Genomic DNA, 72,089 nt, shown 5'->3' with positions numbered 1-72,089 from the left:
CAAAACGGAGCTAACTCTGTAATGGCATCGATTAATTTAAAAAATTTTTTGTATAATTTCAATTCGAAGGCAGTTGTTAGCCAGAATAATACGGTTTACTGGTTTTATTTGCTGTAGGCTATCACATTTAATTTACTGTTGTTAAGAATTTCCATATTATCTCACTGAATCAGCAATGTAGGCATATATATTAATTTCAATTAATTGTTTCAGTAATTTTTTCCAGAATTCTGATGAGTAATGGAATTTCTTATTTACTGTATTTGAATGGTAATTGTGCTGACGGAGTTCGATTAATTTTTTCTGTACATATGCTGGAAGTGCTTTTAATTACTTGTTAGTTTAAATACTACAGGTACTCTTTCCATAATTGGCTTTAACATAATTTTCTATTCTTTATTTATTTTTATTTACCTGGTGCAATCTTAATAATTTTACCCGTTTAATTACGGTATTAGCGTTATTTACTAGATGTTTTTAACAACATTCCAAGGAACAGAGGCTTTCCATATTGAAGTTTCCGGATTGCCTTATTGCGTGTTATTAATTGGGCAATGTGGATTTTTGCAATAATTAATAGTGAATACGCCATTTAAAAAATCTTTGGCTTGTTTGTTTTGACTCGTGCATCATTCACCTGCTTCACGCGCTATCAAGCGAAACCCAGCCGGGAATGCTTTCGGGCGGTATGTGCTACTCAACTCCAACAGTTTTTCAGTTTATTGGCTTTCAAGTGTACACAACGACGACAATGGATAAGTTGTACAAAGTCACAACGCAACTGAGGAAAACATACATCTGTATCAGCACAGTTTTGTATACTTATCAAATTAAATGCAGCACAACGAGCTAATTACGGTTTAAGAAAAACGGCCCGGTGCATGGTTTCAAAAATGGAATACATAACTAAATCTTTCGCTTTCGCGCACTCAGAATCACTTTTTAGTAATACTGTATGTCATTCTAAAGCAAAATGATTTGTATACATTGTTCTGAAAACCGTTTGCGCGCGCAACATCCGGTTGCCGAGATGTGACAAACTATAATGGGCGAAAAGTTTAAATGCATTGCTGTGTGCCAAAAGTCTGGTTTGTACCCGATCTTCTTGAAACTTTGCTATAAAAGACACATGGCCATCTAGTCGAAAGACAATGAAATAGAGATATATGAAGGTTTTTGGAAAATTAGAAAGGTATTTGGCATTGGAAGGTTTCTCGTGTGGCAGCCAATGCTACGTTTCTCGGACTCCCTGGTAGCCGTCTCGTGTCCAATTGGCCGGCAGAACAAACGGCTGACCTGGCAGGCCTTTAGCGTCGCCCAGATAATCCGTGGCGCACACTTGACAACGCTTATACTGTCACGGCGTCGCTGCCCAAGCGTAGCGCACGAAACTGGCGGCTTTGCCGGCACACGGAGCGTACACCATCATTGCGTTTCCCGCGGGCAGACAGGGCACGCTGGTGGTGTTGCGCCACACCGGGCAATCCTTCCAACTGTCCGTGCGCAGAGGCAACGGATCGCAACACACCTGTGACAATCAAATTAACTTGTGACCTTTGTATATGCTGTATATCCACAACAAATGCCGGTGACGGTAAACACGTGCCTCGAAATCGCTTGAAACTTGCGGTGTGGAGTTACTGTTAATCTGCTGGTCGTATTCGATGTACAGATAGACATGGTCTGGGCTGACGCGGATTCGTTGAGGGAAGGGGCCTTGAAAGGGGATGTGCCGGTAGAAGAGCACAGATACGATGCCGGCCAGCAAGCGCTGCGCGATCTCTTCTTTGTAGCGCGGCAGCTCCCTGTACAAATGCAAGACCTTAAAAGCATGTTTGATACGAGAGCGTTAAAGGTGACGTATGCTTACAGAGTAGAAAATTACGCCTAAGCTAAGGATTCAAAAGGCCACATTAACGTCGGACATGCAATAAAGGTCACGCTATTATATATATATATATATATATATTCAGTTAAATTCCGTAATCAAATAAGCATTAAGGTCACGTTACGTGTAAGTAGTAAAATGTGTTTAACAATTCAAATATAACATGCGTAAAACGTAAAAAAGTACAGTCAGCTTACGAGCCGAACGGCGATTCGGGATCCGCCAGGTCCATCGCCGAGGCCATGAAGACGAGCACCAGATCCTCGTTGGGCACTTGCCCGTGCCCGGCCGTCTGTTGACAACGCAGCATCGCGGTTGCTCCCGGTTTCTCCTCCGAGTTCCTTGTTCCCAGCTGCACGATTCCGAAGGGCAGCGCGATACCAAGGAAAAAACTGTCCCGCCAACCATCCACCATGGCCTTGAAGAGACAGCCATACGCTTCCGGATTCTCGGCGACATCCGACTCGCCCTGGTACCAGATGACGCTGGTCAAACGCAGTTGCCTTATTGGGGCGATCATGGCGTTCCACACCACAGAATCGGTTTCCGGCTGCGGTGCGATTCCTGGTCACTGTCTGATGTTGTTTGGAGGAATCCAGCCGCGGATGGGAGCACTGGCGTTTTGGTGGGCAGCAATTAAGCCAGTAGGGTTCTTGTAGTTGTCACCCAACCAATTAATCAATCTACACGACTCATACAGGGCCTGGTTAGGTAGAAAGGTTTTTCAAAGACTATACCGAATCTCGTGCGAATATCTTCGTACACGCGCCGACCCGTCGCCCAACACACTGCCGAAAAATCCTTGAGCGATTCCGGACTGGCCACTGTCCAGTTCTGCAGGATGCGTGGCTCATGCAGCTCGGTGGAGGACGACGATGGGGCGATGGTCAGCAAGCGAATACGCGGAAACTGCGTGGAGGACGCCAGTTCTTCCGAAGCATTGAACATCTACACCATTAACATGTATTCATACAACTTCCACAAGGCTTGGGTGGTGTACTATATTACTAACATTCTCACCTTGGAAACCGGGAATGCCATGTTGGCCTCACCGGCGCAGAGGAAGACGTCCCCGGTGTAAATGTCACGTAGAGGAATGTGACCGGTATAATTCCAATCGACTGAGTAATACACGTCGATCTCCCAAGGACCACCGAAAACGTGCATCCACGGGGTAATACTCCATGTTCCATCGTCTAGTTGAATCACCAAAGTACAATACTCGTATAACCATGCAAGTAAATATATTAATTTATTGTGATACAGCATTGAGGAAGTGTTTTTGCTATGAATATTCTTTTTGATTTTAGTACTAAGTGTGTACTAGCGTGTGATACTTATTAAAGGTACCCAGCAGTTGTGATACATGTTCCAGTTATTAGATTTTACGTTTGAAGTGTAATAACTGTAAGTGACATTTCCTTGACAGGTTGGCGCTAGAAACACCATTTATTCAGATGAATATTTGCCATGCTTCAGCCATTTACTGCTTTCATTATTGAATAATTGAACTGACTGGCAAATTATCACCCTTTTACTCCTACACCACTGAGGACCTGAGCAGTGGATTGCATCCTTCGATCTTCCTTAACAATTGATCACGCAACATTTACAGTTCAAACAATTAATCATCCACGTGTTCAACTTTTTTGGCGGTGCACAATTTATGAAAGAATTGTTTACACAGTCTTCACTTTACATGTGACTGTTACAGTGACACTCCTCTTAACAAACACCCTTATATATACGTAACATAGCGCATGCATGAGCCTGGGAACCGGACCGTCCGGTAGGCTGTGACACAGGCCCGGCCCGTCCGGTAGGCCCTTCTGTACAGCACTCACCCCCTTTGCAGCTATAACGTGCGCGTTATGCTTCGGAGATGTTAGCACTTGTAACCGGCATTTATGCGGAAGGCCCAATTCATTCATTCATTTCATATATCAAGAGCAGACAACCCGGTTAACGGAACTTCAACGTCTGGTCGGTAATGCAAAGTGAGAATATATAAAACAGTTAGTTTTGCAGATTTTAAGGCAAAGGGTGGATGATCAGTTGTTGAACATGTGTGTATAGCGTGAAAGTGATCGGTTGCTAAACTTGTCGTGAAGTTGGGCAGTGCTCACCTTGAACGTCCGTCACGCCTGCATTACCAAACATGTCCACCTCTACTCTGGCTCGTGGTCCCGGCTTGGCGTAGCCCCACAGTTTGGAGCTAAAATCCTCAAACTCCAGAACCATACCGTCTTGGAAATAATTTGCCACGCGAAACGTGCCATCGGTCGTGGCGTAGGGTACGGCACGGCGACCGCTGTGAGGCAACTTCGTATCTGCAGTTAATAAATTGCTGTCCATGTTTAACTGTCTGAATTAATCGTTTCTCACCGCTATTCCTCAGCATAACGGCCACCATCGATTCCACGCACAGCAGAACGACACCACAACGCAACAACATTTTGACATCACGAACGCCGACAGCGGTCATCGTGCCACGGGGGAGCGCACTGGCGCCGCTATAAAGAAGCCAGGAATTACAGGTAGTAATTAATTTTTCCACCTCACACTAATATTATACGGTGTAATTTAACTGCAAGTGGCGCACTCACTACTCGGTGTATTAACCTGCTAGCTGGCAGAAATTCCACGTGGTGTCTGGCCCATGTATATCACCATGTCCCAGTTCGGGTCAAATTTTCCATCCTGTTTCTATTTCTATTGAATTATGCCCGTCCTGCCTTGCTACTTAATGGTGAATGCAAGCCAAGAGGCAGTACAATACTGTAATGGTGCTAAATAGTGAGTGCATAAAAAAAGACAGAACAACGGGGCATTCGGTAAGCGTCCAGGATCCCCAACCGGACTGATGACAGCCTACGCTCATTAACCGTGTTGCGATGACTCTCAAACCGTCACATATCACCGATGCTTATCATCGCAAGTGCTATAAAATGGCAAGCGGTCTGAATAAGACCCATTCTTGTGTGATAACCGTTCGCTGTTTTTTAAACTTCGTGCACTTTAATTTCAATACATCGATAACAATATTAAGATTCATTAACACTTAAACAAAACAACACTTTCCACAGTACCCATAACAGAAGCGGCATTTCCTCTTTGAATAGCTAATGAAATGTTCTGCTTTAAAACTCATGGCTGCGAATCTCGTCTGTTTGTAATTCAACCCTCTTTCCGACTTCTTTAACCAGTTTCTTGGCTGATGAACCAAAACTACCAAAGTTTCGAACCCAACAGCAGCGAACTCATATCGTCCTGACAGGAAGCTGTATTTTTGCACTTTTCGGCTTCTGCCTGGTCGGCTGCCGCTCCGGCCCTCAAGCTGGTGTGATCCAGATAAGAGCGCGCGACGGTGTCCACACAGGTTACATCCCAGGCTAAACACAGCCCTCTCGTCCAAGGGAAAGTGGTGATTCCGTCTGGGCGTGTATCGTTTTCGTAGTGCATGCCTCTAGGTTCCGTTCGCGCCGGGATGCCTGCCGAAACCAGAGCTCGTCGCAGGATAGCTCGCTGTTTAGCTCTGTATCCCTGCCCAATTCGCCTTTTGAACCGATAGGTCCTGATCACCTGGTGACCTCTCAACTTCCTATCAAAAGACACAGGAGAGGGCAGAGTTGGTCAGACTGGTCAAAATGCATATGGTCTAAGTTGCCACATGAATGGGACAGTCTACTTTCCTTTCTTTACTACCTTTGCTGTATGTGATGGTGCTGATTATATGTGATTTCGTTTCGCAAGGATCTGGTAAAAGAAGTCCAGAGATGCTTTTCATATCACGCGGCAGTGGTTGCGATGTAACGGTCGTTCTGTGATATGTAACTTTTAAAGATCGCCGCAACACGGTTATTGACAGTATCCGTAACAAATAGAGCTTCATTGGGTTCCCAAGATGTACTCCACGTGGAACGCAGAGCCGCCGCCGCGCTGCTCGGCACTAAAACAATTTCTATTGGAAAGCTGTTTTGAATGGATTCATGTTGCGTGCACGGCATTTTGATTGGATTTGGTCTAAATTTTTATAGGTTGTTCGAACTTTAATATCGTAGCATCATTATGTAGTTTTTTACGTTTCTTTCCACCACAGCATTTTTGTCTGCCGGTTTTTAAAAATACTTTAATGTGCCATAATCTTGGTATAGTTATAGATACTGTGTTCAGCCACGCGACTTCCATTAATTGTGAATAGAAGTATTGCTGAATAAATACTGCAGATATGTCTCTTTTTGTATTTTGATTCCAGCTCAAATTCTTCTCTTCGATTTTTTAATAACAATGCCGAATCGTTTTCGTAAGACGTCATTCTTCAACTTTTGTTTCATACAAACTTCTGGTGAATTACTTCTAATAATTTCTGCCTTTTGAAATTTTTCTGTATCTGTATTCTGTTATTGTGGGGCAAAGATCAAAATGCACAACCATCGAATAACAATTTTATTATCTACTGACAGTACAGAAAGTTTTTCCGAAAAGTTATGACACTATTATGCTAGATCCAACTGTGATCCAGATACGGCGACCTAAACTGAATAGATCCCGTGGAGTGAGCAATGCGATCTGGATTGCGAACTATGCGGAAACGCAAGACGTCGCACCGCTAATTGCTGACTTTAATAATATTGAAAGTTTCGACAAGCGAAAATCAACACTGCGCCACACAGCGCGAACATCAAACGGAGAGCCATTTCAACGCTGCTCCGCACGTGGGCTAAGTCCTGCCCACAAGGCACAACACAATGGACGGCTATAGCCGTCTCAGCCAATCAGAGCGAAACACAGCACAACACGGACACGTCATCGGCGCGCAGCGTTGCGAGCGTGAACGCCAGTGAACCCCCGCTCACATGCCTCTGGGGGGATGCCGAGCTCCGTTGAGGCCCAACATCCTCCAAATCCACGAAAAAGACGAAGGTCGCGACTGTGCTGTGTGTGTGTGCTCGACTGCTAATAAAAACATCGAATCTCTTATTCCATTTTATCACATCAATTCCGTTAAGTACAATTCCATATAAACACGATGTGAATAAAGAGATCCATTCTATAAAAATACTATCAAATCAACAAAACAGATCAACAGAAGTTTAATCAAAATGTAGACTAGGATCCTCCATTTCTGACTCGTAAAGGTCACAGGTCCTGTCCACCGTTTACCAGCACTTTGGCCCATTCCGCTCTGTTGAGCAATTCCGCGCATCCATAATGCGACTTGTCATCACAAATCCGCTTGAGAATCAGGTGCGTATCAAGTACGACTTAGGAATACTGCTTCGTCTTTGGAATTTGGTGCGTGTCAACGTACGACTTAATACTGAGATCCATAAAGGTCATGGAGGGACGTCAATGAAGACAAGCGTGATTCGCTTCCTCCCTGGTAAAGGTCATCCTTTGTTGAGATTATCCTGGATGTGCGACTCTTTTGGGCAATGGTTCCAAAAGGTCATGCGACTTTAATTCCACCTTGATGACTCTGTTGGGCAGTAATGATCCCAAAGGTCATCCAACTTTTCTTCAAATTTCCATCAAAGGTCATGGAGGGACTTAGCCGATTTTCGACGACCTTCAAGCGCTTCTTCGCTTGCCTCCCTGGTTAGACTTTCAAGTTGACCTTTCCGTCGCACATCCAACTTCAGTATGCCTCGAGCGGCCAGAGTGCCGGCATGGTTTAACCGTTGCATACCCGATGGGGCCGGCTAGTTACCGCATTGAATTTACCCCATGACGCTTCCACATTCAATCTTTTACTCTTTTTCGCCGCTTGTGGCCCATCTTCGTCGCGAGAGATCCGGCTTAATGTCCGTAGTTTCTCTCGTTAAGTTCTGACACTGAATCGCTTGGAGAGATGGCCGGCATGTTTACCGTAGCAACTCTAATGAGGCCGGCTGACTGCCGCATTAAGTTTACCCCATTAACATTCCACCTGTTGTCTTTCTCTTTTTCGCCGCTTGTTGCCCCGTTTCGTATTCAAGAGATCCGGCTTGATTACCGTAGTTTCCCTTGTGAATTTATAACACTGAATCGCTTAGAGAGATGGCCGGCATGTTTACCGTAGCAACTCTAATGAGGCCGGCTGACTGCCGCATTAAGTTTACCCCATTAACATTCCACCTGTTGTCTTTCTCTTTTTCGCCGCTTGTTGCCCCGTTTCGTATTCAAGAGATCCGGCTTGATTACCGTAGTTTCCCTTGTGAATTTATAACACTGAATCGCTTAAAGAGGAGAGCCGGCTAACTGCCGTAGCTTCTCCCTTGGGGCTGGCTTTAGAGACCGAATCAATTTCAACCCCAATCGATGCTCCACATGATTTCTTTCTCTTTTTCAGTCATTTGTGACCTTTCAACATTTATAATGAGAGTGAACCGACAGTTCGCCGTAGAGCTACTCCCGCAATTTGACTTTTCCTGCAATTTAAACGCTGAAAACAACAATACACAAATACAGTTTAAGTTGATATGTTACGTGACCTTTATACTTCTCCATTGCGCCCAGTTAGGCTATACCGTACTGAACTGAGGCTTTCGCATTCACTTCTGATGACCTTTCGTTACTTTAACGTGATCACCTTTTATGCTTCATCATTAAGGTCATTAGGTTCATTCTAACGTGGTGACCTTTCACGTTTTGTCGTTTACGCCAATTCAAGCGCTGGGTCGTTAATAAAGCTTTCAACAACGTTTCTGAAGCATTCCCATCCTTTCCAGTATTCAATTCTTCGAGTCTGTAGTCGACAGCCATGCAGTTCAAAAGTTCATCCTATGTCACTCCGTCTGTTCCACCGATATTATCCATTGCCGTAACAGCTATGGCCGTCCTCCACAAGCATTTGTTATTGTGCTCCGTTGTTATGTACGCTGGTAAATCTTTCACTGGTGTATCGCAAGTATCCGGTTTCTGGGGGATGCCGAGTCCGTCGGTTTTGCTTCTTGGCCTCGTTTCTCATCAACTGAAAACTTTCCCAATGATCTGGACTATGACTGGACAGACTTCGGTTCCTCACGTTGCTCCTTCTGCAGCAAAGTCTCGTGACCTTTCGGTTTTCCCAATGCTGACGCCTCTCTAAGCGGTGCAAACAACGATCTCTGAAACAATTGCCGCGCAGCTGCTTCTGCGTCTGCTGCTGCTTTTTCCATTGGGCTCATGACCTTTCTTCTCTCCCCTTTTTCCGAAGTCTCATGACCTTTCGGTTCATCCGTTGAGTTGACCTCATGGTTCATCTGTCACTTGGCCTTCAATTGTTCAGTCACGTGACCGCATTTCTTCCGTCACTTGACCTTTCACTTGACGATTCACTTCGTTTTATGCTTCAGTCGACGTTTTCAATTCTTTTTGTGCTTCAGTCAGAGTCCGATAACCTTTCGACTGGACGACAATTTCCGTTAACCTTTCGTCCTTGATGGCCTTTATTTTGACCGCTCTGACGGCTTTGAGGAGCCTTCGACCTTCCTGATGATTCCGGACTCTCGTGACCTTTTCAGTATTCCATTAGAATTTTGGTCAGAGAATCTTGACCTTTCGATTGACCTTTCACTTCTCCCGTATGATTCAGTCGGAGTCTAACGACCTTTCACTTTTCCCGCGTTTTCCAAATTCTCTTGACCTTTCTGACGTTTCCGTTTGAACTGCAGTCAGATTCTAGTGACCTTTCAACTTGAGGTCTTTTTGTCCGAGTCTGGTGACCTTTCCATTACCAACGAAACCGATACCGATTGGCTGGTTTGCGGCGGATGACCTTTACACCTTCCCAACTCCCGTTCTTAATATCATAAACGCCTGTTAGTCTTATTTTCGGATTAATGTCTTTGCGTCCTTTAGTTATCCGATCAAATAAGTCTTTGTCAGCGGCGTCTTCAAATTCCCCCTTCTGGGTTAATAATTCCGTGGGAGTTGGTTTCTTTTTCCTCTGTTTGACCTTTTGTTCTTCAATTGCCTTTGCTATATCACGTCCCAACTGGTCAGCTTTCGTTTTGACCTCTTCCAGTTCCTCCTCTCGTTTTTATGAGGACTTCTTCGGTAGCAGTACGTGGTTCGAAAAAGGTTTTACTGGCGTTTTTCGGATCACGCTCAGATACTGAGCTTTTAGCTCCGTTCTCTGGAGGCTTCTCTGCCAAGTTTCCCGCTTCTGCATTTAACTTTTTTGTAACTGCTGTTTCAAAATCTTTGTCTTCTTTCCTCGGTCTTCCCCTTCTCTTTTTCGGTTTATCCGCATTCTCTTTTCCATCGTTTGGTTCCATTTCAGGTAGCAGAGGTGGTTCGAAAAATTCTTTCGGTTCGCGCTCTGCTACGTTAGAGCACGATTCCAGAGGAGGGTCATGTTCTGCTATTCCATCAACGATCGGTTGACTCCTCAAAAGGTGATCTTCTTCTCCGGTGGCAGTGCGTGGTTCGAAAAATGATTTGTGTTGGGAATTCAAATCATTTTGCGGACTTCGACCTGGTTCTAAGTCTCTTGTGGAAGTGCGCTTTGCTACTTCAACCGGTAATGGCGGATGCCACGGTTTCTGTCGGTCAATTGATACGACCTTTAAGTCCGCTTCCTTTTTCGGATTCTGTTCAATGACCTCCGCTTCGTTTGCTCGCGGGAAACTAAGGATTTTCCACACCTTGTCGTACTTCGCCTTAAAGTCCGACTGGTTTTCCTTCTTCCCTTGTTTCGTGTCTTTTGGAAGTCGGATCAGTACGAGGTCACCCACTTTGAAATTTGGTTCCGATTTCTTCTTGTTGTAAATTTCCGCGTTCCTCTCATAAGCGTCTTTGATATTACATTTTGCCACTTCTTCAGCAAAGGTCAAATTCTTTTTCATGGTCTCTACCCACTCGTCTGGAGTTCCATAATCATCTGGTACGTTCGTTTTTGTTACCACATCTTCCGGCATGGTCATTTCTCTGCCGTGTAACATGTAGAATGCTGAGTAGCCCGTTGTGGCATGTACCGCTCTATTCATTGCTGAAATAACATATGGGAGGTACTTGTTAAATTTTCTTTCGTTCCCCGCTTTCAAGTATTGTGCCAGGCCGTCTGCGATCATTTGCATCTGTCGTTCCACTTGGCCTTGACCTTCCGGATGATATGCAGTTCCGAACGTGTGTTTAATCTTAAACACATTGGTGACCTTTGTCAACACTTCAGCTGTAAAGTGCCGTCCCCGATCCGTATGTAGGATGTGCGGTGCTCCGTGTGCTAATATCACGTGCTTGACGAACACTTTTGCGAACTCTTTAGCCGTTGCCGTTTTCATCGGTACCGCTATCACATATTTCGTCAGTTGGTCGATGAACACGGCTATGTATTTATATCCTCGTTTCTTCGTCGGTAACAACGGTCCTTTCAGGTCCGCGTAGACTCGGAAGAACGGGTGTCCAACCTTTATCTCTTGTAACTTCCCGGGTGGGCATTTTCTTGGCGTCTTGCGAAATTGGCATCCTTGGCAGGCGAGTATGTAATTCTTTACATCCGTGCTCATTCGATCCCAATAGTAACGGAGCCAAATTGCTGACAGTGTATTTTCAAATCCCAGATGTCCTGCCGCCTTCTCATCGTGCAATGCATGAATTATCGCCCTTCGCTTTGACAACGGCACTACATATGACCTTTCAAGTTTCCCATTTTTATCCTTTACTCGGTATAATATACCGTTCCACAACTGGTAGTGCACTTCGAATTTCGATCTTGTCTCCGCGTCCGGTAAATGTTCCAACTCGTCAATTATCATTGCCAGATGGGGATCCTTCAACTGTTTATTCCTCAGCTGCAGATTCGAGTCATCTACCTCTTCTTCATCACCTTGGAGGTTGACAATGCGGACTGTCGCTGTACTAAGTTCATTCCAATCTCGGATGACCTTACACCGCGGCAAAGGTTTATACCTCTTTTTCATTTGTTTCGGGAATCTCAACAGCTTAATCGGACATTCGTTCAATGCTTGTGCCACTTTGTCTGTTTCCCAAAGGTCATCTTGCTTCTCCGCTGATGTTCCAAGTCCAGTGACCTTTTAAATCACTAACGGTGGGCAACCAACTTTTAACACGGTTCACGTTTACACCAATTTCAGCCGACTCTTTCGCCGTAACTGAATTGACCTTTAGTCGTTTTTGTCTTTGTTCAACCATCTGTAAAAACAACTGTCCGATTTCAATCGCTTGTTCTTTCGTATCGAATTCTTTTATAATCTTCGAATTCGGAATCTCACCAAATTCTTCTTCTTGGCATGTTGGACCTTTGATTGGCGCTCTTGACAATGCATCCGCGTTGTCACAGTACTTTTCGGCTTGTATTCAATTTTAAACTGGTGACCTTGTAACGCCATTGCCCATCTCGTCAGGCGCGGGTTCATTCCAACTTTATTCGTTTCTGACCTTAACAAATTGGTCAGTGCCTGGTGATCTGTTCTCACGGTGAATTCCGCGTAATCAATAAAAGGCTTGAATTTTCTGACAGGGAACACGACTGCCAGACATTCCCATTTTGTTACGCCGTAGTTTCGTTCAGCTCCGTGTAAGACTCGGCTCGCGTACGCGATCGGGTGTCCATCTTGTGACAGAACGGCTCCGATTCCTTCTTTACTCGCGTCGCATTCAATGACGGTCGGTTTTGCCGGGTCAAATTTTGCCAATACTGGACCTTCGCATAACAGCTGTTTTAGACTGTTGAATTCTTCTTCATGTACTTTCGTCCAGTCCTTTTTCACCTGCTTATCTTGTCTCAGTAATTCGTACAAATGGCACGTCTTCTGCGCATATCCCATTATGAACTTGCGGTAATAGTTCGCAAGACCGAGGAATGACCTTAACTGCCTTTCTGTTTGAGGTCGTTTGAATTCCGATACTGCGGTGACCTTTTCAGGATCCATTCGAATTCCATCTTCACTGAGTATGTGACCCAGGAATCCCATTTCTTTCATGCCAAATTCAGATTTCGTTGGCTTGATCGTGAATCCCGCTTCGACCAAACTCTGTAGGACGTTTCTCATATTCTGCATGAAAATTTCCCAAGTCTTTCCAGCGAAGATAACGTCGTCAATATAACCGAAAACGCAACCCTTTCTTTCGCTTTCGAGAGTACTTTATCCATACACAATTGAAACGTTGCTGGCCCGTTGCAAACTCCGAATGGCATTCTTTTAAACCAAAACATTCCGTCTTGAGGTACAAAGGTCGGAGGATCAGTTGTTGAACATGTGTGTATAGCGTGAAAGTGATCGGTTGCTAAACTTGTCGTGAAGTTGGGCAGTGCTCACCTTGAACGTCCGTCACGCCTGCATTACCAAACATGTCCACCTCTACTCTGGCTCGTGGTCCCGGCTTGGCGTAGCCCCACAGTTTGGAGCTAAAATCCTCAAACTCCAGAACCATACCGTCTTGGAAATAATTTGCCACGCGAAACGTGCCATCGGTCGTGGCGTAGGGTACGGCACGGCGACCGCTGTGAGGCAACTTCGTATCTGCAGTTAATAAATTGCTGTCCATGTTTAACTGTCTGAATTAATCGTTTCTCACCGCTATTCCTCAGCATAACGGCCACCATCGATTCCACGCACAGCAGAACGACACCACAACGCAACAACATTTTGACATCACGAACGCCGACAGCGGTCATCGTGCCACGGGGGAGCGCACTGGCGCCGCTATAAAGAAGCCAGGAATTACAGGTAGTAATTAATTTTTCCACCTCACACTAATATTATACGGTGTAATTTAACTGCAAGTGGCGCACTCACTACTCGGTGTATTAACCTGCTAGCTGGCAGAAATTCCACGTGGTGTCTGGCCCATGTATATCACCATGTCCCAGTTCGGGTCAAATTTTCCATCCTGTTTCTATTTCTATTGAATTATGCCCGTCCTGCCTTGCTACTTAATGGTGAATGCAAGCCAAGAGGCAGTACAATACTGTAATGGTGCTAAATAGTGAGTGCATAAAAAAAGACAGAACAACGGGGCATTCGGTAAGCGTCCAGGATCCCCAACCGGACTGATGACAGCCTACGCTCATTAACCGTGTTGCGATGACTCTCAAACCGTCACATATCACCGATGCTTATCATCGCAAGTGCTATAAAAATGGCAAGCGGTCTGAATAAGACCCATTCTTGTGTGATAACCGTTCGCTGTTTTTTAAACTTCGTGCACTTTAATTTCCAATACATCGATAACAATATTAAGATTCATTAACACTTAAACAAAACAACACTTTCCACAGTACCCATAACAGAAGCGGCATTTCCTCTTTGAATAGCTAATGAAATGTTCTGCTTTAAAAACTCATGGCTGCGAATCTCGCCTGTTTGTAATTCAACCCTCTTTCCGACTTCTTTAACCAGTTTCTTGGCTGATGAACCAAAACTACCAAAAGTTTCGAACCCAACAGCAGCGAACTCATATCGTCCTGACAGGAAGCTGTATTTTTGCACTTTTTCGGCTTCTGCCTGGTCGGCTGCCGCTCCGGCCCTCAAGCTGGTGTGATCCAGATAAGAGCGCGCGACGGTGTCCACACAGGTTACATCCCAGGCTAAACACAGCCCTCTCGTCCAAGGGAAAGTGGTGATTCCGTCTGGGCGTGTATCGTTTTCGTAGTGCATGCCTCTAGGTTCCGTTCGCGCCGGGATGCCTGCCGAAACCAGAGCTCGTCGCAGGATAGCTCGCTGTTTAGCTCTGTATCCCTGCCCAATTCGCCTTTTTGAACCGATAGGTCCTGATCACCTGGTGACCTCTCAACTTCCTATCAAAAGACACAGGAGAGGGCAGAGTTGGTCAGACTGGTCAAAATGCATATGGTCTAAGTTGCCACATGAATGGGACAGTCTACTTTCCTTTCTTTTACTACCTTTGCTGTATGTGATGGTGCTGATTATATGTGATTTCGTTTCGCAAGGATCTGGTAAAAAGAAGTCCAGAGATGCTTTTTCATATCACGCGGCAGTGGTTGCGATGTAACGGTCGTTCTGTGATATGTAACTTTTAAAGATCGCCGCAACACGGTTATTGACAGTATCCGTAACAAATAGAGCTTCATTGGGTTCCCAAGATGTACTCCACGTGGGAACGCAGAGCCGCCGCCGCGCTGCTCGGCACTAAAACAATTTCTATTGGAAAGCTGTTTTTGAATGGATTCATGTTGCGTGCACGGCATTTTTGATTGGATTTGGTCTAAATTTTTATAGGTTGTTCGAACTTTAATATCGTAGCATCATTATGTAGTTTTTTACGTTTCTTTCCACCACAGCATTTTTGTCTGCCGGTTTTTAAAAATACTTTAATGTGCCATAATCTTGGTATAGTTATAGATACTGTGTTCAGCCACGCGACTTCCATTAATTGTGAATAGAAGTATTGCTGAATAAATACTGCAGATATGTCTCTTTTTGTATTTTGATTCCAGCTCAAATTCTTCTCTTCGATTTTTAATAACAATGCCGAATCGTTTTTCGTAAGACGTCATTCTTCAACTTTTGTTTCATACAAACTTCTGGTGAATTACTTCTAATAATTTCTGCCTTTTGAAATTTTTCTGTATCTGTATTCTGTTATTGTGGGGCAAAGATCAAAATGCACAACCATCGAATAACAATTTTATTATCTACTGACAGTACAGAAAGTTTTTCCGAAAAGTTATGACACTATTATGCTAGATCCAACTGTGATCCAGATACGGCGACCTAAACTGAATAGATCCCGTGGAGTGAGCAATGCGATCTGGATTGCGAACTATGCGGAAACGCAAGACGTCGCACCGCTAATTGCTGACTTTAATAATATTGAAAGTTTCGACAAGCGAAAATCAACACTGCGCCACACAGCGCGAACATCAAACGGAGAGCCATTTCAACGCTGCTCCGCACGTGGGCTAAGTCCTGCCCACAAGGCACAACACAATGGACGGCTATAGCCGTCTCAGCCAATCAGAGCGAAACACAGCACAACACGGACACGTCATCGGCGCGCAGCGTTGCGAGCGTGAACGCCAGTGAATCCCCGCTCACAACACCCTCGAGAAAAACTGTGACATCCGAAGTTGTGCGGAAATTTATTGTGACTCAAATTTTGTACCCAAGAATTTTGGGTCATTTATAATACATACAAAATATTTCAGTCTTTTAAACTGTTTCATTTAGAGAAGGGCGTTATCTTCCAAAATAAAAAAGCAGTTTTTCTTCAGCCTCTGTTTAAACTTATAGGCGATAAGCGTCCAGCAAAGTTTAATCTACAGATAGGAGCCGATTAATGTGACTAATTTTCGTCCTAACGATGATTTTAACCATCCACGTTGCCTCCATGCAGTAAAATGTATAACTTCTGATGATAATTTTTAGAACAGTGGGTACTCTGGACTCTAGAGGTTTGCACCCAGTCAGTACAAAGGTCAGCATCGCACAGCTTTGTGAGATGTAATGCATCGAATAAATAGCAAGAACAACTTCCATTTGCACTATCTTACACTGGCAGTCCCGAGTAGTTTACGGAATTCAACACCTCGTAAGAATTTTCCTGTGTACATTTTCTTCTGGTCAAAATTTTTCATTTCATAGATATGTGACCGTCTTTAAAATGATGTATTAAGCAGTGAAAATTTCTCGGAGTACATGCGCGTATTTCGCGCAGTACATGTTTATCCCAAGGGTAATTTGCAGGATATTTCTTCACCCTGGACATGAGTTGTTTTGTCTCTGTATTTCAAAATCATAGACCATATCATATACAGTAAACTATAATATTCTGGAGGACATCCACGTTCGAAACTGATCTGCCTGCATACTTCGGCATGCTCCCACTAGCACTTGGCAGGCGACACACTGTACTGCCAGCGGCTGGTGGGGATATGTGGAAATGGGCAGTGCTTTGCTCTGTATCGAAGGCGTACACATACGCACTTGGACAAGCCATTGAAATATATTTTGTCCTTCTTAAACAGTTGTTAAGAAACTGGGCAAAGGACGGAAGCACCGCTCTCACGAAAACCATCGCAATAAATCCTTCGTGGGCGGTTGATTGGACAGTCAACGGAGACGCGGCATTATTAATGCTGCGCATAATTATGGTACAAGTAAAAACGTACGTTATCGGTATTCTAACCGTTAATGCACGTACAGTCTGTGCATACGTACTTATTGCTTTACTGCTTATACACAGACCAGCAAAATAAACCGGAAATTAATATGACTGTATAAGAAGAAAACTCGTTCTACATTTGTAGGATACGTTGTGCTAAAGAAATCCTCTACAAACTTCGTAAATTCTTCGGTTTAACACCATAAATTTTTGCGCACTAAAGCAGTTGCGTAAAGAAGTCCGTGTCAGTACATAATTGTGTGTTTGCACATGAATACGCAATTTATATTAACATTTTGCTATTGCGGGTTGACAAGTTTGTCTAATTTGTTGATGTATTGTTCATGTCCGTCTGCGTACACTGAAGAACAAAGTCCACACCGGCAAAAGAAACAGCAACAGCAAAAAGACTCGTCAGAAAATTGTGCAAACAGTGTGTCTGCCACGTGAAGCAGCCGGAAGTGGTGTGTTAGGTGGATGTACCGAAGAATAAATCATTAAGCAGGTTGCGGTATCAACGAAGGGGTACGATTGACGATAGAATCAACGACGGGGCACAATTAACGAACGTTTAAGCGGCAGTACCCGTCGGTATTAACGAAACGAAGGGGGTATCGTTTCGTTAATAACGACGTTGAAATTCAGTAATGAACGACTGGGCCCAAATGGACCATTGAGCACGAAGACTGCATAGGCTAGACAGTCTACCCAGTGAATTTCTGCCTGGGCATTCAGTCCTGAGTTGCCCACTCGACTCGAATTTTCGGAAATTGTACCAGTCTCGACGGTTGAAGTTCTGTCAGTTATTCTTTTGCCAGCCATTTAGAAAGAAAAAATAATTTAGTTTGTTTTAAATGTAAAAATTATTGTAAAAACTAAAACACAGTTTTACGAATACTTGCTGATTCAGCAACCGAATGTTCTAACTTCTGTAGCAACTTTGTAGCCTGCACTGTGCATCACTGCATACTCACCACTTTTCAAGAAATTCACGCATTCCAGAATGAAAAGACTGATCTTTCTTTCTAACGTCTGTGCGGAAACTTAAACCGCAGTTCTCTCTAAAGTATTTACATCACATGAAAATCTGCATTTTGTTATCATTACGCGGTAAACGAAATGATGAATGGAAACTGGTTGATAGCAGTTCCTCCCGTTAATTTTAGGGGCAGTAAATTGTTTAGTGTATAACGCAACCTCTTATTTGAATCAACGGAACATTAAATTAACATCGTTAAAATCGCCGTTAATCGTATGGCCGTGCAAAACGCAACCTACTTATTGTCCTCGTTACTCCTACAGTTATTCAAGATAAGTCGACATGAGCAGAAAGCCGAACTAAAATCGAAAACTAAGGGTACTCGATTCAACGGCGCATACAGATGGGCGCGCCGCTGCAATTAAATTTTTTTGCAGAATACATTTTCTTCTATGTATCTGTACATCATCTGCATGTGTCACATTGCACAGCGTCGTTCACCCATGGATTGTTATCTTATTTTCGGGAACCCGAAAGTTATCCGTCTGGAAATCGCGCACGTAGTTCTTCTTTACATTAGTTATTTACGGTATATGAGCAGGAGCCGTGGCTGGACCCTTAAAATGTGCAAATTCGTTATTTTGTCCAGTACCTACACTACTCAAGCGCACTGCGTATTTGAAAACATACGAATTTTTATGTACCTGCACCACGAATTCAAACACATTACCAAACAGAAACTTCGAGTTTTCGGCTAATTTAGCGCAGCCAGCTCCAGACTGGCTGAATTCAACTGGTATCGTGAGCTACCGGAAAGCAGCAGCCGATATCCCACGGACTGAACCAGGCCACTGCTGTGCATATTGCCCTTTACAATTTGTGCAAAATTCGCAACAGTGGCATCGTCCAGCCGTGCCAACGGTAAACAACATTCAGAATGGCACAGGTTGTAGCACACAGTGTATCACTATGGTAGGTTAAAACTCTTATTTGTTGTGAAATTCCGCATTAATAAAGTGTCTGTAGCCTGTGAAATCAGTGTACGGCAGGACTGAGATCGTGCGCACCGCGTTAGCCGCTTGTTTATATTACGCGACGGACAAAAACCACCGTCGAAAAACGAACATTTTACCGACCCCAGCTAGCAGGCACGATGTGCGATTAGGATGCTCGTGATTTTTCAAGCCGATTACTGTGATTATCCTGCTAATGCTTGGGTTTACCATTATTTTAATACCTTTCGTAAACTGCCGCGTGTTAGTGCTCGTTGTAATTACATCGCTGTACAAAATAAACTCTGCAGGCCATACATACCAGTATATCGTTGGCGTAAACAGTACAAAGGTCACTATTAAGTGACACCTGCGAGATTTTTAATCTGAGCATCATCGCGGTATTTTTCTCATGATTTTTCTTAGTCTGTCCAACGAGAATTTTTGAAAGAAAACAATTTTATCTCGCGCATGCGTTTGATGTTCCTTAAACTATGTACTGACAATAAAACGGTTTTGGCAGCAGATGTATGGATTCAGCAGATATACAGTATGTACCCCACATGGATGTTTAAGCCGTGTCCTTACACTGGACATGAAACTAAGTTTGGAGACGGAATCTGTTTTACTGAAATCTGAATTTCTGCATTATATTACTACGGATGGCATTTTACGTGCGCAATGTGCATGCGAATAAGACTTTTCAAATAAATGTGAACGGTAATTAGCAGCCGTGCTAAGATAATTCAGGACATACATGTTCAACGTACAGAAAAGGAAAGGGGAAGTCAGCAGCGCATTGTACACATCCCATGTGCCGCTGCAGTGCTCCATGCATCTCCGCGTCATGGGTGAACAGGGGGTTTTTAAAATGCTACATTTATGTATACCTGCACCCTGGTGCAGGTATCTGTACATGACATGTATTCGCTAATTTCTATTTACTTAATTGTGATAATACAGTGACGGGAGTATTGTGCAAATGAGTATGTATTCGTACATCATACGTGAATGTACATACCTATGTAATACCTTTAAAATAATTGAAGTTCCCACTTCTGCGTATTACTCATACTTGCACAAAACCACAGAAACCCGAAAAAATTATCAAAATTTACTAAAACAAAAAGCACGCAAAATGGTATAAATGTCTGCCAAATAATCAAAACATGTGATATCAGTTACCCAAAAACAAATTCCCTTTCGTTGAACACAGATGAAGTGTTATCTGATCAAAAGCCTGTTTTTTTGGAATAGCTCATAATTTGCGATTGCGTGTAAAGCTGTGGACTTTCTTTATTTAAAGGAGCTCACAGGGTTTCGTTTAATTTCACAAAACTTAAACGGGGAAATTTGTTGGTTAGTTTTTTTAAGCCAAAATCTGACTTGAATTTAAAATCACCTTAACAGTACGCAACGAGAGGGATTATTAATGTTGTACATTTTACTGTCATTCCTGCGCTTCTTGATTACCGATAAATCTGACACGATACATCGTGCATGTGCCAACATCAGTCGGTACCGGAAAGTATAAATGTAGCGGTTTAAAAGCCCTTTTCAGTTATGACGCGAAAGTCCATACGGATAACTGAAGCGGTAGAAGCGGGGTGTATTATACTAACAATCCTGCCAACGCCGTTTCTTTAGCCTTTATGGAAACCTTAACCACCCAACGCCCATTTTCACACGATAGCTTGAAAAATTCGTAAAATCGTGTAGATTGGCACAGGCAAATTCAATTACCAAAATCTCTTTAATGGAATTTCGAAAACGTTTTCGAAACAAATTTCGCTAATTGGCTGTTTCATTGTGACATAGCAACATCCTAAGACTATAACAATACTACCAACGCCGTTTCTTTACCCTTTATAGAAACCTAAACCACCCAACACCCATTTTCACAGCTTAGCTTGAAAAATTCGTAAAATCGCGTAGGAAGAAACGGGCGATCTCAGTTTGCCAGAATCGTGTCATAAAATTTCAAAAAAGTTTTCTAACAAATTTTCCTTATTGCCTGTTTTACTGTGGTATAGAATGCGATTGGCACCACATTACGGGATCATCCCGTGTACGTACTACGTAGTGCCAATCCGGGATCATTACTCAGCATATCCAACCAGAATCTACATAAACTATTATAAAGCAGGCAAAAGCCACCCATTATTTTTCCAAAAAAAAAACGGCAAGGACATTGAACAAATGTGAAAATCATAAAAACAGCTAAACAAAAAATCTATTTTCCTTCCTTTAATACAATAAGATATAATGCAAAAGGACGTCTTCTCTAAAAGAACAGCCTGAATAACGGGATAAGGAATAGTAACAAATACGGACATCATAACAATAACTATAACAGAATTTCGCTGATTGGCTTAACATAAGGTACCTAATAGCTGATTGGCGGAAATATATAACTTTTCGAACAAAACTGCTAACACTTAGCATAACATTATATGAGCGGCATTTCATTTCACTGGCGGAAAGAAGAAAAGGATAACTGTGCCCTAACGGGCAAAATACATACAACAACTAACATAAGTACTGTACGTATTATTAAAGAGAAGGGAATACGATGAGCACAATAAATGCCCCTGTAATCCGCAAATTCCCGACTGGACGATATAATTTCTGATGGTATTCTTGCCGGTGAGACAGAGAGGAAGGGATTTTCGCCGGTCAGATATAAGCACAGGAATTTTCGCCGATCAGATAGAAATACAGGGATTTTTGCCGGTCAGATAGAGGTACAGGGATTTTCGCCGGTTAGAACAGAGAGGATGGGATTTTTGGCGGTTAGACAGAGGTGTAAGGATTTTCACCGATCATACAAAAAAGGGAATTTTTTTGGTCAGACAGAGGAGGAGGGGTTTGGCTGATATGTTATTAATAGCATTTTTTGCTGATATGTTATTTGGCTCAACCTTCTTTGTAGATGACGATTTTAGCGATGACACTTCCATAAATAGAAGTACTGTATATGTATACACGTTCCGTTATAATTAAAGGATCGTGTTAACACTTAGATTGGCTGGTCGGGAATAATTAGTGCCCGATGTTGTTTTTATTGGCAGCTTTGCTGTGATTTTGTTAACAATGAATTAAACCAGTATTAACGGAACGTGTATAATCCAAAACAACCGCTTTTCCGATCCAATTAAATTCCGCTTCCTAAATCTTTCATCAGTTCTAAACATTCTCAACCGAGGCCGGAGGCCGAGGTTGAGCTTGTAACAATAAACAAAACAGTCGCCAGCTAGCGCATATGAGATGTCAGATTGGATCTCGGAGAGTGACCTTTCTGTCAGTAATTCAGTGACTGCAGATTTCAACCAGTGAAGGCCGTACCTTCAGTACACTGTACGTTAATAATTACGAGTATCTGTACGAGTTAACTTATCGGATAGGTTTTTAATTTTCCAGGCAGACGAACACCGGTTTGGATAATACAGTAAAAAAATTAATTAAATTAAAAAATAAAAAAAATTAAAATCAATCAAACCTGTATAAAATGAATAATCAAATCAGTATAAAATCAATTGGCGCGTGCGCGGCTGTGCACCGGTTTTTGTCTTGGCCGGCAAGAGATGCGAGCGCATTACTGGTAGACGGCCGACATAGTTAAAATATTCCAAGTAATTTTCTTGGTAACAGCCCCTTCTAGCCTGACGATGCACGACCAGCTGATTTGCATGCATCGATGGTAACGCCGGACCTGCCTACTTACTATTTCTATTATGAGCATTTACGGTTTGATTTTGGTTGGTGAACAAATTAATGCGATTTGTCGGCTCAACTGCACCCACCAAAACGGGATTTCCGGTCTACGCTACATTCAGTGACTGTTTGCCTGGTACAGCAATAAAAAAATCTGATTACGTGTGTTTGTCCCGCTTTATTGGCGCCGGCACAGACTGATATACATCTGTAATGTGCTGCTAACAATAAGCACGTACAGGAACGACAAAGGTCGCTCTGTTATGAATACTGTATGCCGCGCTGGTGCACGTTGCCGTTGGTGATGCTTTTCTTATAAGAGTCGTTTGGATGCAGTGCGTACCAGCATTGTACAGTTATGGTACTTACCGATGACCTTTCTTTGATGCGATTTCTACTGTCCATTTGGATTTTATATCCGGCAATAATTATAGTTCTGGATTAGGTACTGTACTGTTTGGTGAAGCGGTTTACGTATGTGATGCCCCGACGTCTTACTGAGCGTATTGCTTTTTGTTTGTCACAGCGATACCTGTTGTAATCTGGTTACAGGTAACTAAAATTAATGATGGCCTGTACCGGGTCCGTCAGCGTGTCGTGCAGTATGCGGTCTGGATTCTGGCTGTTGCCGTGCAAGCGTTATTTACGGTCTTGGAATGGAGCGACCTCTGGCTGCAACCAGCGCCAGTCGCCACGCCGGACATCTTCACATGCGACAGCGGATTCTTGTGTTTCTTCATTAACGCGCAATCACAGCTGTGCGCGACCATTTCCCTGTTATGCTTAACAGCGTTGGCAGTCCACGGCCGACAACTGGCCAAAACGCTGGCCGACATGAAAGGCGTCGTGATTGCCTTGGAGAAAGGTCACCACGTGGAACAACAGCTGCGAATGGCCTGGATCGGCCTACACGTGCTGGTTCTCGGGTTTCTAACGTACGCCCTGGTCATTTTGCTGCAACCGTTGGCAACGAGCCCGGACGATGCCAGTGCGACGAATTACGCGTTCTTCAACGTGTCGCCGCAGCAGCGCCAGACACTGCGTCTGACCATCGGAGTCAGCGACATGGCTGTCGTGCAAGGCGTCCATTCCGCGCTGACACTCCTGCTACTGGGATTCGGTTTTACGGCCAAGTCCTTCAACCAAGTGTTGCGGCAGTATTGCAGCAACCAACGCCGCAACAACCTCCGCCGGTTGGAAACACTGGACGCCTCCGTGGACCAGCTGTTCGTCGGCACGAACGCCATCGTCGGCTGGCCGGTGGTGACGCTATTCACGGTCTTCTTCGTCGTGATCATGCAGACTGTGGCGCATGTTGTACAGTTTTCCGATGACCTTACTGGTGGCGCTATCGCTAGACTGTTAACTTTTCCGCTCTATTACGGCTGCCTCGTCCTTTCTACTGTGCTGTTAGCGGAGTGGAGTGCGGAGCAGGTACGGTTACGCATCGTATCTGTAGCTGCTACGCAGTACGTAATAACCGCGCGCCCATTTTCCCTTTAACACACAGCACTAACATATGCACTATACCGTATAATTCCCGCATAGGACGTTAATTAAATGTATTTATTTCCTACCTTTGCCAAAACAGCAGGTTTGCTCTCCGTGTTTTAGAGGTTCGAAGCAATTAAAACATGGTACCGGATCATGAGTCAATATAATGAGCAGTCCATCCAAGAAAGCCGCCACTCTGGGCAGGTAGGCAAAATACAGTGAAAACAGTACAGTGCTAGTCCGTAATCAATACGTAGTTCGTAAAGAAAATGACTGTTTTAAAAAAATGATGTTACAATTATGTTTAAAAAATGTTTTTAAAAATGTTTTTTTTTAAAAAAACGAATTTTTAAAAACAAATGTTTTTAAAAAATGTCCAGACGAATATTTAAAAAAAATTCTGTGGTATGTTTGTTTTCTGCGCATTAATTTTACGAACTCCTATGTATAACATTCTAAATCCAGCGATGCACTTTAACTGTTATGTATAATTTGATGCCTTATGTCCGGAAGATGAATTGCAACCATGAATTAGGGACACGAAAGTGCAGGCCGCGAAAAATGCTGTAACAATGGATCGGTGAAAGAATAATCTTTGTGCTCATGCGCACTCTTTTGCAGAATTTAAAGAAGATCGGTTCATGATGAGACTTTTAGTACACGTTAGTGCGTTTTAGCTTTCGGGGATTTCTTACAATTATACAGTAGGTTCCCAACCGGATGTTGTGCGCACAAATGATGCTCACCCCTTTGCATACAAATTATCTGGCTATATAATGTATTTCTATTAAGGGAAATGGCCCGGTACATGGTGTCGAAAATGGGATACATACACTAAAACTTTTGCTTTCGCGCACTCCGAACCACTTTTTTATAATACTTTATGTCATTCTAAAGCTTAATGATTGGTATACACTGTTCTAACAAAAGTTTGCGGGCCCAACATCCGGTTGCCGAGATAAGGCGTAATACAATGGGTGAAAAGTTTAAATGCATCGTTGTGTAAAAAAAGTCTGGTTTTCACTCGATCTTCTCGAAACTTTGATGCAAAACACACATGGTCATAAAGTCGAATGTGAACCAATTTCAGGTTCGTAGCATTTTCCCATAATTTTAAAATGGATTTTAAAAATTTTGAAATTCATTTTTAAATTGGAAAAAATGCTATGGATCTGATACTGGTTCACTTTTGACTTTATGATCATGAGTCTGTTGCAGCAAAGTTTAAAAAGAACGGGTAATAACTAGACTTTTGGTATAATACACCAATGCATTTAACTTTTCGCCCATTTTAGTTCGCCATATCTTGGCAACCGGATGTTGGGCGCGCAGACGGTTTTCGGAACAATGTATAAAATTGCCGATCATAACCGTAATTACTGCACAATAATTTACTGGTTAATTAGCTAATTCGGTCATTTTGCTAGGTGGCGCTGGCATCGAGCGGACCAAGCGCGCCTAACGGTCATCCAACGGTGGATACCATCAGTCGCCATCGTTCCCTCTTGGCTGAGTTGGCGCCGTACAGGTTAACCTGCAAATATTACTCTGCCGCAAAATTCTTCGGGTTGAACCGCGCCGCATTGCAGCAGGTAATCAGCATATCCAGCGGTGACTGTTTTGTGACCTTTTAGCAGTCTACGTTCTGTATTGACCTGACCATGCCAGTATAAGTGCAAAAAAGGTAAAAGGTGTTATGTGTACTACAGATAAGGCAATAAACGTTGAACTTACAGAGTAGATATTAATTCTTTCGGCGTACTGATCTTGCAGATGGCTGCGTACGTGCTGACGATCGTCTCGTTTATGTGGGCGCGCCGGGCAGCTCCCGCACTGGTCGCTCGTGCTGCAGTTGGCTGACACTAGGGACCGCTTCGCCGATGAACAACGTGGGAGAATATTATTTTGTCGCTGTCGTGAAACTAAAATAATTTAATCACGCAACTACAGGCATAATGCCTTGCAGTTGTATGAGTACTGCTTCTTGTTTGTTGTTTTCTTTTGAAAATCCTTTGAGGGCAATTTTAAACTTATCTTACAGTTTGGGGAGTAACGCCTTCACGTTGTCAATTACTAAATTACAGACTGTAGTCTAGACTTTAATTATTGTGACGGAATGATTTAACGAGCACGCTTGAAGCTGCTACTGTAGCTCTTTATAATTATTATACGGATCGCAAGTGCTTGTGTATTGTACGTCCTATGCGTGTTGTGGCAAATGAGTACTGTATACAATACCGTTATAAAACAAGTCAGTCCCTTCTCACGTTAATTGGGACAAATTCTTCATTTGATTATAACTGCTGAGCGAAGCTCACTTTGTACATATTGAGAAATAAATTCCATTAAACAAGTCAGTGTGATTGTGTTAATTTGGACGAGTTCTCTGCTGTACGTGTATAGTCGGTATAGTGTACACGTGATTTAACATTACGATTATTATTACTAATTATTCTGGGTTATTGGAAATAAATACTTGACATCTGCACCAAAAGCCTTTCCCAGTACTTACTTCTATGAAGGGAAATATTACTGTGGTACATTAAAAATGAAGATAATACTGATTAATCATTGCTGTTTAATATTCGGATCTCAGGAACACTCAGCACTGAAACAGTAAAAATGCTCGCACTTACAGGATAAGAAAAACGTACAATTAACGTGTACGTGTAAGAAACTCGATAGGCGTATCAACGGCCGTATGATCTCGATCGACCCTTTGGCGAACGTCGTCGTACGTGCACGTGTAGCGCGTCCCAGATTACATACAGAGTAGTGAGCTTTTGAGCGGTAGTACGTACACGGAGCGGGACTTTTAGCAATCGGTCGTACAACGACCACGAAAACAGCTAACAGTGTCGTTGGACGAGTAAGCATGGGTTATTACGAGGATGGCATCAAACGTACTTTGACGTCTGTATAATAAACTGGGTAACTGACTAACAAGGCTTATCCCCTGCGATTTGGTATCATCATGAACGAGCCCCGTTGGTCGGAGCGCTGTGCCGCCATGGCGTAGGCGCTGTCCGGCGCGGGCATGCCCCGCCCATATCCGTATCCGTAGGCGTAGTCCTCGGCGTAGTGTGGCTGGGGCGCCATCTGACGAGCGAAGCCAGGCAGATGCTCATACTGATTCGGATCAGGCTGGTTGTACTGTCACTGGGCGAGGCTGCCCTGGATGACCGCCACAACGCAAACGGCCAGCAAACACTCACGGACGCTTGGCATGCTCGGTTGGTCCAGCAACGGGAGAAGTAGCTGTATTGAAATCTAATTTGACTGTCAAGAACACCGGAATAATTAATATTCCTAGCTAGCCAACTGCCGTTTGTCGACGGTTTCCGGTTGCCAGGTGTCATTACAGTAATTCGGCGCCAATGCCACCGCACTTTTCGTCAATGTGACGATAAAATTTAATGTCGGTAACCCGGTTTAATAATCTACTTGCTATTTTCTTAATACCTTTACTCGCACAACTGGATTGCATAGTACATAGTACACACTCGTTCCTACTCAGTTGCTTACGTGAGTAATCACCCGGGTGGCAGAATAAAATGGCCCTCTTCGTTTTCGGTTAATTTCCCATGAACCACTGGTCGCATCGTGAACTGTTAAGACTCATTCTTTAAAACATTTTATTGACTACATAAAACAACAAAATATGTCTCGGGAAATAAACCGTACTTGCTAAAAATAATGCGAACTGAAATTGTACAAATAATTATTGTGGCCCAGCTCGCTGGAGTCAGAATCTCGTGGCAGTTCTTTCCAGTACGTGATATTTGAATAATTTTTTTCTGTTTCAGCAAAATATTCGCCTTATTTTTCAACTGATTAATTTTTGTTTGGCATGGCGCTTGCGGAGATTGAGCTATACGGTCAGCAAGTTTTGTGACGTTACGTTAGGGAAATTTTTTGGTTTTTGAAAGAACCAGTTTTTTATCTGTTTATTTTTCGCTGTTTTACTTAGGCCTTGTCCCGAATTCGAAGCGAATCTCGCTATAGTACGGTAGCTCAACCGCACGAGGTGGCTGTATGCAGTGGCCACGCCTACAGATACGATACGCAAAGCCACCTCGCGAGGTGGAGTTGCTGTATCGCAACGAGATTGACTTTGAATTCGGGACGAGGCCTTACTGTTTTTTTGCTGCGCGAAAGGCGGCAGCACGAAAGGCCGGATAAACTGGGCAGTCTAGCTAAGATATTGTCCTTACAGAAACGAGTTTGACCCAGAGCAGTTCCTCATGAATCGTTAAGAATTTTGTTTTCAAACGATCTGTTTGTGGATTTCGTGAGAATTGGAGGCGTAGGGTCTCAACTCTCCAGTGTCTTGGCCGAATACGGTCACTGTAAATTGGCAGTTCTAATCATTAAAACAACAAATAACGATCACTATATACGGTATATCCGAAATTGTAAGTCGATATTCACTAACCATTTTTCGGCTGAATAATAGGAAAGGGGTTAAGAATTAGGGAATTTAAGAATTTTCGTTCCGGGACATCCTCCAATACCGCCCGTTTCTTCAAAACAACTTACTCAAAATTCAAACATGTACAGAGTACATCATGAGGTACTCTACCTTGATTCAGTTGTTATTGCGGCCATTTAATTGGGGCAGCATTTATCAACGTACGGCATCAGTCTGCTTACACGCACTTGTTCACATTTTATTCCCCTGAACCTGCATAAATTTTTGATTACTGCGTACATTAATTTTTAATTAATCATCAGAACACGCGAAAATTACATGCAAGCAGTCGGATTGCATGTAATTTTCGCGTGTTCTGATGATTCTAAAAGTGTGGGCAAAACATTTTCTTAAGAGCAAAAAAAAAATGGCAGTAACGTGATGCCCCAATACAAACATCTGCTCGGATCGGATTACACTCATTACAGCATATGATCTCGAAGACAATGAACACTGCTGACAGATGGCGGGTCCTTCGTATGCCCCGTGAAATTGTATTCGACGGAGAAAATACTGTAAAACAATGAAGCGACGTGTATTTGCAATGGAATGATGGACCGGGTCAGGAAACGCGCCCGTAAACGCCAGACAGTGTCATTACACGCTAATTTTACGTTTTTGTATAAGTGCATATTTTTGTAGTGGAGCATTCTGACTGCCACAGTGTTCCCCAGATCTTTAAAAGTATAGCAGTATTTTTAATAATTTTGTAGTAATAGTGTAATTGTTTAGTACTCAGGAAGGCGGCAGAGAAGTCGTAGATTAGTCGTCCCAATTAACAAAACCAAAAGGACTCATAAATCTTCTTCTTATTGTATAAGTACTCGTGTGCGACATTTATACGGCGTGCTGTACGTGACACTTGTGATCCATAAACAGCTACAGTAGCAGCTTCAAGCGTACTCGTCATAATTATTCCGTCACAACAATTAACAATAATTAGAGGCATTAACAATTAAGCCAAAGCGTTATCTCCCAAGCTGTAAGGAAGTTTTAAAATGCCCTATAAGGATTTTCAAAGGACAACAGCAAACAAGAAGCGTATAATTACAAGGCATCATAGGTACGTTGGCAGAATAATTGCAGCTGCCGCGAAATCCCGCAGTGGAGAGGTGCGGTAAAAGGGCGGGCACGAAGCGATGTGGAGACGATGTCCTCCCGTGCTCGGCTGCGAAGCGGTCACTACTCACTGGCTTCCGACAGCAGCAGGAGGAGCGGCCGGTGCCGGCACTTCACGGCGCGCCCATATATTAATCGAGGCAATCATCACCACGTACGCAGCGTTCTGTATTGACCATATCAGAATAAGGGTAAACAAAAAAGTGACGTGTGGGAGTAGGATCACACGCCGGATGTACGTACGGATGCTGACTGTCCGCCTTCCACCTGCAACACAAACGGATAATCTAGTCAATCTCTTCTGTGATTTGCTGTTCTCTTTTACTAGCGGTGTATATGATGTCATAACGCGAAGTCTATATAAGTTCCTGTTACTCCTAATATCGACATCAGTAGTCTGAGATTTACTTCTGAGACTGCTTTCTAATTCCAATTTCCTAGCGTTGTGAACTGTGATGTGAATTGGATAAAGAGACAGCAATACTTGTTCCTTCTGATGTACATGGTCGCTCCCGGATTATTGCATAGAATACAGGTTTGCTCGTGACACAATCGTCCTAGCTCTTGCCGATCCTCACAGGACTTACGACCGGAAGTTGTGGTTAGCGGGTTCCTGAGGGATTCCTGAGTTCCTGTGTTCCTGATTCGTTCGTCTATTTCCACCGTGATTTATCTGTTACAGTTTGAGAGTACGAGGGCCTACCGACTGACATTTACAGGCGTGGAAGAGTAAAGATAGTTCATGGAGCTCTAACCAGCGTGAACGCTTATACACGACATGGCGCCCACCGGTGTCTTTTAATTTTCCCGATGTAACAGAAAATTATTGGTGGAAAGTTTGATGGTAATTTATTGGTAAAAAGTGGTCCCTTTTGAAAGGCGTCGAACCGCAAAGGTGCGCCGAAGGAGGTCAGCGCTCCTGATCTGGCCTAATTTAAATTATTTTTGGCGAGCTTCCTCGCAATTGTGAGCTTCCTCACTGGTGAGCTTCCTCGCCAATTAAATTAAAATTAATTAAATTGGACCGTAGGAATTTAACAGTCGAAACCTTAAAGGTCGGCTGTGTTAAAAATCAGTATTTTTGCGGATAGTTTCCGGGTTGTCTGCGCAAAGCAGTAACCGCGGCGAATAAAGCGTAATCAGCAGTGTCAGTGCACCTGGCCTGCAGATAGAGCAGATAATAGCACTGAGCCATTGTCAGTGGCCAGGTGAGATAACGATCTCCAGCAGACTGATAAAGGCAAGCCGCAAGCGGTAGCCAGAATCAGCAGCTAGAGAGAGTTGACCGTGAAAAAGGTAAACACCGGCAAACGGTGATTGACCTGTGAATTTAAAATTACTGCAGCACGCAAAGTGCAGCAGGGTAATTTTAGGGATTAGTTACAGCCGAAACCGCAAAGGTCGGCTGTTAGTAAACTGTCACTGAACAATTCAAACCTCAAAGGAGGATTTGGAAGTGATTGTTATTGCACAATAGCAATAACGGTATTCGTCGGAAACAGTAGCACAATCGCTGCTGTACTCCTGTTTTAGATAACCGCAAAGGTTAATCTTAAAAATTCAGTAAAATGTCAGGTGGTACAGTCGTAAAGACTCGTCCGCCACCGCGTAAAGTACCGGAAGATAAGGTCATAATTGGTGCATATGAAGGAGCACTAGCTCAGACCAGATTCCGATTTAAAACCAAAGAAATACCGTTGGCATTAATGTATTTAGCCCTGAATGTTGAACCACCAGAAGCACAAGATGCGTTCTGTGGAAAAGAGTGGGTGGAATATCAGGAAATTAAGCGGTTCATTAACCCAAAAACAAAGCAGCCAAAATATTACAAGACGTGGGTAGACCACGAAGAGTGTATCCCAGAAGCTTACCTGGACATCACTGATGAACAGTTCGCAAAAGCAGTTCAGGATGCGTATAAATGGCATGCTGGTTATGTGGAAAATTTGGGTAAGCGCAGGCAAGCAGCGCAAGCAGCTCATGTAGCAGCCAAAGCAACAGGAAAAACTCCAAAAAAGCAGGCCGCAAATGAACGGGTCACGCGTGGCACTAGGGAGAAAATTTCGGTCCAGGCGTCCGGTGCCCTGCTAGATGAACCCATATCGGAAACTCCGAGTGTGGCAGAGAGCCAAACGGAGCCCCAGTCTTCACAATCAGACAATAATCTGATAGCATTGTCTGGCATGGATAAAGCGGATGTATCTGAAGGATCTGAGTCAAAGACAGGCAAAGGCATTCGTGGCGGAACGATGACATTCCATCCAGCACAGATGAAACTCCACAGTTTTGTGTCCGAAAAGGATTTCGAACAACCTGATGAGGACTTCCTGGCTCAAGCTATGGAAGTAGATGAGCAGCTTGCAGCGGCTGAAACGGATCAGGATGTGGGATTGATCGCACGGAAAACCATGCCGGTGTTGCTTCAGGGCCTCCGTACCTTAATTGCGTCTACAAAATCAAAAGTTGATGAAATGGGTAACACTATGTCTTTGGACGCCCGTCTCGATGCGGAAAGAAATGAAAAGTTGAAGTTCCAAAATGACTATAACGAAATGCGTATCAAGTTCGAAAATGTTCTTTACACCATTCTTTTTGATGCACCGCACCGAGATGCGCTTACCGTTGAATAACTTCCTGCCATTCGAAGAGGATTTTGTGATCCCCGCCCATGTCTATGTACAGCAGATGCAACGTGGACTTGGTGAGGCTTTGAATTTAGTGAACGCAGAGGAGTTTCGCCATAAGCTTAAAGACAAAATTAGATATGATTCTAATGTATCTCATACTTCGTATAAAGCCGGAGATCAAGTCTTGGTGTACGTACTACACCGGAAAGTGGAGAAAAATCCATCCCTTATGCCCCGTTGGACTGCTGGATGGGAAATTGTTCGTCAGTCAGGGCCGGTGCACTATGTAGTGAAGAGTAATAGGCGTGGGAACGTCAAAACTGACACAGTCCACGTTAGCCGTTTAAAGCCGTATAATTTCCGCGACGTTGATACTATACTACAAGATGAGCACTTACCGAAGTTGCTTGACTGTGTGGAGAAGGAATGCCCTGATGAATTAGTTGAGGCACCCGCGCCGCCGCCGGTGATTCCGTCCGTTGACTCAGCATCGTCGCGTCTTGATGCTGAGTATGCTGAATATCTGGATAAACAGATGGAAGAAGTACCGCTTTTAAAGACTCGCTCCGGGCGTGTGGTTAAACCTGTTGAAAGACTGGTGAATCAAATGAACGACAAAAAGCGCAAAAGAGACCCGTCGGTTGGTGTTAAAAAGCGTATGGTTACAAATAATAGAGATCCGGCTATTCTGAGTGTATCCCAGCCGGGAGGGAGCCAATCGGAACCAGTTGAGCCGTTGGCCAGTGATTCCCCGCCCATTACCTGTAATGCAATGGAGATTGTGCCGGCGCAATCATCGAAGTCATCCCCAGTTACAGTAGAGGATAGAATTCTCCCAGCCCCGGCTTGGGCGCGTCCAATTGAGCAGTTCTGGCCCCAGGGCGTGATATCCGATGATGCCCTTGACAAACAGGAATTCGGGAAGTTTCGACAAATGGAGTGTAGTGATATGATGATCTGGGACGCAGTTGTCGATGGCGATTGTACCTTAGAGGAATCCCCGTATGCAGCTTGGCATCTTCCTCTTGTACTGAAAATAAAAGGCATTATTTGCCATTACGGTGAGAAGGAGGATATACTAAAAAGAATTCCAAAAATTCTGATCCCGTTTCAATGGCGCAAAATAGTAGCCGAGTCAGCACATCGCCGGCTTTTACACAAATATTGCAGTGCCATCTCTCCGTATGAATATTTATATAAAAACCTTCGGTTTTTCTGGCCTGAAATGAAGTCTGATTTAGCGAAATTTTGCCGGATCTGTACCTTATATAATCTGGATTAAATGGCCAAGCGGCCGTGTAAATATGTACATTTCTTTTATTTTTAAATTCTAAAGAATTGAAATTTTATGCTTTGATTTACTAGATTACCTGGAAAATTCCCAAATAAGTCGCCGTACGTACAAAGGTACTGAATATAGTCGCCATTGGCTAGATCGCGATGACGTAGAGTTTATTGCTCTTGCAGGGACATCTGCGGTGCTGAAACTGCTTAACGGTAGCTGTAAAAACGAAACTCGCACCGGTAAAATCAGTGTTATTCATTCGTCGTCCCTGATCTTGTGCGAGTTTGCTTTTTCTCTACACTGATTAAACGGCTGACAATGTCTGACATACCGCTGCAATGCATCGTCCGAAAGTACCGTCACATCCTTCCTATCAACATGAGGATACTACGAGTTCCACGGAAGATTCCGTGCAAGTTTTGGCAGACGTACAGCCGCCAGTGAATTCGGATCCTCATGTCGGATGGCCAGAGCCAACATTTGAATGGTCGATGCGCATGGTGGATTGTGGCATTCGGCCATCTCCGTATGATTATGCTCGTGGAGGAAAGAGTTACGTTCCTCCATCTGGTTTGATTCATTGCCCCTACAATCCAGACACTGATTATGTGGAATTACATCCGGAGAGTCGATTGCGCTTCCGTGGTAAGATCTATCAAAACGGCTCGGAAATGACGTTGGATAAATACAATCGCTATGTTCACACTTTGGATTTGTCAAACGATGCACACTATACACTGCTTCGTTACCTGAGAGTGGATTTCCGACAAGGATGGCTCATTGGGCAGATTGTCTGCATTCCGTCGGAACTACGGAATCAATGTTGTGCGTAATCCTATTGAGTTCCTCACTGCGTTGGATTAAGTTCCAGGAGAAATCGGAGACCGTGGTGCTGTCGTTACACTGGTGGATGCATACAATCAACATCTCCAGCTGGTCCCACAGGTTGAGCTGACATGATAATGTGCGGTGGTTATAAATAATCACGATCAAAATAAAAGAAAAGAAATCTAGTAACAACAGAAACAAAAACCCCGTCACCGCAAAGGATAAATATTGTAGGGTTCTTCAGGTTTTTATGGTTGAAATGAACAGCTGATATTTTCTGTGCTGCCGAACCGGCATTCTGTCGCTTGTCAGCCGCCCTAATATGGCAATACTATAGGAAACTGCGCAGTTTCCGGTCTGTGTTCTGAATATTTCCCAGCCGCGTGTTCTGGTTTTGGCCGTTTATCTCTCGGTCTTTCTTGTTCTCTGCAGGTATGTGTTCACGAAAATCTTAGATGTTACGGTTTTAATTTTCAAATTGGTGTGGTAAGAGTTCGTTCTTTCTCTTATTTGCCTTTTGACGGTCAAATAATTGAAAAATTCAAAATTCAACGTGTCGCCGGTCAACCGCTGTTCGGGCAGTTTGTCGTGTTGGGCACTTTCGGTGTCGGTGCCAGTGCAGATTGTCTGTTGTGCTTTTTATTTGCACTTCGGGTCTTCAAGTTTTCTAGCATTTGTTTCCTGCCTATTCTACGATTTGTCATTTTCATCCGTTAAGATGTCACCACCAGCTAAAAAGCAGACTGCAAGAAAGACTGCATCGCGTACACCACGCCCGAGTCGTACAATGGCGGGACTCAGTTTTAGTTATTCCCCAGATGGCGATGAAGCTCGCTCTTCCAGTAGAGTGACGCGAGCACGGGTTTCTCGTCGCACCTCGCCACAGTCAGCGTTTTCAGCTCAATCTCCTGGACCATCGGGGAGTGTGGGTGCGGTAAAGAGTCCCAAGCCTTCAACCAGTAGGACAGAAGCAGTGGTTGATGCGCTGAAGAACCGTTATCGCGAGACCAAGCGTCGTGTTATTGCTCGACGCAATGCAGCTGTGGTTCGCCGTCATGACCGTCGCGGATCATTCCCTGCTGATCATGATGTTGAGATCCGTCAGTTGTCTCCCAAGAAAGTGCTGAAGAAGGCAGAGAAGCAGCTCGGTACCCCAGATCTTACTGAAGAGGAGCTCTCGTCGTCTGAGACTCCGTCAGTGCGTGCAAAGCGAGGTATTCTTGCCATTATTCCCATAATGTAGTATTGTTGTGGTTTGTAATTCTATAATAACAGCGTCTTGTCTATAGTGTGTACTCTTTACCTTCGCTATTTCTGCGTATGTTTCTACTCCCATCGGCAGCCAGCAGGCCAATTTCGTTATGTTGATCTTGTGTGTCTTTCTATGAACCGTACAATTAGCGTGTATTTCGGCTAATTGTTGGTTCTTGTTTCACGCCAGATGAGGAGCATCTGCGTAAGGGGGGCATCCTCTATGTACCGTATAACCCGGATGCACCGCGGCCGGTCTTCAAGACCAAGCAGACGGCTCGCAAACGAGCGCACTCCGGAGTATTTCCAAGAATGGCTATCGCAAACAAGAATGGTGAGGATGTGGTTATTTCGCAGGCATATTTTGTTGGCCTTAATCGTTTTCATCCTCGTTATTCGGAGTTATATTTGTCTGGCTTTTTGTATACCAATGGATCTCTTATAAATCGTTATGACTTATGTCAGATCACTTGCCGTTTGCCCACAGCTATTGCCTTAGAACTACGCCGCCAGTATCTTTATCTAAATCCTGTTTTTGTTGCCTTGTTTCAAGAAATCGCCAAGCGCCAACAGGCGGATGCGGTTGTGCGTCAGGCGGTTGCTGACGCTAATGCTGTAGAGAATACTGAACCGGAGGCATCCACTTCCGCCGCTTGACCGTATAACTTCCGTACTCGGGGTGAAAAGCGTCCATACAAAGAGGTGTCCCCATCTTCTTCATCGTCTGATTCTGAAGTCTCAGTGGAGCACTACGATAATGATGTTAGCGCAGCGGTGTCTGGTCGTGAGGATACTGATGCTGATGCTGCTGGTGAAGTGGAGGATATGGATGTTGATGATGATGATGGCCATAACGGTTCGGATCTGGAAAAGATGGACGTTGACCCGTTGCCATCCTTGCAGCCAGCTGTCGTTCTTCCATCGTCGATTGTTGTTGCCCCGATTGCATTTGTCCCGCGGGAAGATTCGCCTGAATTTGAGGAACAGCCACCTTATGTTGCTCCGGTAGTTGTTCAACCTGTTGCCCCTCAGCCTATTGCTCCTGTTAGTCGTAATTTGGTGCAGCAGCCACACTCTGCTGAATGGTAATCTTGCTGCAAACGGGTGTAGCATCTCGTTTTTATTTTCCTATTTTTCGTTGCCTATTTTTGCAAACACCGCCGTCTTTTATTCTATTCCACGGCGATGGATCTGAATTAATCTGTTGCGATCACAATTTGTGTTTTCGATTAATGGGAACGGTGCGCTCTTTAGTTTTATTTTCAAAATTTATTCTCCGATTTTGCCCGCGCGCTGAGTCAATGCACTGGTCTTTTGTGCATTTGCATTTGTGCTATAGTTATCGGTGTTGAATCTTCAGTTGTACCTGGATAGATCTGATTTTTGATTACGTTGAATTAAAAGGATATAGCGCGAAGCGCTGATTGGCTGTTTCTCATACCTGTATGGAATCTGCCGCATTTTAAACTTTCACTTAAGCAGGCAGCTATAAAATCGCTTGCGTGTAGCGTGCAGAAATCGGCATTGTGGATTTTTCGTTTCGGCCTTCTGGAATGTAGGGTTTTTCAGTGTGTGTAGACTGCGATTTTGATGCTTTTCTCCTTGCACTTTTAAGCGTTAAAGGTCACTAGTTTTCTTTAGTTTGGGCATGCCGCCTACTGATCCTAACCGAGCTTTTGATAAGTTGGTAGACGCCATTTTTCATTCGTCTTCCAACCAGCAGCAACAGTATAATGCCGGTTATAATCACCGAGGAAGTGGTGGAGCCCGTGGTGCTTTCCGTGGCAACTTTTGTCCGTACGGCCGAGGAAGTCATCGGAATTTTGGAGACAATAATCTCCGTCGCGGAAACGATCACTGGCGTCGTAATGGGAGACATTTGGGCGCACCGGAGGTTATTGAAATACCTGATGGAGCTCCTAACGCAGCTGCACCAGTGGAAGCTGCCGCCGCAGACATGGAGGTTGATTTCCCGGGAAACCAAGCGGCGAATGCACCGAATCAGGGCCAAGTCGGCGGAGCTGTGGTTCCAGGTCAGCCCGATGCTGTCAACCCTGCTGTCAATCTACATGGCCCGCCAGCCCTAGATCCTGTTATTCCTCCGGCTGTAATTCCACCTATGCAGCAGCAGGCCCAGGTTAATGCTGAATTTCCCGGTTTGCCGCCAAATGTGTTGCCACTTGCTGAAGTGCCGATTGTCCGCGATGCCCGCGACCGTTCACCGGCTGATCGCCCACGTGCGCCGTCCGCTCCTTCCGGTCCCGTTGGTTCAGCTGAGCATAATTTTGTGCCTGGTTATCTGGCCCAGCAACAGCAGCGTGAATTGGATGCTGATCGCCGACGACAGATGGCCGCTGATGTTTCTCGCCATTTGGATGCCGCTGCAGCGTCTGGCTCGGGTATTACTGGGTTGTTTTCATTGGCTCCCAGCGCTGGCAAGTAACCTTGAATAACCTTTGTCCTTGATCTTTTGTTTTCTTGATCTCACCTTGTTACTGGTTTTGTGTTGCTTGATGATTTTGCCTTACCGAAGCCGTGTTGATCTTACTGTCATTCCTTTTGCTGGTTTAAAATTTGGTCTCATCTACCAGTAATTTGTACTCATCATTTTTATACGACTATGTTTAGCTTGTTTGTTGTTGTTGACCTTGTTATTGTGATGCAATCTGGATTCGAGAATTCGTAAGAATACCAGTCGGATGATTCATGGGTTCGTTTAATGCATTAATACATAGTAGTTTTCGTCAACAAACCATATTCAACTTTAAGATCTTGCCATAGCGTTCAATAAAGCTTTATGCCGTAATCCAAACACCATTTATCAAACGGCACAGATTGTAGTAGTAATTAGTAGTTCCTGGAACCCCTTGGACCTCCGCCCTGCCAAACCCGTGGACTTCCGGATGCCTCTTCGCCAAGGATTCCACACACTAACTCTCTGGGAATCGCGGCGTACAGTCACATCGGGCATCGGGTGGACACGTGGATTGTGCGGTGGATCGGGATCAGGATGGATAAAGTGCACAATCGCACTGGGATGTTGCGGGATGGATTGTTTATATTGGCACGGCCAAGCATCGTTCGTGGGGTTGACGTGTGGGAGTAGGATCACACGCCGGATGTACGTACGGATGCTGACTGTCCGCCTTCCACCTGCAACACAAACGGATAATCTAGTCAATCTCTTCTGTGATTTGCTGTTCTCTTTTACTAGCGGTGTATATGATGTCATAACGCGAAGTCTATATAAGTTCCTGTTACTCCTAATATCGACATCAGTAGTCTGAGATTTACTTCTGAGACTGCTTTCTAATTACAATTTCCTAGCGTTGTGAACTGTGATGTGAATTGGATAAAGAGACAGCAATACTTGTTCCTTCTGATGTACATGGTCGCTCCCGGATTATTGCATAGAATACAGGTTTGCTCGTGACACAATCGTCCTAGCTCTTGCCGATCCTCACAGGACTTACGACCGGAAGTTGTGGTTAGCGTGTTCCTGAGGGATTCCTGAGTTCCTGTGTTCCTGATTCGTTCGTCTATTTCCACCGTGATTTATCTGTTACAGTTTGAGAGTACGAGGGCCTACCGACTGACATTTACAGGCGTGGAAGAGTAAAGATAGTTCATGGAGCTCTAACCAGCGTGAACGCTTATACACGACAAAAGTACTATTTCTACTAAAGCGACACACGATGAGCTAAATGTAATAAAACCTACTGTGCCATCTAAGTACCGTGCAGCCGGTTCATGCAGAGTACTCTCTACACCGGTGGAGGATAATTAATGTATTCTTTTGGCGTTACTGTACTTGCAGATGGTGTAGTACTAATTAAGGGATTGGGCCCGGTACACAGGACCGAAACATCCACGGAAACCTTCGCTGTCGCGCACTCCCAAACACTTTTCTGCATTGCTTTATGGGATTTTGTAGCCGAAAGAATTTTATACATAAGTGTGAAATCCGTTCGCGCGCGCAATATCCGGCTGCGGAGTTATGAGGGTAACAAAATTCTAAAAACTTTTACTGGATTCAGGTGTACCAAAAGTGTCACTATGGACCGATCCCTTTCAAATTTTGCACGTAAATGCGCATAACCCTGACGATCGTTCTTACACCGATCCACTGTTCTAGCATGTTTTTACAATTTTAAGATGAATTTCACAAATTTTAAAATTCATTTAAAAAGTTGAAAAAATCGTACAAGTCTGGATCCGTGTAAGACCGATCTTCATGGTTACGTGCATTTATGTGCAAAATTTGAAAGGTATCGGTCTATAACGACACTTTTGGTACACCTTAATGCATTTAAACTTTTTGGAATTTTGTTACCCTGATAATTCCGCAACCGGATGTTGCGCGCACAAACCGATTTCACGCCTATGTATACAAATCATTTGGCCACACAATTTCAAAAAACAACCCAAAAAAGTGTTTGGAAGTGTGCGAAGGTGAATGTTCCCGTCAATGTACACAAATTTGGTGCTATGTACGGGGCAAATCCCGGCCGTATAGAACAGTCACCGCTGAATATGCTGATTAGTGATTACCTGCAGCAATGCGGCACGGTTCAACAAGAAGAATTCCGCGGCGGTGTAATATTTGCAGGTTAAGCTGTCGTACGGCGCCACGAGTAAACGATTGCGACTGATGGTATCCGGCATTGGATGACCCATAGGCTCAGTTTTTCCGCCCGATGCCAGTCCCACCTGTTGCAGCGACAAAATTTGCTAATTAAGCAGTAAACGATTGTGCCGCAACTGCGATTAGTAACGGCACTTCCGCTCCTGGCCGTTGTACAGGCTGCTTGTATTAAGAGAACAATCTCAACTCACGAGTACGTAAAACTAATACAGACATATGCAGAAACAACACAGCACACGATTTGTTTTAGAGTATGCGCCAGGTTAGTACGTAGCACGTACTACAGAGTACGTATCGATTGCAGACTAGTGCTATACTGATTTTGCTTACCTGCCCATTCCCATTCTGGCGGCTTTCCTGGACGGGCTGCTCATTATTTTGAGTGATCATCCGGCTCCATATTATAATTGTTTCAAATCTCTAAAGCACAGAGAGCACACCTGCTGAATAGACAAGGTAGTAAATTTATTTTAATTCTATTCTTCATTTATTTTTATTAACGTCCTATGCGGAAATAATATTTTCATCAATTTTAATCATTGTGCAAGCTTGTTCCGTAATTTCTAGCGGATAAACCCAGCGACAAATACAAATTCACGGGTTAAACGCCAAACTCCATATTACGGCGCTCCATGCCACACTAGTTACGCTCATACATGCATTTGGCACGGCTGATGCATGCTAAATATCGATCCAAATTATAAAATATCCTTATAAATTAAAATAATCAATATAAATTTAAATATCCATATAAAATATCGATAAATATTTACAGGAGTATTTCGACATACTAGTAAGCGTAGTGTATTTACAATCGTCGTACTAAATTCGCGCTATCTGTATGTTTACGACAGAAATATGCGGGGCAAGATTGTACTTTACCTTTAAGGCTTTGACGTAGTTAAGGATTTAGACCACCCACAATATATTAGAAATACTGCGCATGTAAGTATTGTGTAAAGGAAACTGGGGCGCGCAGTCGATACGTACTGACAGATACGATGCGTAACCGTACCTGCTTCGCACTCCATTCCGCCAGTAGCACGGTAGAGATGACGAGGCAGCCATAATAGAGCGGAAAAGCCAGTAGTCTAGCGATGTTGTCACTAGCGAGCTCATTGGGAAACTCCACAATATGTGCCACACCCTCCATAATGGCAACGAAGCAGACCAGAAACAACGTCACCGCCGGCCAGCCGACGATGGCGTCCGTGCTGTCGAACGACTGGTCCATGGCGGCGTCCAGCGTTTCCATCCGGCGGATGTTGCTGCGGTGTCGGTTGTTTGCGGAGTATTCTCGCAACTGCTGATTGAAGGACTTTGCCGTATAGCCAAATCTAAGTAGCAGGAGAGTCACCGTGGAGTAAGCGCCTTGAATGATCGCCATTGCGCTGATTCTGATGGTCTGGCGCAGTGTCTGGCGCTGCTGCGGCGACACATTAAAGAAAGCGTAATTGGTGGTATTGGCATCGTCCGGGCTTATGGCCAACGGCTGCAGCAGAAGGACCAGGGCGTACGTTAAAAACCCGAGGACAAGCACGTGCAGGCCCATCCAGGCCGTTCGTAGCTGCCGTTCCACGCAGTGACCTTTCTCCAGGGAAATCACGACGCTCCGCATCTCGGCCAACGTTCTGACCAGTTGTCGGCCGTGCAGCGCCAACGCGGTTAAACATAACAGGGAAATGGTCGCGCACAGCGCTGATTGCGCGTTGATGAAAAAACACAGGAATCTGTTTTGCGTGGTGGCTGGCCCTGGTTGCAGCCAGAAGTCGCTCCACTCCAAGACCGTAAATAACGCTTGCACGGCAACAGCCAAAATCCACACAGCGTTCTGCGCGGTATGCTGACGGATTCGGTACAGCTTCTTACTGTCCATCATGTAAGTACCTCTAATTAGACAAAAACAGTTACGCTATACAGCCAATAAAAATAGCGGTACGCACTAGTATACGACTTTGGTACTCCTGCTTATCATTGGCCGATTTGCAAAAGAGTATTCAGTCCACAAAAAAGAAAACACAAAATTTTCTGTTGCTGTACAAGGTAAACACTTTCTGAAGGCAGCGCAGACCGGAAGCCCCGGTTGGCGGTTTGGTGGGTGCAGTTCCTCCCACGTGTTAAATACAATTGTACAATTGTTCAGCTTCCCTAATCCAACCGTAAATGCTCATGACAGAAACAGAAAATTCAAAGTATTCCAGTATTTTTGTTCGAAATATTTTTTGGCAAAGAAGGTATCCCTTCTTATCCTCTAGTGACGGGAGTCTTGGGAGTATTTGGTACGGCGTTAAGTTAATTCTTACATTTTATCTGCCGTAAAATTTGGAACATAACTGGAGGAGCGCGTCCTGCTGCTTTTCCGAAGAGATTTTGGTTGCTTTTTAATGCTTAAATTTTAACTATCAAGTAGTGTACCATCGCCCGCAACCCTTGTTAACTGAATGTATATTGCCGATTACATTCTTTCCAAACTTAAACGCTGAAGCAAAAACCAAGTGTAGCGACTCTCATCCGCTCTAATAAACACTTTCTTACCGATCTCCTTTAACAAAACAATTGCGGCCAAACACCAACTGCCAAATGTCTCGCATGCAATGGCATAAAATAAATCCCTCTCTACAGCACTCTCAGTTTTTCAATCCGTGATAAACCACGAAGGACAGGGAAGAATGGTACTGTACTGCATAAACCAACCTGCGTGACGCGGTTTACACTGGAGAATTAATTCATTTTATAGGGTGCAAAACGAAATCAAAATGAGCAGCACATACAGTATGTGGTATCAGTATAAGACTAAGCACCATAAGTACAGCACAGGGGTATTTACTGTTAATACCGTGCTTTTGAGTACTTACTATCTATATGCCGCAGAAGCGGGCTTATGAAAGCATGCTGAAGAGCGAGAATGCATGCGCATGGAGCAGTATGTGACTGCGTAGAGATGGCATCGAACGTACAGCGTATAGATGGCATGTACATCAAAAACGCTGACGGCATGCTTAGATGGATTTTCCCGTAATGCGATGCTTTTAATACCAACCCCGCTTACACTTGTGCACTTGTTTGTTTAAAGGAACTTGTAATCTTGCTTTTTTCGTATTTGGTAAATCAGCTGCACTTAGCGATGAAAAATCGGGTGATTAAGACGCAACTAACATCGGTTCTCCCCAGTTATCGCTAATATTCTCTGTGACACCGACCGACAGGGCGCTGAGTTCCTTTAACCGGGTTGTCTGCTCTTGATATTATATGAATGATTAAATAAATCATGCCTATTTACAGTTGTAGCAAGATCCCGCGCTGAAGGTGACATATTTATCCGGTGCCTGCGCAACTGCATGATCTACCCCATACCAAACCGGAATTTCCGGTCTACAATACACTGTGTTATTGATGATTTGCGGAGTAGATACTTAATGATTGTTATAATATTATATAAGGACGCGTTACATGGAAAGTACGCCTTCCTGTTCTAAATATAATTCTAGAGCTGTGACTGTTCAGTGCGCAAGGCCACGTATGAGCGCTGCTGCTCTGCAAGCTCGTTCTAAACTTGGTGTTTTCTATTTGCATTAATTTACTTCCACTTGCACACGGTACAAGCATCGTTAGTGCAACCACCTTGGTTTTCGGAGGATTTAATAGCGTCTGCAACTTGCATGCTAAACGCTATTAATAGCATCACATGCGTGCGTTGCCATTCATCTTGCACCACAGTACCAGCATCTGACTGCCAGTTAATCTCCAAAACTTGCAGCGCTTGTCTTCCGTTTGCTTTCCAAAGAAACTTCCCAATCAACATATCAGAAAACGGAGAAATACTTCATGCCTTTTCCAACATCTGACATGTGGCTGTTTATAGCAAATCTTACAGTTCTGGCTGTTGTTCTGGTGTCTCGTAGACATCGTATGGTCGTTTTAGCGAAACATTATGATAAGTAAATGGGCGATGGTCGTTTAAGTGAAACACCCTAAATAACATTTTCTACAAACCGATTTTTCTTTCGGGTTTTTTCCTCTTCCGATTAATCAGGATGTACCCTTTACAGAGCACTTGAAATTTTCAAAAAAGCTTGAACCGCTTTCTTGTAAATGCCCCGTAAAGAAATCAGTGACGAAAGCGTTTTAGCTACGCCACCACTGGCACTGCACTATCTGTACGCTCAGATATTTGCCCCACCGCACATGTGCGGCTGTATTCAGATAAATTTGCTTATGTATACTTGTACAGAAGTAGCGTTTGGCATTCACAATACATACAAAAATCCTTGTGCATGCTTTTCGTAGTTTAAACAATCTTGCCCACCCCCACCCGGCCCGCAGCCCCCCTCCCCCCACATGGGGCGTCAATCTTTAAAATTCCAATATTTTAGGCTGTTTCCACAATTTGCTGACATTCCAACACCGCTGTCATGAACAGATGACTTCAACCAGAAGTTGTTGGAGCAATGGTCCAATCAAGGACTACGCTGTAAAACCCTCAACAACAACAACTGGAAATTTCTATGAACTTTAAACGCAGTACTGAAAGTCTGAACGTTTTAAGAAACGTTCCGAAAACCGAAAGTTGTTTTCAAGCTACAGGTAGGAAGCTTTGAAAGTATGCTGGATTTTATAAAACCATCAGAAGTTTCACAATTTTAATCTCGAATTAGGAGATATTTTCCACAAAATAAGGACGTAGCGATATATGGATCTATTGATATTGATATACTGGTACGGTTGACGTAGCGGCTTCACTGTATAAAGCATGATCCACACCAACACTCCTTCGCATCGGTCAATGCAGTTGGGAATTTACATAAATGGTATTTATTCTCAACACGTATAGAAATGAGCAGCGGTCACAGAAATGCGGTGCAATTGCTTACCGAACGACTTGGCCGGGTAACACGAATCTCAGCCGCAACAGCGCTGCTGATGCTCGAATTCGGTTAGCCGGCACGGGATTCGGCAATTGTCGACCGCAGACGAGGGAATTCGTCGCGCACAGCTGATTTTGGGCGTTGATGCAAAAGCACAAATGCAAAAGCGCTGAATTTATTTAAGCACAGAATAAAATCAGTTTGAAGACACTACTCTAGCTTCGAAGAAACGAAGAAAAAAATTCAGTTGAACAAAAGCTTATCGAACGAGACGCGTTGTAACGCATTGCCGTTAATTTACGTAATCTGAAATCTCAATATATTCCGCTGTATAAAAAATAGCCAACTAGATAGCCTGAGAAAACGATTTTATAATCCAAATTAGTAAATCAGATGCAACATGAAAATTAACGGAGAGTCCCATTAAAATAAGTGTGTAACTTCTTAGTCGGTGGTTTGGTGCTTGGGCCCCGGTTTTTCTCTTCTATCCAATTAGCGGCCCAAAGCCTGACAGCAGGACACACACCGAACTCAGCTAAAGGAGGCAATGGCATGTTAATCTGGACGTTTAGGTAGGTAGTTTGGCTGCGTTCTGTCAGTCAAGGTAGAGTGCAACGAGTCTTTGAAAAAGGTTGCAAGCTCAACGTCACATGAATGCGGGGTTGCCGCTACAACGCGAGCCAACGACAACTCAGTACTTCTCATCCTAATGCCCGACCACTGCATTCAGTACTGCCATTCGTTTGAAACAATACGGCTCGCCATTGTAATATGCTCTTAGGAACTGAGCAATAGACGGATGTAATGACTTGTAGTGCGCTTCGCGTATTGCGTGATTCAATGTAAAAATCAGTAATCTTTTTTATATCTTTAATATTTTTTAAATCCCATACCCCTCGGCTTTCTTATTGCATTTTTCGACTTTCAAAAGATTGACAGTTTTTACCGTAAAGTTTGACAAAAAATTTTAAAGATTGACACTTGTGTCTAATAATTGACACTATTTTAGGCTCTCTGTGGAAACGTCTCGAATGAGCAAGTACAAATTTCGCAACTTAGCACCCTAAACAATTTTTATTTAAAATTATCAATTACATCATACGATGAGTGTATGGGGAACTGTTCGTGTTCTTACGGTGGATTGATAAGGTTTTTATTGGATACCTGCATATCCTTGAGCGGCGTTTAAAACACCGTCACAAAAATACCGAATACAACAAGTAACAACAACGCGAACATCTAATTAAAAATATAAACATTACATTACAAAGGTAAGTACTTACTTAATTAACTGGCCGCACATAAAACAAGTAAACCTAATCAGTACGCAGTTTATTATGGGCACGTCGGTGCTTGTTTGTACAGAGTAGGCGGTATGCGTAATACATGCTATTAGCGAATAGTACACAGAATAAAGTGGTGCTGTGCTGTGTACAAAAACATGTTCCTCTTACTACAACAAATAATAAATTTTATTATACCTAATTGGAATAAAAACAGTAAATAATTATTATTCTTAATTGCTTTGAACATAATTATTGCAAGCGCCGATTAATTGTCAGCGTGTAAATGGTGATGTCGTAGAATATTCGGAAAGTGCAGTGTCACGAACACCCAACTACAGACACACTATCCCTGGCAACCGGAGCCCGTCGCAAAACTGCGCTCAATCAAAACACTGACTGATGGTAAACAAATTACTCACTGTCTGCAGAATAACCGTGGGACTTTATCATTTCAAAGTGGCTACCTGAATGTTACGGTGCTCTTGTCAGACCCACTAGAACCTCCGCAGTCCGTACAGTCAATCTTCCGCTGCTTAAATCGTCGTCAACCGGGAATGTCGAGCGTCCGCGTATGTTGCGTGGCCGTTTGCATCGCGGCGCTCATCCACGGCAGTCTGGCCCAGTGGCAGTATAATCAGCCTGACCAGTATCAGTATGGCTTCGCTCGCCAGATGGCGCCACAAGAACAGTACGCGGAGGACTACGCCAGCCATGGATATGGATGGGGCATGGCCATTCCCGCGCCGGACAGCGCCCACCGGACGGCCGCGCAGCTCCGCCAACCGCGGGGCTCGTATCATCAGATACCTGGGCGACGTGGATGAGCAGCGTGCTACTGAGTAGTTACTAATCTTACAGTATGCTCCAGCATTGCTCTAGATGATACCATCCTTACTCGTGATGATCCACTTGTACGACCGGTTGTGCACAATTATGAAAGGTCATACTTTCTTAGTACATCGTCATGGACTCGCTCCTTGTAAGACGTTCGTACAAGGATCATCATATTTTTTAATAAAAAGGTGGCATTAATAATGAGGATTATTCCGACGATCGTAATCGTGGTGTTAATAACATAAACTGATAACTATAAATAAAGGTAATAGTAATGTCAGTAATGAAAAAAAATCATTATTAATGATAGTGTAATGTGTATTGATTTATAATGTTATGATCGTTAGCGTAGGATAATGATACTTACTACATGGCGCCAAATTCGTGTACATGCGCGAAAACTTTCACTTTCGCGCACTCCCAAACACATTTTTGTTTCGGTTTATGACATTCTGTAGCCAGTAAATTTGTATACACTGGCGTGAAAACCGTTTGTGCGCGCAACATCCGGTTCGGGAGTTATGGCTGTTAGAAAATTCCAAAAAGTTTAGATGCATTTAGGTGTACCAAAAGTCTCATTATGGACCGATCACCCTCAAATTTAGCATGTAAATGCGCCTGTCCATGAAAGTCGTTTTTACACCGATCCAGACTTCCATGATTTTTTCAAATTTTAAAATGAATTTTAAAACTTTTGAAATTCATTTTAAAATTTGAAAAACATGCTAGAACAGTGGATCGGTGTAAAAACGTTCTTCGTGGTTATGTGCATTTACGTGCAAAATTTGAGGATGATCGGTCCATAATGATCTTTAAGACACCTGAATGCATTTAAACTCTTGGAATTTTCTAACATAACTCGAACCGATATTGCACCAACACCAATGTAAACAAGTCTTCTGGCTACAGAATGTAAACAAAACAAAATATTGAGTGCGCGAAAGTTTAAGTTTGCGGGCATGTACACGAATTTGGTACCATGTACCGGCCCACTTCCCTTAAGAGTGTAACGGTATTACCGTACTGTATCTTATACCGTGGTACTGCTACCGGGTTTCGTTATTTTATGACTACTGTGTACGTTAATTTTACGTTTTTGCAAATGTGCGTAACGAAACATTTTTACTCCTCAAATCCGTATCTCCCTTGGTAGTTACGGTTTTCATTAGGACTGGGAATGTGCTCGAATGCGAATGTTGGTAATGCGTATTTTTCTTTCCGGTAGAAACGAAAATTAATGCCTGTCATTTTACAGTGCACCGACCACGTACAGAATACAAGAAACCCAGCAGAGAAGTCGTAGACTATTCTAATTAATGCGCACAGATACATAGTAATTGTAAATGATTTATGTACGCATTTGCGGCGATATACAGGGTGTTCACGCCAAGTGCGGCCACTAACTAAAATAATTCCTATTAAATTTCCATAACAGAGTTATTTGTCGCAAGCTATTGTTATATTTAATTTGAAGCCTGCCTTACCATTTGACGTTTGTTGAAATGTTTGAAAAAGAAAATTGGCTCTAAAAACAGAAGTTTAAATGAGGTACCGTGATTTATCGCTTGTAACATTTTTTTTACATACTTTTCGATTTGCCAGATTTCGAAGCATTCGAAATGTATAGGTTGTTACTTTATTCGATAAGCCATGAGAACATCTAAACAAGAAATTTGAATGAAAGAAGATAAAACATCAGCAAGAGAAAAAACTCGAAAACGAAAAAATGAAAAAAACCTAAAAAACTTGGAGCGAGAGACGTTTGGAACCCAGATTCAATGCCGCTGCATCAACCCAGCACTTTTCTTCTCTCTTACTACTACTACCACTGCAAGGTCTGTTACATAAGATATGCTCCAGTCATTTTCGCGGAAAGACCTCCTAGACCTGTATCCAGGGAAGAAAGGAAGGGGAACTCTCCTTCAGGCCACCCCTAGGGCTTATACAGTCAAAGAACCACCCCAGTAGCTCAAATCTCAACGAATCGGATATAAACTAAACAACAAGACTCTTGACTATTCTTTAAAAATTACTTTACACCATACCGTAGATTACAGAATTTTAGAGTGAATTTTATGAAGAAATGGTATGCCGTCGTTTTCCGATTTGTTCCGTGATTCCCGCAGACCCTGTTTTACTTTTGAAATTCCAGTGATTTTCAAAACAGTTTGCAGTTGACGAAAACTGGATGGATTGATAGCTGATAAAAAGTGCTTTCAGATAATTAAGTTGTTAAATTAAACACTCTGCGGACGAGCGTGAACTAAATTTATGAAAAAGTGGCCGCACTTGGCGTGAACACCCTCTGTACATCATACGTCATGTAATACCGTACATAATGACATTTACGGTATACATAAGCACATTAATTTTGTACATTGAGATCCATGGTGCACTAGCAGTTTATAGCCGGATCGTCATATTTATTCCCCACAATGCATCAAAACGTTATAATAACATTACACACATTATACTTTCCACCATACATAAAAACAATAACATTACACACATTAGCATTATATAATATTATGTCCCAAGGTGCAAGAAAAATTTTGAACTGCCCTTAACAGAATTTTCAAAAGAGGAAGGAAAAAGTGCAAGAAAGGCAGTAAATCTACTTTAGTACGAGTACATTTAGTTGCACTACAAGTGCACACAGCAATGGATCATGCATGTATTATAATGGTTTACACTCTACACACTACAGGCGGAGACGTGTACAAGCTTGTCCCGTAATTTCCATCGTAAAGGTACCGACAGCACGCATTCAGCGCGAAGTTACGCTATGAACGATTACCACTACACTACGTTCACAACACTGACAAATTTCACTCCCCTTAAGATTTCAGATAATTATAAATGAGAAAATTATCATTTACAATTTGTATCGATAGTTTATAATTTCGATCAACATTTGGCATGCCTCAGCCACGTAAAATGTATGTGCAGCGTAAATAGTGTGGCGAAACGCGCCGTGGTATGGAGTTGGCGTCACCCGTGAATGTATATAATTCGCTGCTCTGATGCGATGGAAATTACGGGACAAGCTTGTACAGTACCTATTTCTATGCACCACAAATTGAAGCTGCAGTGAATTCTCGTAAAGGATAGGTGCGGTAAAACACGTAGCTAACACGCAAAGGATGGTCTGTCAGCGAACCGGTCGGTCAACGTCCGGCAGCTGCAGCACGAGCGGCCAGTGCCGGTACTCCACGACGCGCCCACATGAACGAGACAATCGTCAGCACGTACGCCGCCATCTACGAGTAGAATACGACGGAGAAAATTAATCCTTTATGGCCCAGTACCGGCGTACTCGCCATGGACCGGCGTTTGCATATTATGTTTTTCGATGGTACATTTTGCTACCGTTAACTCGTCATTTACTGCTTAGTGCGTACGGAAAGGACCCACGTAAAACGTGTACTAAAAGGGCCAAGAACGGTTACGACAGCTGCATATGCTGATTAGGTACCTGCAGCAATGCGGCACGGTTCAGAACGAAGAACTTCGCGGCGGAGTAATATTTACAGGTCAAGCTGTACGGCGTCAAGAGTGAAGGATGGCGATTTGCGCTGTCCAGAGCTTGATATCCCGATCCGTTAGACTCACTCAATGCCTGCCCCAACGAAGGATTAAACTACATAATATTCGAAAAACTATTCAGAAAGCATACGGCTGTATACTATGCATTGCTTACTTGGTTCGTATTAAATTTGCTCACCTGCCCATTGTGGCGGCTTTCCTGGACTGCCTGCTCATGATTCTGGCCCATTATCCGGTACCAAGTTTTAATAGTTTCGAATTTCTAGACCAACAAAGCACATGTGTCATGTTAACTTAGATATTAATTCAAAAAATTTATATAACGCTTTATGCAGAAGTTATTTCGTGACTAAATTCAAATGGCTGTATTTTATTTATTTACTGTAAATAACTAATTAATTTTTATTGTAGGGTAAACAACGGTATACTTCCAAGTATATGTACAGTATCCGCGTAAAGGATATGGAGTCGCGCTGTTATTACGGACCAGTACCACTACTTGTTTGCACCGAGCGCGAAGCGCGAGGTGCTGCAATAAGTCTTCGTCAAGAGCATTAAATTTGTCTGACGCCACGAAGAGCGTACGTCACGCTTTTCCAATTCCACAATCCCAATACCATTTCACAGTGGTACTGGCGCTCGCGCTCGTGCAATAATGTGGTTCGCAACCACCGCTACCTAGGGTAGTGTTTATCTCTGTTATTATTATTTATACAGATGCGGGACGTAACCGTACAAGCTTAAGCTTCTCCGGTAGTTTCTACTGTGAAGATGCAAAGATAGCTCGCATTTTACGCGAAATTTGCGCTACACACAGTTTACTACAATGAGAAACTTGCTCTTAATATTATGTACTGTAATTAAAGTAGTCATAAATGCATTTTATCGTGTATTTGTATGAATTTTATCGCTGTGATAATGGCGGGACACGCTTGTACAGTACCTTCTCCGCACTCCATTCCGCCAATAGCACGATAGAGATGACGAGACAGGCGTAATACAGCGGAAAGGCAAGTAAACGGACGATGGCGTCATTGGTGAGATCGCTGGCAAATTCTACCAGATGTGCCACAACCTCCATAACCGCGACGAAGAAGACCATGAACAGCGTGACGACCGGCCAGCCGACGATGGCGTTCGTGCTGGAGAACAACTGGTCCACGGCGGCGTCCAGCGTTTCCAAGCGGCGGAGGTTGTTGCGGCGTTGGTTGTTGGTGGAATACTGCCGCAACTGCTGGTTGAACGATTTGGCCGTCAAGCCGAATCCCAGGAGAAGCAGTGTCAGCGCGGAGTGGACGCCTTGCACGGCCGCCATGCTGCTGAACCCGACGGTCTGGCGGAGTGTGTGGCGCTGGTACGGCGACACATTGAGAAAGCATAATTTGTGGCAGTGGCATCGTCCGGGCTTATGACCAACGGCTGCAGCAGGACGACCATGGCGTACGTCAGGAAGGCGAGGACTGGCACGTGCAGGCCCATCCAGGCCTTTCGCAGCTGCCATTCCACACGGTGACCTTTATCCAGAGACATTACAAGGCTCTTCATCTCGGCCAGCGTTCTGGCCAGTTGTCGGCCGTGGAGCGCCAACACTGTTAAGCACAACAGGGAAATGGTGGTGCACAGCTGTGACTGGGCGTTGATGAAGAAACACAAGAATCCGCTGTCGCATGTGAAGATGTCCGGGGTGGCGACGGGCGCTGGTTGCAGCCAGAAGTCGCTCCATTCCAAGACCGTAAATAACGTTTGCACCGCAACGGCCAGAATCCAGACTGCATACTGCAGGGCACGCTGACGAATACGATACAGCTTTCTGCTGGCCATCATTTACGTTCCTGTAATTAGATAACAACCAGTAGCTGTATCTGTACAGTCAACAAAACAGCTATACGCACTGGCAGACGTCGGTACTCGTGCTTCGCAGGAAAAAATTTGCAAACAATGTCGAATCCAGAACGTTTGATAATTAATGCTGGATATCAAAACCGGATGTACTGTAGAAACGGCAACGACGAAAGGTCATCGGTAGAACCGATAATTGCAACAACTGTGTAATGCATGTATCCGTACTGCATTTAAACGCTGCTTATAACAAAGGCGCCACCAGAATGAATCAGCGCGGCACAAGTATTAGTATATGTATACGTAACAGAGCGACCTTTGTCACTCTTGTACGTGCTGATTTCTAATAACACATCACGCGATTACGGACAGCTCGCGCCTGTCGACAGGGGTTTTGTGTCTGCATCCATACTAGACTGGTTTAACTTCACATAATCGGAATGTTTTATTGCTTTACAAGGCAGACGTGTTCCTGAATGCAGCGTAGACCGGAAATCCCGATTTGGTGGGAGCAGTTCCCCCGACGTCCCATAAATCGGTTCACTTTCCCTGATCCGACCGTAAATGCTCTTGACAGGGAATATTAAGCAGGGACGTCCATTGTTACCGTCAAGGCGTGCAAATTAGCCCAGGTTGAAAGGGATATTAACAGGAAAACTATTGAAAATAGTTTCCTTATCCCGGTCGTCTCCGTTCCCCCGTAATACGCCCGCATCTCTTGCCGGCCAAGGCAACGCCGCGCACGTGCCGCTTGATTTTATATTACACACTTCACAGCATCGAAACCGGCTTCCATCTACCGGAAATAGAAAAACACTATCTGTTAAACTAATTCGTACAGATAATTGGTTACGTGCAGTGTACAGCATCCTTAACTTTCTTTTGCTCAAGGAGATTTGCTTAGTGAGTGACTTCTGCTGCGTGCAAGGGAGCTTATTAATGGATGCACTTATCAGTACAATACAAGAATACGGGTATACATGTGAAGGCTGTTTGCTCGGTTTCATGTAGACGATTACTTCCATCACGGTACATTAGTTGTGGTTGTTCTCGGTTCTTTGGTTTCAACAAAACCCTCGCCGGACTTCGTGGTTTGTGTTGTGTTCCGTTGCCCGTGATGGGGCTTCGCGACGCCCCGTGACATCCTTCTTATTTTCTGGGGTAATTTTCAGTTGAACTTGACAGTTGACGATGAGAAATCGGCTACTGTAATTTGCACGCAACTTACGACGGATCTCTCCAACCTATCGCTAGAATTCCCTATCATGCCCATTTACGGGTAACGGTTTAATCGAGACAATTATGTCAAGTCTGCGCAACTGCAGCGGCCACCTAGTAGCCCGGGATGTTATAAGAGATGTACATAATTATTATGATACTTTGTATATCTACTCTGGAGCCGTGACTCTTCAAGGCCACAGACGTGTGTTAGCGTTGCTGCACTGTGCATGCTCAGTTCTCCAGTGCATTCCATTTGCACTTCCGGTGCATGTAGAATGTATCGACCGTTACCGTATCTATCCGCGTTTTCAGAGGATCCGCGGTTGCAACTGGTATATCCATACTCACTAGCATCCATCTGGGCAAGTAACAGACACTGGATCCGCCGGGAAACTAGCTTGTATCATCGTATGTACCCGTGTAGTTGCCGGCTGCGGAGCTTGTACTAATTTACATTGTACACCAACAAGCAGCTGATCGACCCGACTGCCAGTTGATCTGCAAAACCACTTCTCCATCTTCTGATTATTATGATGATTGGGATGGTTCGTTGGAACAGTCCGTGCATTGTCTAACATCTAACCAGTGGCCGTTGATGGCGAATCCAACCAGTTATGCCTGTTATGATTTGTCGCACGTAGACATACTGTATGCTCGGTCATGTTTCTCGTATACTGTGAAGAAAGTGAACATAACTTGTCGGCTTTTTTACCTTTGTACAACATAATTGCGGTTGTCTAATTACAAGTGATATCGTGTCCGTCTCGGAGTGGGGCGGCGACCGGCTGCAGCCTATCCCACAGTGTTACTGGCTGTAGTCCGAAATCGCCCCGCTAGACGAATTATTCCCGGTTGTCACGCTCGTGACAGCCCCCGTGGTCGCGGGACATTTCGACGAGGGATATTTCGCCACACGTTTTTCGTCGCCGGCGTCTTCTCGGCGCTGACGCTCTCTGCAGCTGGGGATCCGGTTAACGGGCCACGTCCTTCAACGAGCAACGGCGTCACTGTATCAACTAACGCCGCAGTGTCATCCGCCGGATGGAAACGCTGGTGGCGACGGTGCACGGCACTTGTACTGGCCAGTAACTGATTACCTGTTCGGCACTCCATTCAGCTAACTATTACTTAGCAGAATGGAGCGCAGATCAAGTAACCACGTTACGTCAATGGCCGAGAAACTGTGCAATGGAAATACGGGGAGGTGCCAAATCAGGCACCTATAAACGTATTCATTTGTATTTGCTGTACATATTCGAGTAAAGAAAAATATAAGAAAACATAATTCAATAATAAGCTTGTAATAGGCACAAATGTGCCAACACTTTATAAAGGTACAGCATAGCTACAGAACAAAATATGTACACAAATCTTATAACGTACAAACATGTGTACATCTGCAATTGCTCTGTTAATTGCGAACATTCGTATTGTTCTCGAAATTCGGCGATTCATTCATGTAGTTATTATTATTGCAGTAGGCCCCGTTGACATCCGCCGATCAGACGTGGAGGAGCGCGCGGACCGGCGCGCCGCAGGGCTGGCCGGGCGTGACCTTCATAACCGTGCCGTTGAGGTATAAGCGCGTGCCGCGCAGATTGTCACTACACACCGTCGGCTGGTTTCCGCTGCCTGCCCCGGCCGAACGGCGAATTGGGCTTGTAATAAGGACCCTCCACGTCCGTCCCGGTGGCCCCTTGACGCCGGCAGACGTCGCTATTGGAAGTACGTACCAATGTTTAGGAGTCCCCTGGAGCTGGTAACGCTACCAAAAAGCCCTGAAAATTTTTGGAGTGAACTGGATTACTGTTTATGTAACGTACGTTACATAATCAGTAACCATGGGTATCTAACACTGACACATGCTGACGAAGGCCGCCCTTCGGTGCTGTATATTAGGAAATTTGTAAATTCGCTCCCATCGGCGCTGTCTTCATGATCGATGCCGCACTTCCTCGTTGGACTGCGATGCTGATCCGCTGGCGAAGATATTCCGTGGCTCGGTTTCTCTGCCGGTTTCCTAGCTGTCAAGTTGTTCACTAAGGAGCAAGGCAGCCAACGCACGCTACTTCCACACAACGCTGCATTCAGAATTTCAGATCCATTTAGAGGCATTACACAAACACAGCCAGACAGCGCTACATCCATAACGAAAAGGTCATTGGTTTGGCCAGCCTAAAATCCTTGGCGCATAAATTTGCAACATTTTGCCTCAAGCTGGGCCGAATACACCAAACGTTTCTACCACTAACGGATAAAAAATAAATAATTATTGTGTATCCAGCCCTAAACGCCGACAGTTTTGGTTAGGGAGCCCGCGCGAACGATCGCAGGCGGTACGGTGTTCCTACAAGGAAGGGGTGTTGGGGATAAGGTATTAAGGCTAATTTACTTGCTGGTCTGGGGAGCGCTATCAGAATTATGTCATTTTGTGGGGGTGTGTACATTTCTTATACTAGCTATAGTATTATTTATCGCCGTATGTACAGTAAATATGTGGATCCATTTGTTATGTTCCGCACTACACAAGTACCGGTCGCGTTAGCGCGCGACCATTTGCGTTTTATAGGCAAATATGGAATTATGATCCAGCAACTAGGAGTGTGGAAATATTTCGTACGAATATCGCATAAGTACGTATTCGAAAAGTGGAATGCTAAATTACACAGATATTGGCGCCGCTGCGCGGGGCCAGCTTCACAAAGTTTTGTTAAGCGCAGAAAATCCAAAATAAAACTACTGTGTTTCGAAGCTAAGATATAACACCTCGTACATAGTTTGGATGAGAAGATACGTTGATATGTTAAGAAATATTTACAAATTTAAATAAAATCAAAATTAAAATACGCTTAAAATAAAGCACATAATGTTCTTGCTAAGCACTTCAAAACTTACAATTTTTTTCTACAGCTTTCTGAAATTTAGAAGATTACAGTACGAAATTTCAAAGAAAAAATTTTGAATCTCAGACTAATCATACGATTATATTGCAAAATGTTCGCGCCGCGCCGCCCGCCATCCAGTATCGGCAGATTCTCCTTTGCAGTATATTAAGAAATCCACATACGACTATTAATTACTGCTGTTTAGGTATTTGTAACTTTATCTGGATTACTACGAGTAGTACATCCCGAATGACAACATCCGAGGTAACGTATGCTCTTCAAATGCCGCTGCTAACCTTTCCACATTCTCTGAAGAATCGAACAATGTGGAAAGCGGTACGTTAAAAGCAAAACGCATTAAACCAAGACGCTTGTTAAAAACAGATCTGATTCCGTGTTGCATTATTATGATTATAATGCGTATCTCGCGTTATTTCTTCGTTCCGATTGGCAAGCGCGACGCCTCGTATAACCTCGGCCCGCCGGATGATACCGTAGCTGATTCTTTAGAAACTTCATTGCAAAGATAAGCGAATAAAATGTGAACAAGTGCGTCCATGCGTCCAGTCAAGGGGATGTCGTGCGTTTACAAATATTATTTCCCGAATTAAGAGCCACATTAACAATTAATTCGACGCTTAATTCCAGCCGGATGACAACAACCAGTACAGGGATGCACAAAAGCGCCATGTTTAGCCACACCTGTATCTGTAAACGATGTCTGAATGCGGCACTGCACCCACCACACCGGGACATCCGGTTGCACTTTGCCAACAACACATCTCCCTTTTACCTCAGCAATAAATTCGGATTATGTGGATATAAACAGGCTAGATCGACACAGTTGCAGACGCTGCAGACCCGCTTACCAGTCGGTCGGGCATCATCAGCACGTACATGAGTGACAAAGGTCACTCTTTTATAAGCCGTACTAACGTGATGCTGACTTGAATAATTACAATAATCGTTGATATGCAGCGCTCGTATTAGGCAAATCATTGGCCAGGAAGGGTGCCTCTTGCCGATGGCGTTACGTTTTATTGATGCAGTTTATATAACATCCCGTTGAACCATCTCGCAGTCTTTGTTCGTGTACGGTTTTGCAAAACAGTTCCTGTGAAGCCCGATCGTGCTGAGATATATATATAACATTAGTTAAGCTATTTTGTTCGTTGAATCGCGTACTTGTTTCTGCCTAAATAAATCTGAACGATGTTTACCCGGAAGCTGTACCGTGTCCGCCAGCGTGTCGTGCAGTATGCTGTCTGGATTCTGGCCATTGCCGTCCAAGCGTTATTCACCGTCCTGGAATGGAGCGACTTCTGGCTGTATCACAGCACATCCGATACGCCGGATATTTTCGCCTGCGACAGCGGATTCTTATGCTTCTTCATTAACGCTCAGTCACAGCTGTGCACGACCATTTCCCTGCTGTGTTTAACCGCGTTAACGACCAACGGCCGCCAACTGGTCAAAACGCTGGCCGACATGAAAAGCGTCGTCCTTTCCTTAGGGAAAGGTCAGGACGTGGAAGGGCAGCTGCGAAAGCGTTGGATCGGTCTGCATGTAGTAGTCATCGCGTTTTTGACGTACGCGATGATCATCTTGCTGCAGCCGTTGCGAATGAGTCCGGATGATTCCGCCACGACGACTTACGCCTTCTTCAATGTTTCCCCGCACCAGCGACAAACCCTGCACTTGACCGTCGCATTCAGCAGCACGGCGGCCGTGCAAGGCGTCCACTCCGCGCTGACACTGCTTCTCCTGGGATTCGGTCTGACGGCCAAATCCTTCAACCAACAGTTGCGGGAATATTGCACCAGCAACCAACGCCGCAACAACCTCCGCCGGCTGGAAACGCTGGATGCCGCCGTGGACCAATTGTTCGTCGACACGAACACCATCGTTGGCTGGCCAGTCGTCACGCTGTTCATGGTCTTCTTCGTCGTGGTTATGGAAGGCGTGGCGCATCTGGTCGAATTCGGCAGCATCCTCACCGGCGACACCATTGCGAGCTTATTGGCTTTTCCGCTGTATTACGGCTGTCTCGTTGTTTCTATCGTGCTGTTGGCGGAGTGGAGTGCGGAGCAGGTCGGTTACCGTATACGCAAGTTCACCGACTTTCTTTAGCAGCGCCCATAAATTCCCCCTGCTTTTCATAAGAAAAAATAATGTCTGAATTATTGTAAATTCTGTACACTTTGCAGTGGTTTATCCCATAAGGAAACTTACAGAAATATTTACATTTTGTACATCTAGTGCTGTTGTTAAAACAGTGGGCATTTGTAGAGGTTCGTAGCCATTAAACTGTGGTACCAAGTAACTGGATCTGGACAGAATGAGCCGGCCATCCAAGAAAGCCGGCACAACGAGCAGGTAAGCCAATAATCGATACCTTCGATCAACGCAGTGCAAAAGTTGCTTATACGGATGCTGTAATGTCTGTCCTGCGTTGTTGTCTTTAAATGATATCATTATGTGCTCTAAAAGAAACTTTATCGAGTAATCTAAATAAACATCATATATCGGGATAAATTGAGCCAATCTGTGCAAGGTTGTACTTGATTGGTCGACAATTATGTCCCTGTGATACTGTGTGGTTCTGGCAGGTGGAACAGGCATCGCCTAATGGATATCGGGATGCCGACACCATCGGTGGCCATCGCGCACTCTTGGCAACATACAGTCTGACTTGCAAATACTACACTGCCGCCAAATTCTTCCTTCTCAACCGTGCCGCATTGCAGCAGGTACTGTATTAATCACCGATGTTTTTTCTATGCCGTTTCCTGATGGTTTTGGGAATCCCGAAAAATAGAATATATTGCAGAGAAAACAGCATTCCCATGTTTTTTTCTTTACCAGCCTTATTAGTTATTAGCCGACGACTGGACGTTGCTGTCATGACCTTTTAGTAACCATAAATTAGAAACAATAATGCCCTTGTACAAACGATAAATTTTTGTACTAATTCCGTATAACAAGGTAAGTTCGGTTCATACAGCGGTCAACGCAGGGTTTGTTAAAGACCGTATTGTACTCGTAGATGGCGGCGTACGTGGTGACGATCGTGTCGTTTATGTGGGCTCGCCGCGGACTGCCGGCCGCCGCTCCGGTTGCAGCTGCCGTTGGACGTTAAGAACCGGTTTACGACGGAACACTCGGGACGGACGACGCTTCGTGTTATCCAGTGCCAGTTATTCCGTGTAGCAGCTTACTATTCAAACTTGTACCGTGCCGCGCTTATCCCGTGCAGAAATTACTGTACTGTAATTTTTTTTCATGCAGCTCCGATTAACGACGTATTGTACACATCCGTATAGGTAAAAGGATCAGCCGTTGCATGGCTGCCTGCGTGGTCACACGTATTATTGCGTTCGTGACACTACTGATTGCTGGATGACTATTTTGAAATAGTGTCATGTCTTCTGCAAAGTGCTGCTTATGCTGGAAAATCTTACATGAGAGCTGAACGCTTTTTCAATTCTTACTACTTGTTAAATTGCGCTTTTCATTTAATCTTGATGTACGTATCGATAGAGTGTACATGTACATAGCCGAATACAATCATACGAGTATTTATAGCGAGTGCGTTATGCAGCTGTCTGTATTTCGTCATAGACTCATACCACAGATCGGGGACATGCAACATCATTGATGTTGTCGCAGATAAAGGGAGATAAACTGCCTCATCGAGCAGCTTGCATTACAATACAAAATAATAATTATTAAGATGATAATAATATCATCATTACTCGTGCAGTCGGGCATTCAGTATCATCATTCGTAATGACTTTTAGAGATCAGCTGCTTTGAAAGGCAATATTCGAAGAAAGCTACGTAAAGCAGTAAAGCCTTCTGGATAAAGTGGTACGGTAAACTCCCGATTGGTTACACTGGCAAGTTTGCCGTAGCAATTATTGTAAGTACATCTTACGAAGTACGTACTCGTACATACTCGTAGTACTCGTTGTAGTACGAGTACGAACTCGTAGATTGTACGTACATCTTACTTATGACGCACTATAGAGCTTTACGCCAAAAAATGATAAACGCATTGACGAGAGTTAACAAATGCCTGGAAACGATTTCCAAATGCCGAGCCAATTTGCAGCAATTCCAGTACCTTATATGTACAGTACATTGCAATATTTAGCGTAATTATATCTATATATATCAATTATCCGACAGCTGCAGTCAAATGATCATAATTATTGTGTGTACGGCGTACATGTATCTGAATAGTAATGTATTATAATGTTGAAATGTGAAGCAACACATTAAGTATACGTCTGTTGCTGGGTTTCCGTGGAACGGCTACCATACTACCACAATGTAAACAGTATTAAGTAATTTTAATCATTAAATGGTATAAAATTATAAATGTATAGTAATGCGTTAGGAGATACTGAATAATTGTGACCTTTATTGATTGAACGCCATGGTCGTCGTACGACTTGGCCCTTAAACAACTAACAGCGCCATGATGCGGGGCACGATTTTTCCAACGGAAGACAGAAGAGTAATCGCTAGAATAACGTCTGTTAACTGCCAAGTAATTAAGATGATTATACGGCGCTCATCCGTGTCGGGCACCAGGTATCACATGGTAGGAGGCGCGCTTGCTGCGCTCCCCGGCCATCGCGGAGGGGCTGTCCGGCGCGGGCATGCCCCGCCCATATCCGTATCCGTAGGCGGAGTCCTCGGCGTAGGCCTGCTGCGGCGCCATCTGGCGCGCGAAGCGTGGCTGGTACTGGTCCGCAGGCTGATGATGCCACTGCAAGCAGCGCTCGTCAGATTCCACAAGACAACGGGAAATGAAAAAAACTTGCACGGATGTTCTGCAAATGATGTACTCGTATTAGTGAGCTCATAGTAATTTCTAATGAGTGCAGTTTCTTTGCGATTTCCGGTTGCCAGGTGGCTGCTTTCAGGGCCACTGTGCACTGTACATTCGCACAGTTAAATTAGTTAAGTACTTTATAGCACTGTGTTGGAAATTTCGATAAAATAATACTTACTTACCTGTCTTCAATAATATCATCAGCAAAATTTGACAGGAATTTGACAGACAAATCATCAATCACATTAAATGCTGCGCCGACGTCGATATGTCCATGCGGTGGGTACCGGTTTAATGATTTATTTTGTTTTCTTATTACGCCTCATTAGTTTTACCAGTTTTATTCTTATTTTGTTTTTTGTTATTTCCAATAAATACTCGTATACAGTATCTAAAGGGTATACGTATACTGTACATATATATCCGCTATAGGGTTTAGGGTTTATTGCTTAATGTCTACAGGTACAAGGAATCGCTCCTAATCAAGACCTATAGACAATTCAAGAAAAAACACCAACAATAACGCTGAAAACAATATTAACCGGTACGCAAAAGTAGAACTGAAACATTGTGCAATAAAAGCTACGATAAAATGTGTAATAAGTTACGAAAAAAATTCCTTTGAAAAATTATCCCTGATCCACTGAACGTCTTTCCACTGAACTTCGTCGAGGGCTTTCTGAAAGGTCAACACAGAGCGATAAGCTGATGCATCCAAATCCAGTTCGTTCCACAGTTTGGCAGTCCAACTTGCGAACGATTCTTCGCTTGCAGCCACAGTTGTTCCACAGAAGGTCGTCTTTGCTGGTTCAATCGGGTACGGATGACGGGACATGCGATCAGCATGTCGTGTATTTCCTGCAATAGAATCAGCGGCAGTAACGGGTTCATATCGCACGTAGAAACAATCACCAAAAGGTACAGCTCCAAACCATAATTTGTATATAATTTGTATATAGATTCTGAAATTGCTACGTCATTTTCTCAAGGATTTTGACTCCTGATTTGACATTTAACTTCTGAAGGGATTATCGCTTTTAAAAAAAACAGCTTGTAACATGGAGGTTCGTCGCCAGTGGCTTTGAAAAAAAGTTCGATTAGTCTGAGGTTCACACGCATTTCTTTGAAATTTCGTACTGTGATCTTCTAAATTTCAGAAAGCTGTAGAAAGATCTATATGACTATGTGCTTATAAAGTTCTAAAAGAGTCTTTGTAACTATGTGCTTTTTATTTTAAACGTAATTTTGATTCTGAATTTTTTTAAAGTTTCTAATTAAAAATTAAAATATTTCTAAACATACCAAAATATCGTCTAATTAAACTCATATCCAGCATCGAGATATTCTTATTTTGTTGTTTCGGCGCTTAATAAACCTTTCTGAAGCTGGCCCCGCGCATCGGCGCCGATACCTCTGTAATTAATTTAGTTCTACCTTTTCAAATACGTACTTATGAGGTTATGCGAGTACGCAGTATTTGCACGAAATTCTACCAAATATTTCCATACTCCTACGGTAGTTTATTAACCTGAATTCCTTACCTAAACCGCAACTGGTCGAGCTAACGCGACCGGTATTTCTGTAGTGCGTAACTTAACAGATGGATCTACCTATTTATTGTACAACGCCGAGTACAGATAAAGAAAAATATGAAAATGTACTTTGAATAATATGTAAATGCGCTCAACCCCCACAAAATGGCATAATCATGATGGCATGTCTACGTGGCATGGTTACGTGGCATGGTGATGGCATGTCTACGTAATCATTACTTATTTTTTTTCATGCGTTAGTTGGTAGAAACGTTGGGTGTATTCGGCTCAGCTTTTAAGGGACTTTGCCCGGTACATGGTACCAAAATCGTGTACATGCACGAAAACGTTCCCTTTCGCACATTCCGAAACACTTTCTGTGCTTTGTTTTATGACATTCGGTAGGCAGATGATCTGTATGCCCGTATATAGGCATAATAAAAACCGTTTGTGCGCGCAACATCCGTTTCTGGAGTTTTGGCTGTAAGAAAACTGATCCCATAAGCCAAATGTTACGGTTTATGGGCCTTAAAATTCGCGAGTTGACAAGGAGCAAGCGCGTTCTACTGCTGTATTGAGCACTTTACCTTTTAAACACGCGAGAACAAAGAGTGTGTTTATTGTTTTGGATAGAGACTTTTAATGAGTTTTTTTTTATTTTGTTTACATTTTAACGGTTTTGCGCCATCGTTTGCACCGTAGGTCATAAGAATAAAAAAACCATGCAAAAAGGCGTCTGGCCGGAAAGCGTCAAAAACGAATATTCCAGCCACGGAATATTTTCACCAGCGGATCAGCACCGCGAAATCCAACGAGGAAATACGGCATCGATCATGAATGACAGCGCCGATGGGAGCGAATTTCAGTCAGATTTCTTAATAATAATATTATAACACCGAAGTGCGGCGTTTATCAGTTTGTGCCAGTGTTAATTAATTAACACTGATTATTGATTACTGATTATGTAACGGTACGTTACATAATCAGTTATCAGATTCACTATCCAAATATTTTATGGGCTTTAGTTTGATTGTATCAGGATCAACTTGTGTGATATAATTGCTGATGACATTGGAATACAATTGCGGAATTGTTGGTGTATTGATCAGATACTGTGATGTCTAGCGGTCAGCATACGGCATAACCTGCCAAGAATGGCGGGTGCAGTTGTGCTTATGGGATCCGCCGTGGCGCGTGGATGTGTTGGGTTCTTTCGTGGCCGGCTGCTGAGAATTTGTGCAAGGCGTATAAAAGAGAATGGATACTCGATCCAGCTGTGCATTCGTTAGTTTTGCCACTAGCGAGTGTTCTGCTTTTCTTAATTACCTTTCCCGTTTCCCCTGTAATTCTAACGCTAGTCACTGTGTGTGTCCAGGTGGGGCGAGCGCCGAAAATGTATAAAGCAGGATGGCTACCGGACGGCGGCGTCCTTTATGGCCGCACTTGTTTATAGAGTACAGCACGTACAGCATAAAGTACTGCAGCCATAAAGGAGGCTGCTGCTGCCGGCCCATGGGTGTATCCCTTACTCCGCTAACAGCACACGTGTTAGATTGTCCCTTGCCTACTTCCTGGATTGTCCGCTCTTTCCGTAGTAATTTTGTTTGAGGATGTACACGTCATTGCACCAGATGGCGACGCACCCGTTGGAAATACCACCGGCCGCTGGAATCGCTTCCCGCTGGGAAACAGCTCCGATGGGCGTGCGCTATTGTTAACGGTTACGACGTGCAACAGTTGTTCCCGTGCACAATCTCCCGCGCCTTCGAAACATCAGGATCAACGTTGCTGACCCGCCACAGCATCTGTTTATGGCTGCTTAATTACGGGCTTCCTTTGCTTACATTGATAGTTCTCTTTATTAGGTACGTTGTAGGTTGTACAACACAACGTCAGGAGTTGAGAGTAACGGAGGTTTCGCGCACCTTTACGCTTTTCAAATCCATGTAGCAAATAAGTCGTTTGGCTACCGCATAATGTCTTAATTAGTACAGTGGACAAAACGGTCTTTGGTTGTGGCAAAGAAAAACATTTAATTTGCTGGCGCACTATGCGTACGTTAAGACGTATCACGAAGTATCCATGGCATCTGGTAATGGTGTGTCGAGCAGATAGGTACGTATTTTGGTGAAATAAATTGTTTTATGCCAGCTGTAGTTATGTTGTTTTATGCATGCCGGATCGTGTGACGACTTACTGTAATAAAAAAGGCTATTATCCAATATTTATTCACATGCCCCCCACATCACACTAAGCACAATCACCCTTATTATGCTGCTTATTACGGTAACCACCGTATTAAATATACTCTGTACGTACAGTAGATTTCAATGTAATACAGCGAACTAATTGAAATCGATTCAAAAATCGCCGTCCCCGGGCTACCGGCGCCATTTAACCGGCCGCATTCGCTGAGGACGATATGCCAGGAGCCGGAGACGGCCGGCCGGCCCCCGCCCGCGGGGATCTGCGTTCACGTGGGTGACCATGCTCGAGTCGCCGGAGTTGCACGCTTCGCAACTGTCGTTGGGCGCTCGGTACTGATCTGTACAGCAAATATTTCGTCATTACTAAACCGGCATTTATCCACCATCAGCGGAAATCGTTAATATGCTGCGTAGCCACAATACACAAGATTATTCTGTTATCACCGGAGTTTCCTGGTATTAATAATTATGTTTCCTGGTATTAACTGTAAGGGAAGTCACCCGGTACATGGTACCAAATTCGTATGCGTGCACAACTCGTTCTTTCATCGGTTCACAGTTGCGTCAGTTTTTCTCCAGTTTTAAAATTACATAACTTTAAAATGTTTGAAATGCATTTAAAGTTGAAAAAAAAACCTAAAACCTCAGTTCGGTGTGAGGACGATCCTGAAACACAGTCATACTTACGTGCATGTATGTGTAAAATGTGGAGAAGAGCGGTACATAGTGAGACTTTTGCTACACCTAATTGCAATTAAATTTGATGGAGTATTCTGACTGCCGCAACTTCCCAACCGGATGTAACGCGTACAAAGAGTTTTCACGCCAGTGTATACCAATCATTTGGTTAAGCAATGTAATAAAGCAACGCAAAAACTTACGTAGGTATACTGACGTACGTAGTACGTACTACTCAATTTAAAGCAAATAAGTGAACTACCCTAAAAAAATTCCAAGTTCTCTTCTGCAGATTACTTTAAAAATTAAATATGTACGTGTTAAATGAATTTTTTAAAGAGTTTGACCGTTATTTGCTTGACAGCGTAATGTGTGCTGCAAAGAAAGGGGCCGTTGTCCTATGTTAATGCTACATGTAATATACTTACTACACACTTTAGAATAATAAGAATATGTCTAAAAGAAAAATCAATTCCCACGAATTTCCGCGACTTTATGCTGGTGGTATCAGCCGATTTGATCAGCGCTCGCGATATTTAAATACAATTGCGGCATTGTTTAACACTGATCGGATTGATGTCTAGCGGGCAAAGTACGCCACGAGCCTGTCAGGTTGGGTGCGAATCTTGTAGCAGCGATATCTTTCTCGGGGTGTACATATTGCTGATTGCTGAGTTAATCGGCCGGTGTGCGTCTGCGGCGTATATGAGCGCCTGGAGGCTCGATGAAGGACTGCATTCATTCATCTGCAGCTCGCGAGTATTTCGCTTTTCTGACCTTTCCAAATTCCCCTTCTAACGGTGACCGTGACGACGTCATGAATGGCATCTGTGTGTTCAGGCGATTGCAGCCTCTCCGTCGTATTACGGAACCGGCAGCTCTTATGGCGGGTATAATGCACAGAGCACTGTAGACAATACCTGCTATGAAGATCTGCTGGTAACTTATTCCACACTGCCAACTCCCTGTCAACAGCGCACGTATCCATTTTTATGGATTTTCCGTTGACTGTTTCCCGGGAGGTCCGCTCCTTCCGTTGCCATTTAGCTGGACAGAGTTAACGCGTTATTTCACCGCGTGCAGATGGCGAGCTGGCCATTGACCATAACCACTACAAAAACTGCCAGCCGCGGGAGCGGGCTCCGCTGTACAGATCCCGACTGGCGCGCGCTATTGTTAATGGTGCCGACTGGGAATAGTCAGTGCGATTTACAATGGCACGCGCCCTCACTGCAACGTCATCAGTAACGCTAAATGTACGCGTTTTCTGGCAGCCGGAATTCCTGCTCAGTGCTCCGGTCCACCTGGGAGAACGTTAGGTATTTCTAATTAAGCACTTCGTTCGCCTCTGTCTATTTTTGCGCTCGTAGTGATTTCTTGGAACAGTTGTACCAGCCAAAGGAAAGGCACTACTGTGTGTTAAGGCAGCGCCGGGTGCGGACCGGAAATGAACTTTATTTGGTACTTCCACAGGGCGAGCCGACCGGATATACCGGGAAAACGCGTGGCTCGTTCAGCGACCAGCAAGCTTAATCTGGCCCGTAGAGCAACCAAGCTCGGAAGCGGCAGTAGCCGCATCGATACGAAAGCTATGCGGCGTATAGTGCCGAGCCGATGGGATACCGTGCAACACCGATTTAAGGATAGCGGCAAAACGAGCCCGAGACAGAAAGGAACCGTCGAGATAAGTAAACAGTGGATAATTCTCCGAGAAGCCATTACCACGACGCAGTGCCCAGAATCTGAAGATAGCGCGATACGGGCAAACAGAGCGTTTAGTAGCTGAGAGAGACAGCACCGACCCGCGAGAAAATTGATCTGTTTTTGATCTTTTTATGTTTACAATCACCGAACTCCCATGAAAGAAGACATCACAGAGCAAGAGAGTGCGAGATGCGCAAAACGTGTGTGTGCTAGAAGCAGTAAACTCCCCAGGGCGAAGAAAGCCAAAGAATGCGGCATTACAAGCTGCCCAGAACAAAACCTTATCATATGATGCCAACTGAGAATCATTAATCACTACGATTAAATCTTTTTGCGCTCGTAGTGATTTCTTGGAACAGTTGTACCAGCCAAAGGAAAGGCACTACTGTGTGTTGTTTTAAGGGAGGTGCGCCGGTACATGTACACACGGCCGTACATGTACATATGTACCGGTACACGTACTTGTACATGTGTAGGCCCACCACAAAACTGCAATTCATTACGTACATTCCCGAAAACTTTCGCTTTCGCGCACTCCCAAACACCAGCTTTCCGCTTTTTTTATGATAATTTTCTGTAGCCAATAGATTTGTACACATCGCTGTGAGAACCACCTGAGTGCACATTATCCGGTTGCGAAGCATGCCTGACTTGGAGAAGGCTATTAATGTTAGCCCTCCTTCTAGCTTTTTATTCACATTCGCCCAACACCGAATTACCGTAAAACCCGATATTAACGCCCCCCCCCGAAATTAACGCCCCGTGCGGTTTTAAACGCCCCCTCCCGAAGCTCTCGAAATAATAGAAGCCCCCCCGAAATTATCGCCCCGGGGCGCCTAATAAATTGCGGCGCCCCGCTTTTTTAGAGCATTGTCGTTACAGTCTGAATGGTACATCTTAATTATTTAGGTGAATTCCATTTAAGCACACCCGTTAAACCATGATTTTCTAGCAAATGTCTTGGTTTCAAAATTATTCCTTTAATGTCCAAACACACAAATCTCGTTAAAACTTGAACATCATAAGCGCGATATTCCTTTGAAATATTAAACGCCCCCCCGCAATAAACGCCCCCTGCGGTTTTAAGCGCCCCCTCCCAAACCTCTCGAAAAAATAAAAGCCCAGGGCGTTAATATCGGGTTTTACGGTAAGTACCCGTACAATCATCGTTATTACAGTCCTTGGTCCGTACAGAATTACGGTACATATTGACTTTATCATAATATTATTGAATATTGAAAAAATACATTGATCGGCAGCGGCCAGGACACATATCTGTACACTTGCGCAGATTTACATTAACTAAAATTATCAAACTTTAAACACTGAAAAAACATCCAAAATCCGTAGAGATTTAAATGCAATACAGCGATCGGTCCAACAATCGTAGTCTCCGGGTTACGTTGAAATCAACCGGCGCATTCGCTGAGGACGATATGCCAGGAGCCGGCAACGGCCGGCCGTCCCGCCCCCAGGGATCTGCGTCACGTGGGTGACCATGCTGGAGTCACCGGAGTTGCACGCTTCGCAGCTGTCGTTGGGCGCCCGGTACTGATCTGTACAGCAAATATTTCGTCATTACTCAATCGGCATTTATCCTTAATCAGCAGAAATCGGTATCATGCAGCGTAGCCATAATCGAAAGATTATCCTTGTATTATCACCATAGCGTACATAATTAAATTTTATTTCCCGTGTATTTAAGGAAAATGGCCAGGCCCGGTACATAGCGTCGAAAATGGGATACATACATTAAAACTTTCGCTTGCGCGCACTCCGAAGCACTTTTTTGTAATACTTTATTTATGTCATTCTAAAGCTAAATGATTTGTATACATTGTTCTGAAAACCGTTTGCGCGCGCAACTTCCGGTTGCCGTCATAGACTTACTAAAATGGGTGACTCGTTCTTATAGTGACTTTAATACAGAACCAGGCTGCAGCATTTTTTAAACGTTAAAAAGGAATTAAGAAATCTTTAAGAAATTTTAAAAGGAATTAGGAAAGAAAAGGAATTAAGAAATCAACTTAAAAATTAAAAAATTCTAGATCAGCGGTTCGGTGTAAGCGATCCTTATATCAATGTCCGTGTACAGAATTTACAGAAATTCGAAGAGATCGGTTGATAATGAAACCGTTTAACACACTGATGATATTCGTATATACTTTTCAGTTCATTTCTGTAATTCATGCACATGATGTTTGCGATTTGAACGCACCTCCGACAAAGTACATCTGCGTGGTGATGGTCCGGCCCACCGGCTGACCGTTGGCGTCGATGGGCGTGATCTTCCAGTGGACATGCGCCGGCCGCCAGCCGCTGTCGTAGTAGCGTCCCGGCAGGATACTGGAGAAGGCGTAGTTGCCGCGCTCGTCCGTGGTGAAGCGCGACCGGCATGTCTGACCGCAATTATTCATTATTATTTCATTTTATCATTTATTTTGTATTCCTTTACACACTCATCATTCATTCATCCATCAAATTTTAGATGATTTTTTTTCACTACATAGTTGCTACTATTTGCGTTATAAATTTAATGGTTATCACTTAAATGCATTATTACTAATTTAAGCACGCTTCGCAGGGCGAATTAACTGTATGTAGACAGATGCCAGAAAATTATGCAACGAAAATACTGGAGAACTGAAATCAGACGATTGTACTCGTATAAGTCGCATTAATATTTGCTGTATGTGCATAATATTCCAGTACAGAAATCTAACAAAATAGTCAAAAGTAACTTTGTATATATAAAAAATAAAATGTGCGAACACTGCATATACGAGGAAAAAAAAAACAGAAAATAATATTTTCTACATATAACCATACAATAACCGAAAAAATTCCAAAAAACTAAAATGATTTATGCATACAAAAATGTTTAAATGCACAAAAATATTAGCAAACAGAAACATTATCGTGTAGATATCAACAAGAATTTGCGAATACTGCACAGAATAGTACAAAATAAACGAAAAAGAAATGCTATAAATTACTTTATAAGAAGCATGAAGCACGGCACATAAAAAATTTTACAAAATAATTACTGGTATATATAAAAACAGTTGTTCAAGAAATGTGGAAATGCGGATTTACAGTATACTCACAAAATCCGGGGATTCGGGCGCGATATTACTATAAGCCCCGTTGACATCCGCCGACCAGACGTCGAGGAGCGCCCGGATCGGGGATCCGCAGGGCTGGTCGGGCGTGACCTTCATGACGGTGCCGTTTAAATATAACCGCGTGCCGGGCAGGTTCTCACTGCACACCGTCGGCTGATTGCCACTGCCGCGGCCGAACGGCGAATTGGGCTTGTAGTAGGGACCCTCCATGTCCGTGCCGGTGGCCCGCATCAGCCGCGGCTCACACGGGAACGAGCCCGGCGCCGGGCGCTGCGCGGTCACCACGCCCAAAAATACCACCAATAAATACCGCATTTTCTGTTAATAAATTTCGTAAAAATTCCAAATGCATGAAAACCGGAATGTTCCGGAGGTTTAAAAAGCCGGTGAAAAAGCGCTGAAGCGGCTGATTAAATTGCGGTGTGTTGATCGAAGGGATCAGCGTACAAACAACGGCAAAATGTGCGCGTACACAAAACGCGGCGGTTTGTGCAAATATTACGTAAGACAAAGCGGCCGCCTCGAGAGAGGCGCTATTGTCGCGTGTGGCGCATCACTTCAATCTTCGTCCTGAGTATTTCCGCTCATCAACACATTCCTCAGCCAGCGACAGACGCCGGCACAATAAGAAAACACACGCTTTCAACGATGAGAAAGAAAAGCAAAAGCGTGCGATTTAAAAATGAAAAAAAGCTCCATAAATTAGAGACAGAAAAACGCGGAATAACTATCACATGAGATTTCAAAAATTGTAAACTAGCAAAATTTCCATCATCATAAAAACAGCCAAAAAAATTCAGGATCATTTTTAAAAAAAGCCGCGAAAATCAAGGAATCCGTCAGGAAAAATGCGATGTAAAAATTCCACGAAAATTCCGAAAAATCCGATAAAACATCCGGAAAAATTCGGATCATTGTAGAACATCCAGGAAAATTTGAACCGTCACCAAAAAAAGATGGAATCAGCCCGGAAAACGCAATGTAAAAAATCCAGAAAAATAAAAAAAATCCGGAAAATGCGATGCAAAAAATTCCAGGAAATCCAAAACATTCCGCCGAAAAATCCGATAAAAATTCCAGAAAAATTTGAATCGTCATAAAAAAGCAATGGAAAAAAAACGGACTCCGTCCGGAAAACGCGATGCCAAAAAAATCCACAAAAGAATCCGTAAAAGTCAAT

General features: G+C 43.8%; 3 protein-coding genes across 4 annotated transcripts in view; all 3 read right to left on the bottom strand.

Annotated features, from left to right (window-relative positions):
• Nucleotides 1-29,385: 29,385 nt before the first annotated feature.
• Nucleotides 29,386-43,117, bottom strand: LOC129601259 (uncharacterized). 2 transcript variants are annotated; one of them, XM_055500017.1, is made up of 5 exons: nucleotides 42,880-43,109; nucleotides 41,360-42,233; nucleotides 40,675-40,764; nucleotides 40,251-40,409; nucleotides 29,386-29,874 (listed from the first exon to the last, which is right to left on the bottom strand). In XM_055500017.1, the coding sequence occupies exons 1-5, from the start codon at nucleotides 42,933-42,935 to the stop codon at nucleotides 29,776-29,778; spliced, it is 1,278 nt and encodes a 425-aa protein (XP_055355992.1). In that variant the 5' UTR covers nucleotides 42,936-43,109; the 3' UTR covers nucleotides 29,386-29,775. The 2 variants fall into 2 exon arrangements, with proteins under 2 accessions (XP_055355992.1, XP_055355993.1); XM_055500018.1 differs by lacking the exon at nucleotides 29,386-29,874 and adding an exon at nucleotides 38,416-38,852 and having other exon boundaries at nucleotides 42,880-43,117.
• A 25,863-nt stretch (nucleotides 43,118-68,980) lies between these two features.
• Nucleotides 68,981-71,287, bottom strand: LOC129601256 (catechol 1,2-dioxygenase-like). The gene is made up of 3 exons (XM_055500012.1): nucleotides 70,892-71,287; nucleotides 70,003-70,183; nucleotides 68,981-69,340 (listed from the first exon to the last, which is right to left on the bottom strand). Exons 1-3 carry the CDS (start codon nucleotides 71,222-71,224, stop codon nucleotides 69,183-69,185), a joined length of 672 nt encoding a protein of 223 aa, XP_055355987.1. The 5' UTR covers nucleotides 71,225-71,287; the 3' UTR covers nucleotides 68,981-69,182.
• A 10-nt stretch (nucleotides 71,288-71,297) lies between these two features.
• Nucleotides 71,298-72,089, bottom strand: part of LOC129601255 (ectonucleoside triphosphate diphosphohydrolase 5-like) — a 5,530-nt gene continuing 4,738 nt past the window's right edge. The window contains exon 5 of the mRNA XM_055500011.1: nucleotides 71,298-72,089. This exon is cut by the window's right edge and continues 688 nt beyond it. The gene's annotated coding sequence lies outside the window, so the exon portion shown is untranslated.

Source organism: Paramacrobiotus metropolitanus, unplaced genomic scaffold (assembly GCF_019649055.1).
Source record: "Paramacrobiotus metropolitanus isolate TYO unplaced genomic scaffold, Prichtersi_v1.0 Parri_scaffold0000224, whole genome shotgun sequence".
NCBI lineage: Eukaryota > Metazoa > Tardigrada > Eutardigrada > Parachela > Macrobiotidae > Paramacrobiotus > Paramacrobiotus metropolitanus.
Note: the sequence above shows the minus strand (reverse complement) of the source record. Positions and strands in the feature narration are given on the sequence as shown.

Bases quoted from the DNA above. Each gene is read 5' to 3' on its own strand.
- LOC129601259 (XM_055500017.1), bottom strand. From the start codon at position 42,935: ATGCGAGACATTTGGCAGTTGGTGTTTGGCCGCAATTGTTTTGTTAAA. The intron at 42,234-42,879 runs GTAAGAAAGTGT...TTGTCTAATTAG, and splicing joins TGTTTTGTTAAAGGAGATCG to AGGTACTTACATGATGGACA. The intron at 29,875-40,250 runs GTAATCACTAAT...TGGTCAATACAG, and splicing joins ACCGTGCCGCATTGCTGCAG to AACGCTGCGTACGTGGTGAT.
- LOC129601256 (XM_055500012.1), bottom strand. From the start codon at position 71,224: ATGCGGTATTTATTGGTGGTATTTTTGGGCGTGGTGACCGCGCAGCGC. The intron at 70,184-70,891 runs GTGAGTATACTG...AATTGCGGTCAG, and splicing joins CGCCCGAATCCCCGGATTTT to ACATGCCGGTCGCGCTTCAC. The intron at 69,341-70,002 runs GTGCGTTCAAAT...TTTGCTGTACAG, and splicing joins GCAGATGTACTTTGTCGGAG to ATCAGTACCGGGCGCCCAAC.